This window comes from Ranitomeya imitator, chromosome 2 (genome assembly GCF_032444005.1).
Source record: "Ranitomeya imitator isolate aRanImi1 chromosome 2, aRanImi1.pri, whole genome shotgun sequence".
In the NCBI taxonomy this organism is placed as follows: domain Eukaryota; kingdom Metazoa; phylum Chordata; class Amphibia; order Anura; family Dendrobatidae; genus Ranitomeya; species Ranitomeya imitator.
In genome coordinates, this window is record NC_091283.1 from 265,842,691 (window position 1) to 265,913,372 (window position 70,682).

Consider the following 70,682-nt stretch of genomic DNA (forward strand, 5'->3'; position numbering starts at 1 on the left):
CAGATGGAACCTGTTGCGATGTTGATGCCTGCTGCGGCCCCTCCTCCTCCGCTTCAGAACTGCTGCCGCCTGCACCCTGTTCCCCCAATGGCTGCCAATCGGGGTCAAGAACTGGGTCATCTATTACCTCTTCTTGTAGCTCGTGTGCAACTTCGTCTGTGTCACCGTGTCGGTCGGTGGTATAGCGTTCGTGATGGGGCAACATAGTCTCATCAGGGTCTGATTCTTGATCAGCACCCTGCGAGGGCAATGTTGTGGTCTGAGTCAAAGGACCAGCATAGTAGTCTGGCTGTGGCTGTGCATCAGTGCACTCCATGTCAGATTCAACTTGGAATGGGCATGGACTGTTAACTGCTTCACTTTCTAAGCCAGGGACGGTATGTGTAAAGAGCTCCATGGAGTAACCCGTTGTGTCGCCTGCTGCATTCTTCTCTGTTGTTGTTTTTGCTGAAGAGGACAAGGAAGCGACTTGTCCCTGACCGTGAACATCCACTAACGACGCGCTGCTTTGACATTTACCAGTTTCACGAGAGGAGGCAAAAGAGCTAGAGGCTGAGTCAGCAAGATAAGCCAAAACTTGCTCTTGCTGCTCCGGCTTTAAAAGCGGTTTTCCTACTCCCAGAAAAGGGAGCGTTCGAGGCCTTGTGTAGCCAGACGACGAACCTGGCTCCACAGCTCCAGACTTAGGTGCAATATTTTTTTTCCCACGACCAGCTGATGCTCCACCACTACCACTACCCTCATTACCAGCTGACAATGAACGCCCCCGGCCACGACCTCTTCCACCAGACTTCCTCATTGTTTTAAAAACGTTACCAAACGAACGGTATTTGTTGCTGTCACACAACTTACACGGTGAGCTATAACTTCAGTATGATTTAGCTACCCCTTTACAGGTGGGTGAGACCACAACGAAAATCAGCCACAATGTTACACACTCTGTTGTTGTTGGCAACAAATGAGATGGCACACACGCAGGACTGTCACTGAAGCGCAAATGTAAATATTTATCTCCCACTGATTTGTGTTTGTTTTTTTTAAAAGGGAGACTTCAGAAAAAAAAAAATTAACAAAAAATTATTTTTTACAGAAGAATTTATAAAACAAATAAAATGAAATGATTGTTTCAGGGAGAATTTAGGAAAAAAAAAAAAAGGCTTTGTAGGGCCCACTGAGTGAGAGAGGACGCACACAGGAGTCAGGAGTGGCACACAAGCCCAGAGGCCAATATTAATCTCCCACCGATTGATTTAGTTATTTTTTTTGGTAGATTTTGGAACCCAAATCAAGCAAAAAAATTAATAGGCTTTCTATGGCCCACAATTGGGGAGAGAGAGAGAGATGGCACACCCAGGAGTCAAGACTGGCACACAAGCAGAAGGGGCAATATGAATCTCCCACAGATTTTTTTTTTTTTTTTTCTTTCAGGGAGACTTGAGAGAAAAAAAAATACAAAAAATATGATTTTTTTCAGGAATAATTTAGAAACCAAAGAAAATAATATGATTGTTTCAGGGAGAATTTAGAAAACAAATAAAACAAAAAATAGGCTTTCTAGGGCCCACTGAGTGACAGATGACGCACACAGGAGTCAGGAGTGGCACACAAGCCCAGAGGCCAATATTAATCTCCCACTGATTGATTTAGTGATTTTTTTTGGTAGATTTTGGAACCCAAATCAAGCAAAAAAATTAATAGGCTTTCTATGGCCCACAATTGGGGAGAGAGAGAGAGATGGCACACCCAGGAGTCAAGACTGGCACACAAGCAGAAGGGGCAATATGAATCTCCCACAGATTTTTTTTTTTTTTTTTATTTCAGGGAGACTTGAGAGAAAAAAAAATACAAAAAAAATGATTTTTTTCAGGAATAATTTAGAAACCAAAGAAAATAAAATGATTGTTTCAGGGAGAATTTAGCAAACAAATAAAACAAAAAATAGGCTTTCTAGGGCCCACTGAGTGACAGATGACGCACACAGGAGTCAGGAGTGGCACACAAGCCCAGAGGCCAATATTAATCTCCCACTGATTGATTTAGTGATTTTTTTTGGTAGATTTTGGAACCCAAATCAAGCAAAAAAATTAATAGGCTTTCTATGGCCCACAATTGGGGAGAGAGAGAGAGATGGCACACCCAGGAGTCAAGACTGGCACACAAGCAGAAGGGGCAATATGAATCTCCCACAGATTTTTTTTTTTTTTTTTTTTTCAGGGAGACTTGAGAGAAAAAAAAATACAAAAAAAATGTTTTTTTTCAGGAATAATTTGGAAACCAAAGAAAATAAAATGATTGTTTCAGGGAGAATTTAGCAAACAAATAAAACAAAAAATAGGCTTTCTAGGGCCCACTGAGTGACAGATGACGCACACAGGAGTCAGGAGTGGCACACAAGCCCAGAGGCCAATATTAATCTCCCACTGATTGATTTAGTGATTTTTTTTGGTAGATTTTGGAACCCAAATCAAGCAAAAAAATTAATAGGCTTTCTATGGCCCACAATTGGGGAGAGAGAGAGAGATGGCACACCCAGGAGTCAAGACTGGCACACAAGCAGAAGGGGCAATATGAATCTCCCACAGATTTATTTATTTTTTTTTTTTTTTCAGGGAGACTTGAGAGAGAAAAAAATACAAAAAAAATGATTTTTTTCAGGAATAATTTAGAAACCAAAGAAAATAAAATGATTGTTTCAGGGAGAATTTAGAAAACAAATAAAACAAAAAATAGGCTTTCTAGGGCCCACTGAGTGACAGATGACGCACACAGGAGTCAGGAGTGGCACACAAGCCCAGAGGCCAATATTAATCTCCCACTGATTGATTTAGTGATTTTTTTTGGTACATTTTGGAACCCAAATCAAGCAAAAAAATTAATAGGCTTTCTATGGCCCACTATTTGTGAGAGAGATGGCACGCTCAGGACTGGCACACAAGCCCAGAGGCCAATATTAATCTCCCATTTTTTTTTTTTTCCAGGGAAAATTTATAAACCCAATAAAAAAAATAATAATAAATAGGCTTTCTATGGCCCACTATCTGAGAGAGAGAGATGGCACGCTTAGGACTGGCACACAAGCCCAAAGGCCAATATTAATCTCCCACTGATTGATTGATTGATTTTTTCAGGTAGAATTATGAACCCAAATCAACCAAAAAAATAAATAGGCTTTCTATGGCCCACTATTTGTGAGAGAGATGGCACGCTCAGGACTGGCACACAAGCCCAGAGGCCAATATTAATCTCCCACTTTTTTTTTTTTTCCAGGGAAAATTTATAAACCCAATAAAATAATAAAAAAATAGGCTTTCTATGGCCCACTATCTGAGAGAGAGAGAGATGGCACGCTTAGGACTGGCACACAAGCCCAAAGGCCAATATTAATCTCCCACTGATTGATTTATTGATTTTTTCAGGTAGAATTTAGAACCCAAATCAAGCAAAAAAATTAATAGGCTTTCTATGGCCCACTGAGTGAGAGATGGCACACACAGGAGTAAGGAGTGGCACACAAGCCCTGAGGCCAATATTTTTCTCCCACTGATTGATGTTGTGATTTTTTCTGGTAGATTTTGGAACCCAAATCAAGCAAAAAAATAAATAGGCTTTCTATGGCCCACTGAGTGAGAGATGACACAGACAGAGATGGCACTCTAGCAGAAATGTCAATCTTAATCTCCCACAAAAAAAAAAAAAAGGAACTGTCCTTCAATTACTATCTCCCTGCAGTAAACTCAGCCAGGTATGGCAGGCAGCAATAAGGAGTGGACTGATGCACAAATTAAATAAAAAGTGTGGACAAACAAACAAGATAGCTGTGCAGAAAGGAAGGAACAAGAGGATTTGTGCTTTGAAAAAAGCAGTTGGTTTGCACAGCGGCGTACACACAGCAATGCAGCTATCAGGGAGCCTTCTAGGGCAGCCCAATGAGCTACAGCGCTGAGGGGGAAAAAAAAAAAAAATGTAGCTTCCACTGTCCCTGCACACCGAAGGTGGTGTTGGGCAGTGGAAATCGCTACAGCACAAGCGGTTTTGTGGTTAATGGACCCTGCCTAACGCTATCCCTGCTTCTGACGAAGCGGCAGCAACCTCTCCCTAAGCTCAGATCAGCAGCAGTAACATGGCGGTCGGCGGGAACTCCCCTTTATAGCCCCTGTGACGCCGCAGACAGCAAGCCAATCACTGCAATGCCCTTCTCTAAGATGGTGGGGACCAGGACCTATGTCATCACGCTGCCCACACTCTGCGTTTACCTTCATTGGCTGAGAAATGGCGCTTTTCGCGTCATTGAAACGCGACTTTGGCGCGAAAGTCGCGTACCGCATGGCCGACCACGCACAGGGGTCGGATCGGGTTTCATGAAACTCGACTTCGCCAAAAGTCGGCGACTTTTGAAAATGTTCGACCCGTTTCGCTCAACCCTATTCTTGAAGATAGCAGACTTTATGGGCTGCTGCCTGGCCCTGACTGCAGCCCATACATGACACTAGAATGTATGTGCTCCTTCAAGGTATAAATTATTAAAACCAGCAGAATATATGGGCTCCTGCCAGGTCCTGACTGCAGCCCATACAGTCTAGTCAGCTCACTGGTGAAGACACTAGACTGTATGGGCTCCTGTCAGGTATATATTATGGTAGATATAGACTGTACGGGCTCCTGTCAGGTGTATATTATTGTAGATACAGACTGTACGGGCTCCTGTCAGGTGTATATTAGTGATGATATCAGAATGTACGGGCTCCTGTCAGGTATATATTAGTTATGATATCAGAATGTACGGGCTCCTGTCAGGTATATATATTATTGATGGTATCAGAATGTATGGGCCCCTGTCAGGTATATATTAGTTATGATATCAGAATGTATGGGCCCCTGTCAGGTATATATTACTGATGATATCAGAATGTATGGGCCCCTATCAGGTATATATTATTGATATCAGAATGTATGGGCCCCTATCAGGTATATATTATTGATATCAGAATGTATGGGCCCCTGTCAGGTATATATTACTGATGATATCAGAATGTATGGGCCCCTGTCAGGTATATATTACTGATGATATCAGAATGTATGGGCCCCTGTCAGGTATATATTACTGATGATATCAGAATGTATGGGCCCCTGTCAGGTATATATTACTGATGATATCAGAATGTATGGGCCTCTGTCAGGTATATATGCTGCGATTGTTCTCGTATGCCGATTCGGCATGAAAAAATAATCACAGATGTGATCTGCCCCATAGATTAACACTGGTCCGAGTGCCATGCGATGTTTTCTCACATAGTGCTCGTCCGTATTCTACGCTAGTGTGACCCCGGCCTTAAACTTATGAAGAGACACAGACCACCTGCAGCTCAGCCTTCATCAATATTTAAATTACAAGTTTTTCACCATCCAAAAAAATGCTATTTTTTACCTAGTTCAATAGGTTTCTTAAAGGGAACCTGTCACCAGGTTTTCCCCATATATAGTACCACCAGAACCTATATGCCCTTATACACACCCTTCTACAGTGCTGTACCGTACATACCGTATATACTCAAGTATAAGCTAAGATTTTCAGCCCACTTTTTTGGGCTGAAAGTGACCCTCTCGGCTTATACTCAAGTCATTGTCGGCGGGGGAGGGGGAGCGGCGGCTGTCACATACTCACCTGCTCCAGGCGCGGTCCCTGCATGTCCGATGGTCTCCGGGCAGCTCTTCCTTTGTTCAACGGTCACGTGGAACCGCTCATTAATGAATATGGATGCATATTCATTACTTTAATGAGCTGTTCGTGACAGCTGAACATAGGAAGACGCTGCCGACTCCCGGAGACCATCTGACAGTGAGAAGCTGCCAGGGACCGCGTCGGGGGCAGGTGAGTATGACGGGGGAGGTGAGCATTGCGCAATATTCACCTCTCCCCTTTCCACCGCTGCGGGCCGCTCTGTCCTCTGGCTGTGACTGTTTAGGTCAGAGGGCACGATGACGTAGTTAGTGTGCGCGCTGCCCTCTGCCTGAACAGTCAGTGCAGAGGATGGAAGACAGAGCAGCGCGCAGCAGTGAAAAGTGCCGGGGGCCTGAGCGAAGAGAGGAGAGTATGTGTTTTTTTTTTATTCGCAGCAACAGCAAATGGGGCATAATGTGTGGAGCATCTCATGGGGCATAATGTGTGGAGCATCTCATGGGGCATAATCTATGGAGTGAAATCTATGGAGCATCTTATGGGGCCATCAACCTTTATGCAGCATTGTATGGGGCAAAAGTTTCTATGAAGCATCTTATGGGGCCATTATTAACATTTGTGCAGCATTATATGGGGCATATTTTAATATGGAGCATCTTATGGGGCCATCATAAACTTTATGGAGCATTATATGGGGCTCCTCATTCAATATGGATATTCAAAAACACTTAACCTACTGATGTCTCAATTAATTTTACTTTTATTGGTATCTATTTTTATTTTTGACATTTACCAGTAGCTGCTGCATTTTCCACCCTAAGGCTTATACTCGAGTCATTAAGTTTTCCCAGTTTTTTGTGGCAAAACTAGGGGGGGGGGGGGGGGGGGTGGTCAGCTTCTACTCGAGTATATACGGTATGTCCCTAAGCCAACGTGCATAATGTAAATAACTTCTTATACTCACCTACGGGGCGGTCCGGTGTTATGTTTGGCGCTGGTCTTCATCCGGCACAGTCCTTCCCGTGGATGATGTGTTCTACATCATCCACACAACCTCCCTCATCACGCTTCTGTGCAGGAACACTTCTCTGCCGAGCACAAAGCAAAGTACTGCAACGGGCAGAAAGAAGTGCGATGCACAGGAGCACGATGGAAGACACCGTGTGGATGACATAGGACGCGTCATCGACTCAAAGAAAGAAGGACGGTGATAGAAGAGGAGAAGGCCCCGGATTAAGACTAGCAAAGCCCATTGTATGGGGCTAGGCAAGTCTTAAGGGCATACAGATAGTGGTTGTGCTTTATAAAATGCTGTATATAAGGGTATACAGGCAGTGGGCCTACTATATATATACACAGCATTCTAGAATGCTGTATATAAAGGCATATAGATAGTGGTCGTGCTTTATGTGGGGGGGGGGGGGGGCGGCGCAGAAACAATGTTTGAATACCCTGTAGTAAGTGAACGGCTACAGTGCAAGAAAATAAAGGGTACTTAGTTAACACTTTTTTGGGGGCCTGAGAAAGGAGTCAGAAAAGAGCATCGGGGCGGACGCGCTGCTGTGAATGTCAGTGTCTATATCTAGCACGGCATAATTTTCATAACCAGCAGAGGGAAAGCTGACAGCTGATGTTAATATTCTGGAAAGGAGCCAATAACCATAAAGGTTCCCAGGCTATTAATATCAGCTCACAGCTGTTTGCTTAGCCTTTACTGGCTATTTTACAGTGGGACACAAAATATTGACATGGGGTCCCCCTATAAAAGCTGTAGGCTGATATTAATAGTCTGTGAAGAGGCCATGGATATTGGCAGCCCCAGAGGCTAAAAACCATCAGCTCTCAGCCATCCCAGAAATGGCGCATCTTATAGATCTGCCAATTCTGGTACTTAGCCTCGCTCTTCCCACTTGCCCTGTAGCAGTGGGGCTCAGATTTGTGGGGTTGATGTCACCATTTTATTGTCAAGTAACATCAAGCCCACAGGTAAGTAATGGAGAGGCATCTATCAGACACCTCTCCATAAGTAAGCTGGCCTACTGTCACCTTACAATACAAAAGGTGACATTAACCCCTTATTACCCCATATGCCACCGCTACAGGGCAGTGAGAACAGAGGCTGAGTGCCAGAATTGGCGCATCTTACAGATGCACCTTTTCTGGGGTGGCAATAACCATGGCCCCTCTCTAGGCTATAATATCTGTCCTCAGTCACTGACTTTCCCTCAGAAAATTGTGTGGGAGCCCACGCCAGTTTTTTCAGTGAAAACATTTTTATTAAATGCATACAGGTCCCAAATTTTACACACACACATACTACTAACCGTATTAGTCACTGACCTATATAAATCTAACCGTTCTGCAATGGTTTACTGTATGTAAACCATGTCTCCTATCCTGCAATGATTTGACAGAAGCCGACAAATTAACTATTTGTAAATATTATAAGCTGTCAGTGTGATTTTACTGTACACTGCACCTGAATTGCAAGCCTTTAAAAGGACACCATTGCGTATTTCTCGCAAGTCAAACTGATGGCCCGTGTGGTATGAGTTTTTCTTGCATAAACAGACTTTCATTGGGGATTCTCGGCTGATATACGGTGCAAATCGCAGCATAGTGCAATTTCACTCGCACATATAATACGGCCGTGAAAAAAAAAAAAAGTGATGGGAGCTGCCCAACAGATTAACATTGGTCCGAGTGCTATGCAATTTTTTTTTCTCGCATAGCACTCGTCCGTATTCCTCTCTAGTGTGACTCCGGCCTTAAAGGGAAAATCATTCAAAATTTGAAAATTTCAATTTTTTAAAATTTCTGATATTTTTACAAAATAAAGCAAAACATTAACCCAAGTTTATCATTAGCCCAATTTTACCATTATCATAAAGTCTAATATGTCAGGAAAAAAAACAACCTCAAAATCAATGGAATATGTTGAAGCATTCCAGAGTTATTACTACATAAAGTGACACTGGTCAGATTTTAAAAAATTGGCCCCGTCACTGAGGGGTTAAATGCTTGTACAAGTGAACATTGTTTCAAAAGTGGTTTACCTGTCTAAGACTGGTTTCACACCAGCGTTCGGCAGCCTTCTTCCTCCGTTAAGCCCCACCCACTGCTACACCTCTTTCAGCTCCGCCTACGTCTGCATGCATCCCCTATCATTAACATTGGGTACACAGGCACGTGTCGTTTTGACGATGCACTGAACTGCGTCGAACGCAACATGTTGCATTTTGTTGCGGTCGGCGCAGCATTAAAACAACGCATGCAGAGGCATCCGCTTGGCCTGCGTACCCAATGTTAAAGATAGGGTATGCAGGACGCATGCAGACGTAGGCGGAACTGAAGGAAGAGGTGCGTCATTGGGCGGGGCTTAACGGAGGAAGAAGGCTGCCATCCGCAGCCCTGCCGAATGCTGGTGTGAAACCAGCCCAAGGCTGCTATTATAGCACCTTACGTCTTACGCTAGGTTCACATTGCGTTAGTGCAATCCGTTAAGCGCATAGCGCTAGCGGATTGCGCTAACGCAATGTTTCTAGAGGGTCGGCGTTCACCCTCCCCGCTAGCGCAGATCCCTGATCTGCGGTAGCGAGGAACGGGCCTCAAAAGAACGGCACATCGCTAGCGCGTGCCGAAAATGGCATGCGCTAGTGATGCGCTTCAGCTAAAAGTAACATTGCTGTCCATGGGTGCGCTAACGGACCCGTTGCACGGCGTTAATTTCGACATTTTCGCCATGCAACGCAGTCCGTTAGCGTTAACCCATTAACGCAATGTGAACCTAGCTTTACACAGATACATCATGGGCTTGTCCTGCCCTACGCATGAAATGAAAGACAAATACAATGTGGAGACTTAATCAGAGCAATGTTTTATTTACATTCAGAACTGGTTTAAGAGGTAAACAATTACCATTTCTCACAGAAATCTCAGACTTTTACTTATAGAAATACTGGATAAATATCATTTTAACAATAGATATAGAAATATTTCTAATTTTATAAAACTGCCTTTTTTTGCATAGAAAAACTTTATGCCTTTCCTTGTTTCATTTTATGCATTTCTAAAGTATTGTAAAAATGTAATATGCTGTTGGTGCATGCGGGCAGGACTGTCGGTAGGGTATGCGGCTCTGAAGCCCCCCCCCCCCCCCCCCCCCTCAGGCCTGCCTCCGGTGTCTGAGATTTCGGTGTCCCGGACCTGAGATCATAATACCGGCCTTGAATTGTGAAGGACACGGCAGCCGATCCTGAGAAACATCCAAGGTGGGAATGCCCCATCATGTCGAAGAGAGTCTGCTAGATCCAGGCCTAGCAGACCAGTACTGGTGGGTTCATGGATGCCAGGAGGGAGCTGGCCTAAAGGAAGGTCTCGTCTTTTCCTGGCGGGTCAGGAAGTTGTCCCGTCGTTTTTTTTTTTTTTGGACAGAACATTTCCAAAACAACCAAATTTGAACAGATCTCTTGGGAGGCAGACTTTAGTCCTCTGTTGCAGAAGCGAAGTACTCTTAAACTGATAGGCGCAGAGTAGGACGCACTAGAAAGTTGGCGTGCATGATTGTTCAGGGCGCTGGCGGTGTGGACCGGCCACCAGAGAAGGCCTAGACCAAAGCCTGGATATTTTAAGAGCAAGGTCACTGGAGCCTCTGGAAAACGTGGAGGCTGCATGAATAGGAAGGTTTCCTCAGGAGACGTCCACATTGCTCAGGGGAAAACTAGGACATATTTGTCCTGTGTTTTTTTTTTTTAAAGTAGCCCCCTTACTGCCTCGTAGGATATACCAGTCCTTAAGATCACAAATCCTTTTTCGCAGAGCGATGATGAAGACGGGCATGGAATAACCTGGACGCAGAGAGGCGAGAGGGTAGGGCGATTCGTGGCATGAACGGTCCTCCAGGGAACCCCAAACACTCTTGATGTGTTTGGGCCTTGCCTCGTAGACCACAGATGATATGGTAGTGACAATTCTAGGTGGGAGATTAGAGTGACAATTCCACTGTCGCCCTCAAAAGCCATATCTGGGAAGAAAAAAAAAAATTAAAAAGAAAAATCGTTAATAAAAAAACCTCCCAAAACCTAAGGCCTAAACTGGGCTGGGCGGTCCAGACCCATGTCTTCCTCCTACTGACATTAAGTTAAAACAGATTAGCTTCGTGCTAGTTGGTGGTGTACCCTCCTCTACAGGAAATACCTAAATTTTTTTTTTGCATAGCATAAGCAGCATACACCCATTTTTTTTTTGTGTACCCCAATGAAGCATTAGCTCCCCCACATCAACCAGAAGGCCACACAGCATAACCTCACTCCTCCAGTCAGAAACCTCCACCTCACATTAACCAGCGGACCCCACAGGATAAACCCAAAGCCCACCAGACATTCCCTCCCACAAGCGTAAATCCCCATATGACGCCCCCTGCCCCCAACCATAAATCCCATCAGACACCCCCCCAATCGGATGCCACCCCAGCTTAACCCCCCAGCATAAACCCCCATCGGACGTCCACCCCTCCTCCAAGCATTACTCCCATCGCACACCACGCCCACCCAATAATAAACCCCCACCGGACGGCCAAACCCCCACAGGATGTGGACCCCCCCATCCAGCACACACCCCCATCAGACGCGGACACCCCACCCAGCACAAACCCCCCCCATCGGACGTCCACCCCCGACCCAGCCTAAACTCTTATCGGACGTCCACTCCACCCAGCCTAAGCCCTCATCAGCCCCCCAAACCCAACCCATAAGCAGGTCGCCCCCCAATAAAGGGGATCCCTCCGTAAGCGGCAGGTCGCCTCCCCACGTCCCACCACCGGCAGGTCGCCTCCCCACGTCCCACCACAGGCAGGTCGCCTCCCCACGTCCCACCACAGGCAGGTCGCCTCCCCACGTCCCACCACAGGCAGGTCGCCTCCCCACGTCCCACCACAGGCAGGTCGCCTCCCCACGTCCCACCACAGGCAGGTCGCCTCCCCACGTCCCACCACAGGCAGGTCGCCTCCCCACGTCCCACCACAGGCAGGTCGCCTCCCCACGTCCCACCACAGGCAGGTCGCCTCCCCACGTCCCACCACAGGCAGGTCGCCTCCCCACGTCCCACCACAGGCAGGTCGCCTCCCCACGTCCCACCACAGGCAGGTCGCCTCCCCACGTCCCACCACAGGCAGGTCGCCTCCCCACGTCCCACCACAGGCAGGTCGCCTCCCCACGTCCCACCACAGGCAGGTCGCCTCCCCACGTCCCACCACAGGCAGGTCGCCTCCCCACGTCCCACCACAGGCAGGTCGCCTCCCCACGTCCCACCACAGGCAGGTCGCCTCCCCACGTCCCACCACAGGCAGGTCGCCTCCCCACGTCCCACCACAGGCAGGTCGCCTCCCCACGTCCCACCACAGGCAGGTCGCCTCCCCACGTCCCACCACAGGCAGGTCGCCTCCCCACGTCCCACCACAGGCAGGTCGCCTCCCCACGTCCCACCACAGGGGTCCCCCAATAGCCTGCAGCAGGTCTCCCCCCACATCCCACAAGCAGATAGCCCTCAAATCCCACAACAGGGGTCCCCCACTAAAAGGGGTCCACCCCGTAAGCAGGTCACCTCCAAACCCCACCACAGGGGTCCCCCCCAACAGCCAGCAGGTGCCCCCCAAAATCCAACCACAGGGGTCCCCCACAATAGTCAGCAGCAGCAGGTGCCCCCCAAAATCCCACCACAGGGGTCCCACCACAATAGCCAGCAGCAGCAGGTGCCCCCCACAACAGCCAGCAGCAGTAGGTGCCCCCCCAAATCTCACCACAGGGGTCCCCCCACAACATTCCACCACAGGGGTCCCCCACAACATCCAGCAGCAGCGGTGCCCCCCCAAAAAGCCCACGACGGGGGTCCCCCACAACAGCCAGCAGCAGCGGTGCCCCCCCAAGAGCCCACCACGGGGATCCCCCACAACAGCAGCGGTGCCCCCCACAAAGCCCACCACGGGGGTCCCCCACAGCAGCAACGGTGCCCCCCCACAAAGCCTACCACAGAGGTCCCCCACAGCAGCAGCGGTGCCCCCCCCCACCACGGGGGTCCCCCGCAACAGCCGGCAGCAGCGGTGCCCCCCCCCACAAAGCCCACCACAGGGGTCCCCCACAGCAGCAGCAGTGCCCCCCCCACAAAGCCCACCACGGGGGTCCCCCACAGCAGCAGCGGTGCCCCCCCACAAAGCCCACCACGGGGGTTCCCCACAGCAGCAGCGGTGCCCCCCCCACCACAGGGGTCCCCGACAGCAGCAGCGGTGCCCCCCCACAAAGCCCACCACGGGGGTCCCCCACAGCAGCAGCGGTGCCCCCCCACAAAGCCCACCACGGGGGTCCCCCACAGCAGCAGCGGTGCCCCCCCCCCCACAAAGCCCACCACGGGGGTCCCCCACAGCAGCAGCGGTGCCCCCCCCCCCACAAAGCCAACCACGGGGGTCCCCCACAGCAGCAGCGGTGCCCCCCCCCCCACAAAGCCCACCACGGGGGTCCCCCACAGCAGCAGCGGTGCCCCCCCCCCCACAAAGCCCACCACGGGGGTCCCCCACAGCAGCAGCGGTGCCCCCCCCACAAAGCCCACCACGGGGGTCCCCCACAGCAGCAGCGGTGCCCCCCCCACAAAGCCCACCACGGGGGTCCCCCCACAGCAGCAGCGGTGCCCCCCCCCACAAAGCCCACCACGGGGGTCCCCCACAGCAGCAGAGGTGCCCCCCCCCACAAAGCCCACCACGGGGGTCCCCCACAGCAGCAGAGGTGGCCCCCCCACAACAGCCGGCCGGCAGCAGCGGTGCCCCCCCCCCCACAAAGCCCACCACAGGGGTCCCCCAAAGCAGCAGCGGTGCCCCCCCCACAGCAGCAGCGGTGCCCCCCCCACCACAGGGGTCCCCGACAGCAGCAGCGGTGCCCCCCCACAAAGCCCACCACGGGGGTCCCCCACAGCAGCAGCGGTGCCCCCCCCACAAAGCCCACCACGGGGGTCCCCCACAGCAGCAGCGGTGCCCCCCCCACAAAGCCCACCACGGGGGTCCCCCACAGCAGCAGCGGTGCCCCCCCCACAAAGCCCACCACGGGGGTCCCCCACAGCAGCAGCGGTGCCCCCCCCACAAAGCCCACCACGGGGGTCCCCCACAGCAGCAGCGGTGCCCCCCCCCCCAAAGCCCACCACGGGGGTCCCCCACAGCAGCAGCGGTGCCCCCCCCCCACAAAGCCCACCACGGGGGTCCCCCACAGCAGCAGCGGTGCCCCCCCCCCCCCCACAAAGCCCACCACGGGGGTCCCCCACAGCAGCAGCGGTGCCCCCCCACCACGGGGGTCCCCCACAGCAGCAGCGGTGCCCCCCCACAAAGTCCACAACGGGGGTCCCCCATGGTGGTCCCCCACAGCAGCAGCGGTGCCCCCCCACAAAGCCTACCACAGGGGTCCCCCACAGCAGCAGCGGTGCCCCCCCACCACGGGGGTCCCCCACAGCAGCAGCGGTGCCCCCCCACAAAGTCCACAACGGGGGTCCCCCATGGTGGTCCCCCACAGCAGCAGCGGTGCCCCCCCACAAAGCCTACCACAGGGGTCCCCCACAGCAGCAGCGGTGCCCCCCCCCCACCACGGGGGTCCCCCACAGCAGCAGCGGTGCCCCCCCCACAAAGCCCACCACGGGGGTCCCCCACACAGACAAGCAGGTCGCCCACCACAGAGCCTCCCCCCAATAGCGAGCAGCAAGTAGCATTTTTTCACCCTGAAACCACTAACCTCCATGTGCCATGCCGTCCACAAGCTATAATCATGCTGCTTTGCTTTGCCGCCTTCATGATGTGACTGAAAACACGCCCCTTCCCGATAGGACACGCCCCCCGGAAATGACGTCACACCTGGAAGGAGCCCATACACTCTAGCATTTACCATATATGTGGAGTGCGGCTCTGCAGGTGGAGGTATGTGGAGATTCCCCATTACTGAGCACGGGGACATTAACCCCTTCTGCACGGAGACTCTTTATAAGAATCATAACGTTGTTGTTCTGTTTCCTGTAATAGATACATACGAGCCAACTATGGAGGACAGGAAGTGAGGGAGCGGATTGTTCTCCTAGTACAGGGCCCCTTTCTTGGCCCCACACAGTGTAATGCCCCCATTATGCCCTGTAAGCAGGGTTCTGCCCCACACCCAGCTGCCTCGGGCACTTTACCATGAGCTGGTACCTCAGATTCTTCCCCTCACCCCTTTCCTTTGCTTGGCGCCAAATCTGTTCTATACCGCCATCCCACCACACAGTATAATGTTCTCATAGTACCGCCATACCCCCACACACAGTATAATGTTCTCATAGTGCCGCCATACCCCCACACACAGTATAATGTTCTCATAGTCCCGCCATACCCCCACACACAGTATAATGTTCTCATAGTACCGCCATACCCCCACACACAGTATAATGTTCTCATAGTACCGCCATACCCCCACACACAGTATAATGTTCTCATAGTACTGCCATACCCCCACACACAGTATAATGTTCTCATAGTACCGCCATACCCCCACACACAGTATAATGTTCTCATAGTACCGCCATACCCCCACACACAGTATAATGTTCTCATAGTACCGCCATACCCCCACACACAGTATAATGTTCTCATAGTACCGCCATACCCCCACACACAGTATAATGTTCTCATAGTGCCGCCATACCCCCACACACAGTATAATGTTCTCATAGTACTGCCATACCCCCACACACAGTATAATGTTCTCATAGTACCGCCATACCCCCACACACAGTATAATGTTCTCATAGTACCGCCATACCCCCACACACAGTATAATGTTCTCATAGTACTGCCATACCCCCACACACAGTATAATGTTCTCATAGTACCGCCATACCCCCACACACAGTATAATGTTCTCATAGTACCGCCATACCCCCACACACAGTATAATGTTCTCATAGTACTGCCATACCCCCACACACAGTATAATGTTCTCATAGTACCGCCATACCCCCACACACAGTATCATCTTCTCATAGTACTGCCATACCCCCACACACAGTATAATGTTCCTACAGTATCTCCATCCCACCACACCAAAAAAGACTTACATAGTGGTCATACGGGCCCATGCCACCTCGACGTGATAGTACGTCAGATGTCAGAAAGGGGTTATGCTGTTTGTGGTGGGATGGAGGTACTGTAGGAACATTATACTGTGCGTGGGGGTTATACTGTGTGGGGACGTTAGGCACATCAGGGGTTCGCCAAACGCCACATGGCGTCCAATCTCAATTCCAGCCAATTTTAGCTTGAAAATGTCAAACCGCGCTCCTTTCCTTTTCCTTTCCTGCCGTGCGCCCAAAATGTGGTTCCCCCCACATGTGGGGTATCAGCGTACTCGGGACAAATTGGGCAACAACATTTGATGTCCATTTTCTCTCTTTACCCTTGGAAAAATAAAAAAATTATTGCTGAAAGATCATTTCTGTGACTAAAAAGTAAAATGTTCATTTTTTCCTTCCATGTCCCTTCTGCTCCTGTGAAATACCTGAAGGGTTAATAAACTTCTTGAATGTGGTTTTGATCATCTTGAGGGGTGTAGTTTTCAGAATGGTGTCACTTTTGGGTATTTTCTGCCATATAAACCCCTCAAAGTGACTTCAAATGTGAGGTGGTCCCTAAGAAAAAAAAATGGTTTTGGAAATTTTGTTGTAAAAATAAGAAATCGTTGGTTAAATTTTAACCCTTATAACTTCCTAGCAAAAAAAAACTTTGTTTCAAAATTGTGCTAACGTAAAGTAGACATGTGGGAAATGTTATTTATTAACTATTTTGTGTCACATAACAGAAAAAAAATTCAAAATTTGAAAAAATTCCGAAATTTTCAACATTTTCGCCAAATTTCCGTTTTTTACACAAATAAACGCAAGTTATATGGAAGAAATTTTACCAGTAACATGAAGTACAATATGTCACGAGAAAACAGTCTCTGAATCATTGGGATCCGTTGAAGCGTTTCGGAGTTATCTCATAAAGGGACAGTGGTCAGAATTGTAAAATTTGGCCCGGTCATTAACGTGCAAACCACACTTGGGGGTAAAGGGGATAATCTCATAGTACCGCCATACCCCCAAACACACAGTATAATGTTCCTACAGTAACTCTATCCCACCACACACAGTATAATGTTCTCATAGTACCGCCATACCCCCAAACACAGTATAATGTTCTCACAATACCGCCATACCCCCACACACAGTATAATGTTCTCACAATACCGCCATACCCCCACACACAGTATAATGTTCTCACAGTACCGCCATACCCCCACACACAGTATAATGTTCCTACATTACCTCTATCTCACCACACACAGTATAATGTTCTCACAATACCGCCATACCCCCACACACAGTATAATGTTCTCATAGTACCGCCATACCCCCAAACACACAGTATAATGTTCCTACAGTACCTCTATCTCACCACACACAGTATAATGTTCTCACAATACCGCCATACCCCCACACTCAGTATAATGTTCTCATAGTACCGCCATACCCCCACACTCAGTACAATGTTCTCATAGTACCGCCATACCCCCCACACACAATATAATGTTCCTACAGTACCGCCATACCCCCACACACAGTATAATGTTCTCATAGTACCATCATCCCACCACACACAGTATAATGTTCTCATAGTACCGCCATACCCCCCACACACAATATAATGTTCCTACAGTACCATCATCCCACCACACACAGTATAATGTTCTCATAGTACCGCCATACCCCCCACACACAATATAATGTTCCTACAGTACCGCCATACCCCCACACACAGTATAATGTTCTCATAGTACCGCCATACCCCCACACACAGTATAATGTTCTCATAGTACCATCATCCCACCACACACAGTATAATGTTCTCATAGTACCGCCATACCCCACACACACAATATAATGTTCCTACAGTACTTCCATCCCACCACACACAGTATAATCTTCTCATAGTGTTAGGGCACACGGGATGCGTGTGTTCTCATCTTAGTTGTCTGCTGTCAAATTGGATGTGAGGTTTTAGGGCCGGAGAAATCGGGACACAAATGCAAGCAATTGTCTCTCGAAAGATCCCTGATCTTTATTGGTCGGACCGCTCTTTTTATAAGAGAAATCAGGCGGTCTCATCATATTACATCATAGGTCTTTTCAACTTAATAATTATCACAAGTCACTTTGATCTTACATGTTCTATGTTTTTATCTTTATTACTATAGGACCATTATTCTAATGATTATTGCTTTTAGTCTATTTCTGTACCGTTATCGCCCTAATGGCCTTTTAGGTCGGCCTGACATTTGTCTTTGCACGTATTTTACTTATCTTTGGTTTATGGGGGATCAATTCACCTACGTGCAGGTACATTTACTCTCGATAAGAACAGGGGAATTACACAGCCTTTCTAAAGTCCATCTGGACATTAGGTGTATCTTGGTACATCCTGGAACAGAGTAATAAACAGAATTAAGTCTTATAACAGTGAATCAGAAAACCTTAAAGCTACATGAATCTAATATTGAGCAAAGCGTCCGCATAAATTTGATTTCAGTATATCTTCATATGCCATACATTCTCCCCTTAACAATAGTACCGCCATACCCACCACACAGTATAATGTTCCTATAGTACTGCCATACCCGCACACACAGTATAATGTTCCTACAGTACCTCCATCCCACCACACACAGTATAATCTGCTCATAGTACCGCCATACCCCCACACACAGTATATTGTACTCACAGTACCTCCATCCCACCGCACACAGTATCATCTCATAGTACCGCCATACCCCCCACACAGTATAATGTTCTCAGTACCGCCATACCCCCCCATACACAATATAATGTTCTCACAGTACCTCCATCCCACCACACACAGTATAATCTTCTCATAGTACCGCCATACCCACCACACAGTGTAATGTTCTCATAGTACCGCCATACCCCCACACACAGTATAATGTTCTTACAGTACCTCCATCCCACCACACACATTATAATCTTCTCATAGTACCGCTACATCCCCGCACACAGTATAATGTTCCTACAGTACCTCCATCCCACCACACACAGTATAATCTTCTCATAGTACCACCACACCGCCCCACACAGTATATTGTACTCACAGTACCTCCATCCTACCACACACAGTATCATCTCATAGTACCGTCATACCCCTCACACAGTATAATGTTCTCAGTACCGCCATACCCCCACACACAGTATAATGTTCTTACAGTACCTCCATCCCACCACGCACAGTATAATCTTCTCATAGTACCGCCATACCCCCCACACACAATATAATGTTCTCACAGTACCTCCATCCCACCACACACAGTATAATCAGCTCATAGTACCGCCATACCCACCACACAATATAATCTTCTCATAGTACCGCCATACCCACCACACAGTGTAATGTTCTCATAGTACCGCCATACCCCCACCCACAGTATAATGTTCTCACAGTACCGCCATACCCACCACACAGTGTAATGTTCTCATAGTACCGCCATACCCCCACACACAGTATTATGTTTTCACAGTACCTCCATCCCACCACACACATTATAATCGTCTCATAGTACCGCCATTCCCCTACACACAGTATAATCTTCTGTCACGGGGTCCTTCTCCGGTACCACACAATCATATACGATTGTATAGTGAGCAACTCCAAGACCTTAATTTAGGCAAAAATACGAAAGGTCCATATACGATCCACCACACAAAGGATTAAATAGTCCAGAAAACGAATGCAGTTCAGTAACAGGATAAAAGTCCAACAATCCAGAAGAGGATAGCATAGTCCATATACTCTTCTTTCTCTCTGCCTCATTTTTCAAGCAGAAGATTGATAGCATCAGAGACAGTTTTGGTTAACAACCCCCAGAGCCCTTCCTTCCGACTTCCCAACCCTCCACCTCCAAAACCAACTTCTCCACCATTAAAGAAGATCAACTCTCCACTCTACTCTCAAGATCACATCTCACCACCTGTGCACTTGACCTGCTCCCATCCCACCTCATCCCAAACCTCACCACAGTCTTCATCCCAACCCTAACCCATCTCTTCAACCTATCACTAACAACTGGTGTTTTGCCCTCAAGCTTTAAACATGACTCAATAACACCTATCCTCAAAAAGCCCTCTCTTGACCCATCCTCTGTATCTAGCTATCGCCCTATATCACTTCTCCCTTATGCCTCCAAACTACTGGAACAACACGATTACCTTGAACTGTCCTCCCATCTCTCTTCTTGCTCCCTCTTTGACCGCTTACAATCTGGCTTCCGGTCACACCATTCCACTGAAACTGCCCTAACTAAGGTCACCAATGACCTTTTAACCGCCAAGAGCAAGCGACACTACTCTGTCCTCCTCCTCCTCGACCTGTCGGCTGCCTTTGACACAGTGGACCATTCCCTATTATTACAGACCCTCTCATCCCTTTGCATCACAGACTTGGCCCTATCCTGGATCTCATCATACCTAACAGACCGGACATTCAGCGTCTCCCACTCACACACCACATCCTCACCTCACCCTCTATCTGTCGGAGTCCCACAAGGTTCAGTCCTAGGGCCCCTGCTCTTCTCCATTTACACCTTCGGCCTGGGATAGCTCATAGAATCTCATGGCTTTCAGTATCATCTCTATGCTGACGACACACAGATCTACATCTCTGGACCAGATATCACCTCCCTACTAACCAGAATCCCTCTGTCTGTCCACTATTTCATCCTTCTCCGCTAGATTTCGGAAACTTAACATGGACAAAACAGAATTCATCATCTTTTCCCCATCTCACGCGACCCCCCCAACGAACCTATCCATTACAGTAAGTGGCTGCCCACTCTCCCCAGTCCCACAAGCTCGCTGCCTCGGGGTAATCCTTGACGCTGATCTCTCCTTCAAACCACATATCCAAGCCCTTTCCACTTCCTGCCGACTTCAACTCAAACATATTTCACAAATCCATTCATTCCTCAACCATGAATTTGCAAAAACCCTAGTCCATGCCCTCATCATCTCTCGCCTTGACTACTGCAACCTCCTGCTCTGTGGCCTCCCCTCGAACACTCTTGCACCCCTCCAATCTATGGTAAACTCTGCTGCCCGACTAATCCACCTGTCCCCCCGCTATTCCCCGGCCTCTCCCCTCTGTCAATCCCTTCACTGGCTCCCCATTGCCCAGAGACTCCACTACAAAACCCTAACCATGACGTACAAAGCCATCCACAACCTGTCTCCTCCATACATCTGTGACCTCGTCTCCCGGTACTTACCTACACGCAACCTCCCATCCTCACAAGATCTCCTTCTCTACTCCCCTCTTATCTCCTCTTCCCACAATCGTATACAAGATTTCTCTCGCTTATCACCCCTACTCTGGAACCCTCTACCACAACACATCAGACTCTTGCCTACCATCGAAACCTTGAAAAAGAACCTGAAGACCCACCTCTTCCGACAAGCCTACAACCTGCAGTAACCACCGATCGACCAAACCGCTGCATGACCAGCTCTACCCTCACCTACTGTATTCTCACCCATCCCTTGTAGATTGTGAGCCTTCACGGGCAGGGTCCTCTCTCCTCCTGTACCAGTTATGACTTGTATTGTGTAACCGACCTTTGACGCAGCGTATGCGTCATGAAAACCCGTGCCAATCCGACCTGTGACGCAGCATATGCGTCATGGCCTTGATTGGGCTCCTGCAGGCCGGGTGAAAGGGTTAACTCCAATTTCACCCGGCCTGCAGGGACAGGGGGAGTGGTAGTTTAGCCCAGGGGGGGCTCCACCCCCCCCCTTGCTACGATCGCTCTGATTGGCTGTTGAAAGTGAAACTGCCAATCAGAGCGATTTGTAATATTTCACCTAAAAAACTGGTGAAATATTACAATCCAGCCATGGCCGATGCTGCAATATCATCGGCCATGGCTGGAAACACTAATGTGCCCCCACCCCACTGATCGCCCCCCCAGCCCTCCGATCTGTGGTCCGCTCCCCTCCGTCCTGTGCTCCGCTCCCCCGTCCTCCTGTCCGCTCCCCCCATGCTCCAATCCCACCCCCGTGCTCCAATCCACCCCCCCGCACACCGATACCGATTTTTTTTTTTTCCACTAAGGTTGGAGTTAGAACTAGGGGTAGGGGTAGGGGCAGGGTTAGGGTACGGTATGTGCACACGTATTCTGGTCCTCTGCGGATTTTTCCGCAGCGGATTTGATAAATCCGCAGTGCTAAACCGCTGTGGATTTATCGCGGTTTTTCTGCGCATTTCACTGCGGTTTTACAACTGCGATTTTCTATTGGAGCAGTTGTAAAACCGCTGTGGAATTCGCAGGAAGTGATATGCTGCGGAATGTAAACCGCTGCGTTTCCGTGCAGTTTTTCCGCAGCATGTGTACAGTGATTTTTGTTTCCCATAGGTTTACATTGAAATGTAATCTCATGGGAAACTGCTGCGGATCCGCTGCGTTTTCCGCAGCGTGTGCACATACCTTTAGAATTAGGATATGTGCACACGGTGCGGATTTGGCTGCGGATCCGCAGCAGTGTTCCATCAGGTTTACAGTACCATGTAAACATATGGAAAACCAAATCCGCTGTGCCCATGGTGCGGAAAATACCGCGCGGAAACGCTGCGTTGTATTTTCCGCAGCAGGTCAATTCTTTGTGCGGATTCCGCAGCGTTTTACACCTGATCCTCAATAGGAATCCGCAGGTGAAATCCGCACAAAAAACACTGGAAATCCGCGGTAAATCCGCAGGTAAAACGTAGTGCCTTTTACCCGCGGATTTTTCAAAAATGGTGCGGAAAAATCTCACACCAATCCGCAACATGGGCACATAGCCTTAGGGTTGGGTTGGAATTAGGGTTGTGGTTAGGGTTAGGGGTGTGTTGGGGTTAGGGTTGTGGTTAGGGTTACGGCTACAGTTGGGATAAGGGTTAGGGGTGTGTTGGCATTAGAATTGAGGGGTTTCCACTGTTTAGGCACATCAGGGGGTCTCCAAACGCAACATGGCGCCACCATTGATTCCAGCCAATCTTTTATTCAAAAAGTCAAATGGTGCTCCCTCCCTTCCGAGCCACGACGTGTGCCCAAACAGTGGTTTACCCCCACATATGGGGTACCAGCATACTCAGGACAAACTGCGCAACAATTACTGGGGTCCAATTTCTCCTGTTACCCTTGAGAAAATAAAAAATTGCTTGCTAAAACATCATTTTTGAGGAAAGAAAAATGATTTTTTATTTTCACGGCTTTGCGTTGTAAGCGTCTGTGAAGCACTTGGGGGTTCAAAGTGCTCACCACATATCTAGATAAGTTCCTTGGGGGGTCTAGTTTCCAAAATGGGGTCACTTGTGGGGGGTTTCTACTGTTTAGGCACACCAGGGGCTCTGCAAACGCAACGTGACGCCCGCAGACCATTCCATCAAAGTCTGCATTTCAAAAGTCACTACTTCCCTTCTGAGCCTCGACGGGTGCCCAAACAGTGGTTTACCCCCACACATGGGGTATCACTGTACTCAGGAGAAACTGGACAACAACTTTTGGGGTCCAATTTCTCCTGTTACCCTTGGGAAAATTAAAAAATTCTGGGCTAAAAAATTATTTTTGAGGAAAGAAAACGTATTTATTATTTTCACTGCTCTGTGTTATAAACTTATGTGATGCACTTGAGGGTTGAAAGTGCTCACGTCACATCTAGATAAGTTCCTTTCGGGGTCTAGTTTCCAAAATGGGGTCACTTGTGGGGGGTTTCTACTGTTTAGCCACATCAGGGGCTCTGCAAACGCAACGTGACGCCCGTAGAGCATTCCATCAAAGTCTGCATTTCAAAACTTCACTACTTCACTTCCGAGCCCCGGCATGTGCCCAAACAGTAGTTTACCCCCACATATGGAGTATCACCGTACTCAGGAGAAACTGGACAACAAATATTGGGGTCAAATTTCTCCTGTTACCCTTGGGAAAATAAAAAACTGCGGGTTAAAAAATCATTTTTGAGAAAAGAAATTTTTTTTTTATTTTCATGGCTCTGCGTTATAAACTTCTGTGAAGCACTTGAGGGTTCAAAGTGCTCACCACACATCTAGATTAGTTCCTTTGGGGGTCTAGTTTCCAAAATGGGGTCATTTGTGGGGGATCTCCAATGTTTAGGCACACAGGGGCTCTCCAAACGCGACATGGTGTCCGCTAATGATTGGAGCTAATTTTCCATTTAAAAAGCCAAATGGCGTGCCTTCCCTTCCGAGCCCTGCCGTGCGCCCAAACAGTGGTTTACCCCCACATATGGGGTATCTGCGTACTCAAGACAAACTGGACAACAACATTTATGGTCCAATTTCTCCTATTACCGTTAGCAAAATAGGAAATTCCAGGCTAAAAAATCATTTTTGAGGAAAGAAAAATTATTTTTTATTTTCATGGCTCTGCGTTATAAACTTCTGTGAAGCACCTGGGGGTTTAAAGTGCTCAGCATGCATCTAGATAAGTTCCTTGGGGGGTCTAGTTTCCAAAATGGGGTCACTTGTGGGGGAGCTCCAATGCATAGGCACACAGGGGCTCTCCAAACGCGACATGGTGTCCGCTAACAATTGGAGCTAATTTTCCATTCAAAAAGTCAAAAGGCGCGCCTTCCCTTCCGAGCCCTGCCGTGTGCCCAAACAGTGGTTTACCCCCACATATGAGGTATCGGCGTACTCGGGAGAAATTGCCCAACAAATTTTAGGATCCATTTTATCCTATTGCCCATATGAAAATGAAAAAATTGAGGCGAAAAGAAATTTTTTGTGAAAAAAAAAAAAAGTACTTTTTCATTTTTACGGATCAATTTGTGAGGGACCTGAGGGTTTAAAGTGCTCACTAGGCATCTAGATAAGTTCCTCGGGGGGTCCAGTTTCCAAAATGGGGTCACTTGTGGGGGAGCTCCAATGGTTAGGCACACAGGGTCTCTCCAAACGCGACATGGTGTCCGCTAACGATGGAGATAATTTTTCATTCAAAAAGTCAAATGGCGCTCCTTCCCTTTCGAGTCTTACCATGTGCCCAAACAGTGGTTTACCCCCACATGTGAGGTATCAGTGTACTCAGGAGAAATTGCCCAACAAATTTTAGGATCCTTTTTATCCTGTTGCCCATGTGAAAATGAAAAAATTGAGGCTAAAATAATTTTTTTGTGGAAAAAAAAAGTACTTTTTCATTTTTACGGATCAATTTGTGAAGCACCTGGGGGTTTAAAGTGCTCACTATGTATCTAGATAAGTTCCTTGGGGCGTCTAGTTTCCAAAATGGGGTCACTTGTGGGGGAGCTCCAATTTTTAGGCACACGGGGGCTCTCCAAATGTGACATGGTGTCCGCAGAGGTCCCCAACTCCAGTCCTCAAGGCCCACCAACAGGTCATGTTTTCAGGATTTCCTTTGCATTGCACAGGTGATGCAATTATTACCTGGGCAAGACTAAGGAAATCCTGAAAACATGACATGTTGGTGGGCCTTGAGGACTGGAGTTGGGGACCCCTGCGCTAAAGAGTGCAGCCAATTTTTCATTCAAAAAGTCAAATGGCGTTCCTTCCCTTCCAAGCCCTGCCGTGCGCCCAAACAGTGGTTTACCCCCACATATGAGGTATCAGCGTACTCAGGACAAATTGGACAACAATTTTCGTGGTTCAGTTTCTCCTTTTACCATTGGGAAAATAAAAAAAATTGTTGCTGAAAGATCATTTTTGTGACTAAAAAGTTAAATGTTCATTTTTTCCTTCCATGTTGCTTCTGCTGCTGTGAAGCACCTGAAGGGTTAATAAACTTCTTGAATGTGGTTTTGTGCACCTTGAGGGGTGCGGTTTTTAGAATGGTGTCACTTTTGGGTATTTTCAGCCATATAGACCCCTCAATCTGACTTCAAATGTGAGGTGGTCCCTAAAAAAAAATGGTTTTGTAAATTTCGTTGTAAAAATGAGAAATCGCTGGTCAAATTTTAACCCTTATAACTTCCTAGCAAAAAAAAATTTTGTTTCCAAAATTGTGCTGATGTAAAGTATACATGTGGGAAATGTTATTTATTAACTATTTTGTGTCACATAACTCTCTGGTTTAACAGAATAAAAATTCAAAATGTGAAAATTGCGAAATTTTCGAAATTTACGCCAAATTTCCGTTTTTATCACAAATAAACACAGAATTTATTGACCTAAATTTACCACTAACATGAAGCCCAATATGTCACGAAAAAACAATCTCAGAACCGCTAGGATCCATTGAAACGTTCCTGAGTTATTACCTCATAAAGGGACACTGGTCAGAATTGCAAAAAACAGCAAGGTCTTTAAGGTCAAAATAGGCTGGGTCATGAAGGGGTTAAGATTATTGTACTTGTTTTTATTATGTACATGTAAAGCGCCATGGAATAAATGGCGCTATAACAATAAATAATAATAACAATAAATATACACAAAATGATACCCACATAGCATATCCCACCATCACACTTCTCATAATACCTCCATACCCCCACAGAGAGTATAATGTTCTCACAGTGCTTCCATCCCCCCACACACAGTATAATATTCCTACAGTGCTTCCATCCCACCACACACAATATAATCTTCTCATAGTACCGCCATACCCCCACACACAGTATAATGTTCTCATAGTACCGCCATACCCCCACACACAGTATAATCTCATAGTACCGCCATACCCCTCACACACATCTCATAGTACCACTATACTCCCACACACAGTATAAAGTTCCCCCAGTACCAGTATCCCACCACACACAGTATTTTGTTCCCACAATAGTGGCCTTCCGCAGACACAGGATAATGTTTCCACAGGACTGGCATCCCCCTCACACACAGTATGATGTCCCCACAGTACTGCCATCCCCCCACTTTTTAATGTTCCCACAGTACTGTCCCCTACATGCACAATATAGTACCATCCACCTCACTGACTACCACCAACCGTTAATTAACAAATATTCACTTAGCCTCATTCTTGGTGCAAATACAATTGAATCCAGGATCTATGAGATATTTGCCACCCGATAGTTGGATAGGCAGGAGTGTATCATCCAAAACGGTAGCTCACTCGGTTGCTATGATGCCTATGAATTGACAGGGCTCGGTGGAGTGTGGTATTGGTCACCCTCTCCTTCCCATCATCACAATTTCAGCGATATCCACTATAGGGCAATTGGGAAGAGAGATGCTAAGTGCCAGAATTGGCTGGTTATTAAATATAGGGGGACCCTACGTCACTTTTTTGGGGGGTCCCCCATTTTAATGGCATGGGAAACTCCATGGGTATTACCCCCTTTCTAGGCAATAAACAAACTTCTGTGTGTGAATCAGAGCTGAGATCTAACGTGATAGAAGATTACAGTGCGGGGAAGACGGGAAACCTTCATATAGAGGCCGGTGGTGATGGAGTCAGTGACCGACTCTGGCCAAATATGTTTCTAGAGCCGTAGTAGAAGATGAAGATGTCGTCCTCATCATGAAGTAGTTATTTCTCATGTCGCGTGTAATGAATATCTCCTGCAGTATTGCTAATGCCGATTCCAGGGTCGGTAAATGAGACGAGAATTAGCGTTATGGAAGATGAGTCTATGAGAAACATATTCAGCTGCCGACTCCGAGGAAGAAACTGCTTGTTGTCTGTGGCCTAAATATATAGGATTTATTAGTAGATGTAAAGAAGGAAACTAAATACTGTAAAATAATAAATCTCCTCATATGTTTCCCTTATTATCTCCAGTAATTGTATTATTACACAGGATTCTTATGATGTTACATCGGCTCATCTTCTCATTCAGGTCTCTACAATATCGGATCCTCTCAGTGAAGATCTTCTACAAAAGAACATTTTCCTGATTTACCCATCAAAGATGGATATGGACAGAGACAAGATGGCGGAGAGGATATTACACCTCACCCTAGAGATCCTCTTCCGGCTTACTGGAGAGGTGAGAGATTCTGATGATGTCACATTACATCATTCTTATCTATGGCAATAACAGATGGACAGAACTGGAGAGGTGAGGACTCTGGAAATGTCTGTAGTGAGATTTATTAATGTGTCTCTCCATTACCAGGATTACACAGTGGTGAAGAAGACCTCTAGTGATCGCTGTCAGGACCCTGTGTCTGAGGGATGGGGAAGACCCCTGAGCCTAATCACTGGGCCTCCACCTCACCTCCTGATCCATGAGGACATCAATGACCAGAAGATCCTAGAACTCATCTACAAGATGATTGAGCTGCTGACTGGAGAGGTGACACTGCTGGGAATGCTGGGACATTATACAGTAACACTATGAAGGGATCAGGGGATGACGGTATCATTGTATGTGTCAGGTTCCTATAAGGTGTCAGGATGTCGCTGTCTATTTCTCCATGGAGGAGTGGGAGTATTTAGAAGGACACAGAGATCTGTACAAGAACGTCATAATGGAGGTTCCCCAGCCCCTCACATCTCCAGGTAATAGACAGGACTAAATACAAACGGCCCATAATTATCTGTATGTAAAGAATGAATTCACTCCCTGTATGTGTTTCCTCCAGATCTATCCAGTAAGAGGACAACACCAGAGAGATGTCCCCGTCCTCTTCTTCCACAGGACTGCAAGCAAGAAGATCCCAATGCTCCTCAGGACCATCAGGTAGATGGAGAGAAGGTGTCAGGAGATCTCCCCTATGATGTGTAGACGCCGGTGAAGGTCTTGTGCTCAGTCTTGTTTTATCCACCAGTATTATATGTTTTATACTTGTGTAATGAGAACGGTGGAGATGTCAGGATTAGAGCTGATCATAGATGTCACTTCTCCATCCGTCGGTGACTTTTATAATATTTGTTTCAGGGTGAAGATCTGACCCATATTAATACTACAGAGACATATGTGAGGGGGGATGAGTGGTGTAAAGAGGAGATTCCTACATATGACTACCCAGGTGAGTAGTGACCACTAAATGCAGAGAAGTCACAGATTCTTCTCAGTCACCGGCTGTGGCTGCTTTATCGGTGGTGTAGTCCGGCCGTATTACCATGATCACCATTTTCCCTCTAGACCATAACATTCTCCTTCTATACACTGACCTGAGAGACTTCCTGATCATCACTGCGCATAACAGGAAGCCTCTCAGGTCTGGAGACCCGGATGTCGTCATGACTACATCGGGTCTCCATAGCAGCAATCGAGACCATGCGTCATGCCACAGGGTCTAGGATCAAAAGGCAGAGGGGCTGTCGGCCCATGTAGTGAGGGACAAGCGACCTGTCATAAGCCAATACAGATGCATATGTAATCAGAGCACCACATAAAGCCCCGCCCACAGCACCACAAAGCCCCGCCCCAGAGCAGGAGAATCTCATTAGCTGAAAGCTACAAATACAGATTAAACAACAACCACAAGACGGATTTCATCACCAGGTATCAGTGTAATCAGTATAACGGCACCGACCTGACAGTGTCTGTAGTCACTGAGCACAATCCTGCTGACAGGTTCCCTTTTAAGACATCTCCGCTCTGCACTATTATACACAGTTCTCTTTAAATGTGTGATATTTCTTCTTGAATCTCATCTGATAGAAAATATTGGATCTTCCGATAGTTTAGATTGTGAAGTCACCGAGCCCCGTGCTCTAATTACCCCAGAGAGGTTTCACCACTAGCTGCTCATTTATTTCTGATGGAGACTGTTCAGTTTGAGCATTTCAGTAGATGTTATTGTCTATAGTCAGTTTTTGATTACAGTAGTGTCCAGAATCCTCTGATTTAACCTCTTCCCGCAGCCAGTTTTGTGTTCTTAATCAGGTCCCATTTTTACAATCTGACGTGTGTCACTTTATGTGGTGATAACTTTGGATTTATTCACAAAGGATAATAGAAAACAAATGGATCTTACAAATTAGAATCAAATGGGGGCGAAACCGCGGTTAAGGAGAGAAAAAAATCGTAGTAATGGGCTGGTCCAAGGAGAAGGTACTCCAAGCAGAATAACGACACTACTCCCACAGGGGAAAAAAACAGCAGTAGTGATACACTCACTTTAACCACCTGCCCACACCATACCTTGCAATGGTGTCACCAACGAAATAACTCAGGCTAACCAGCTTACCTACGTGTATGAAGTGCTCCCACCCTTCCTAATATGCTGACCCCTAGTCTGGTAATGGATGGTCCTGTTAGAACGACCTGGTTGTTTACTAAAGGTTTCTTCAGCTGTGGGGGCAAATGTGCAGCATGTAAATAAGCAGGAAATACCAAGCAATTTATTAAGTGAGGCCTGAAACAATGGTTATTGGTGACTTTATGACTTGCAGTAGTACATGTGTCATATACAGCGCTTTGTGAAAGTATTCGGCTCCCTGGAACTTTTCAACCTTTTCCCACATACCATGCTTCAAACATAATGATATCAAATGTAAATTGTTGGTGAAGAGTCAGCAACACGTGGGACACAATTGTAAAGTTGAACGAAATTTATTGGTTGTTTAAAATTTTTGTGGAGATACAAAAACTGAAAAGTGGGGCGTGCAATATTATTTGGCCCCTTTAACTTAATACTTTGTTGTGCCACCTTTTGCTGCGATTACAGCTGCAAGTCATTTGGGGTATGTCTCTATCAGTTTTGTACATCGAGAGACTGAAATTCTTGCCCATTCTTCCTTGGCAAACAGCTCGAGCTCAGTGAGGTTTGATGGAGATCGTTTGTGAACAGCAGTTTTCTGCTCTTTCCACAGATTCTTGATTGGATTGAGGTCTGGACTCTGACTTGGCCATTCTAACACCTGGATACGTTTATTTGGGAACCATTCCATTGTAGATTTTACTTTGTTTGGGATCATTGTCTTGTTGGAAGACAAACCTCCGTCCCAGTCTCAGGTCTTTTGCAGACTCCATTATAACAGAAACCAACACTGAAGACGTAACCATGGGTAAAAAAATCCCTTCTATAGGACATGCCCATTGCACTCCAGCGGGGAACAAGGGGGGCAAAACTCCCCTATACTACAAACCTATAAATTCCAGAGAGCATACTGCCCCATATCAGATAAATGTGACATAATCGATTTTAAATATAAAATCAATAAACTTTATTGCACAAAAAATATATATACAAAAAGGTAAAACACGTATTGAGGATAAGGTGTATGAAAATAAAGGACATTCACACTGGAATACGCACATAACAAAGTCCAGGCGTAACAATAACACCGTATAGGGTAAATACTAAATAGTATACGGCTGGTAAAAAGTGCAAAAAAGTGTATGCACATATGCCGGATGGAGGCACAAGACAAAAGGGTTAATTAGAACACGTGACCCTATAGTAGGGATAAACCCTGTCAATAATGGCACCCACCCATATTGCAACCTGCCCAGATAAAGTTCCACAGTAAAGATATACCCCCTAAACCATGCCTAGTGCTTAACCATATGTGCAGACTCTCAGTGTAGGATGTCCTACCGATAGCAGACTCCCAACAGGTTTTCTTCAAGAATGGTCCTGTATTTGGCTCCATCCATGGTGAGCAGGGACCTCGCGCGTGACACGCGCTGTGGGCGGAACGCGGCCTAGCTGAGGCCGAAGCCGGGGACTAAATTAGCGGTGCCCGGCCGCAAAATGCGGCCGAGCCCGCGGTGCGCTCGGGAGCCCCCCCCTACCCTGTCAGACTCACCGCTTGTGGTCTTCTTCAGGTGAGGTACGAGGGAAGGTACAGTCAACCTCAATCCACCGCCCTCTTAATGAGGGGGTGGAGAGGGACTGAGGAGCTCCATTCAGCACCGCTGTTCCACAGTGGTGGTGCAGAGGGAGGGCGGCCGGACTGTGCTCAGGGAAAGTGCCTCTGTGTATCCTAAGGGTTCGCTCCCCTAGCATTTCACAGGGCTAGTTCACGGCCGAACATCCCACGTCACAGGAAAGGGTACGTGGAGTAGACTCGCCGTGCTCGCCTGTTGGTGTTTTGGGGGAGATCGGCCCCCTTAAAAGGGTCCGTCGCCCCCTTCGTCCTCTTGCGCAAAAATAAAAATTAAAACGTCTGGAAAAAAATCTGACGCAGTGTGCCTCCTACGGACACTAAGCAAGAGCTGGTATTATCCGGAGCCAGTGGGCGGTGTATACTGCAGAGGAGGAGCTAACCCTTTTTGTATTTACTTAGTGTCAGCCTCCTAGTGGCACCAGCATACACCCCCGGTCCTGTGTCCCCCAATGTGGCAATGGAGAAAGAGGTCATCAGAATTGGGCTTCGGAAAAAGCAAAAAAAAAAAAAAAAAAACGTGGAAAAAAATACCCAGAACTGACCTGGTAAAATTCCATGAAAAAAGAACAAAAAAACAGGAGGATCAAAAACCCACATTTGTCACCACCTCTAGCAGAGAATACACCCAAAGATGATTCTCCATAAATACTCGCCAATGCTCAGAAGTGATCCTGCTCTGGAGAATATTCTTCAGGAGGGGATTTATTCTCCACAAGGAGAGCTCCCACCCTTCGTAATCTGCTGACCCGTAGTCTGGTAATGGATGGTCCTGGTAGAACGACCTGGCTGTCTACTAAAGGTTTCTTCAACTGTGGGGGCAAATGTGCAGCATGTAAATAAGCAGGAAATACCAAGCAATGTGTTAAGTGAGGCCTGAAACAATAGTTATTGGTGACTTTATGACTTGCAGTAGTACACGTGTCACATACATGGTTACCTGCAGTATCTGTGATCTCTCCTATATCGGCTGCACAACGAGAACTCCGGCAGCCTCGGTGAGCCCTTCAGGGATCAGTGACCAGAGATTCACCTAATGTACCCAAACATTTTATCAGGTGCACGGTGGAGATTTGAGCTGGTTCCAGTTTTTCGGAATGGAAAAGGGTCAGTAAGCCCAGAATGGGCGGAGCTTGGTGACAAAAACTTCTTAGCTGAGAAACCCATTGGATCCTGATGATGGAGACCGCCCGTCACACCGGTGTAAATAAGCGCACAGATAGAATATTGTGTTATTAATATTGTTCACCGCATCATATTGTTGGGTTTAAGTTTGTATTTTTGTACTGGTAAAAGAGTTTTAATGTTGTGGGTGTGAAATAACTGAACCATGTGATGGGGCGTCTTATATTATTTATTTATTTATATAGCACCATTGATTCCATGGTGCTGTACATGAGAATGGGTTACATACAAATTACAGATATCACTTACAAGAAGAAGACCAACCACCTCAGGCAAAAAGACCCAACCCCAGAGACAGATAACAAAGCAGGGTAAAGTCTTAAAATCATAAATCTTTATTAGTAGTAGTGATACATATAAATAAAAGTGCACATGTTGGATAATATACCAGGGATAAAATCTCCAAAGGAATTATATATAACTAGATGGCAGCCCGATTCTAAAGAATCGGGAGTCTAGAATCCATATATACTTTATTTATTCAAATGTAAGAATAATACAATTAATAAATAATAGTAAGAAAGAACAAAAATAATAGGCAGTATATGGAGAAAACACCAAACAAAAGTTCAAAATTGGTGTGAAAATGTCACTGAACCACTTCACAACTAAATATATATAGTTTTGGTAAATGGTATTATCATTTTTTTGACGAAATTCGGCAGGAGCTTGAAGAGCAACGTTACTGGGCCCGCCTCCACGCAGTAGAAACTTGCTGTGAGGTAAAAATTCAAAAATCACACCAAAATGGCGGGCGGAGTGTGTCACAGTACGGCACGTTTCTGATTGGTCGCTCGCAGCAGGCGGCAACCAATCAGACACTGGACACTGTTGACGTCACTTAGCTCCGGACATTAGCTCCGGACATTATCTCCGCACATTAGCTCCGGACATTAGCTCCGGACATTAGCTCCGGACAAAGCCACGGAAGTTGGCACAAATTGCAGGAAGTAGTATTCTAGGCAATTAATCTCCGGACATTAGCTCCGGACATTAGCTCCGGACATTAGCTCCGGACAAAGCCACGGAAGTTGGCACAAATTGCAGGAAGTAGTATTCTAGGCAATTATATATTAGATAGCCAATATAGGCATACGGTGTACCCAATAAGGAAAATACCTATATATGTATATATCTCAGGCCTCCAAGGAAAGGGAGAAAAAATAAAAATAATGTGAAACCATATAATGAAAAATAGTGTATAAAAAGTGAGATGTAATAGGATAAAAAATGACCCGTAATAGGGTTAAATAAAGGGCAACCAGAGTAATGTATAACGTGCAATATGTGCAAATGTGCAAACGTGCAGCGTAAGCCGGTGTAAGAAACTCACACATATACCAAGTGCTATTACACACAGTAAAACTCGGGTAGGGGTAAAAAGAGATATACACAGGAAAGGGGTAATAATGGAGGACATATACCTTATGGTGTCACCGTATCCAACAAAGCGCACCCCGACGCGCGTTTCGGATACACGATCCCCTGACGAAGGATCGTGTATCCGAAACGCGCATCGGGGTGCGCTTTGTTGGATACGGTGACACCATAAGATATATGTCCTCCATTATTACCCCTTTCCTGTGTATATCTCTTTTTACCCCTACCCGAGTTTTACTGTGTGTAATAGCACTTGGTATATGTGTGAGTTTCTTACACCGGCTTACGCTGCACATTTGCACATATTGCACGTTATACATTACTCTGGTTGCCCTTTTTTAACCCTATTACGGGTCATTTTTTATCCTATTACGTCTCACTTTTTATACACTATTTTTCATTATATGGTTTCACATTATTTTTATTTTTTCTCCCTTTCCTTGGAGGCCTGAGATATATACATTTATAGGTATTTTCCTTATTGGGTACACCGTATGCCTATATTGGCTATTATATATAATTCCTTTGGAGATTTTATCCCTGGTATATTATCCAACATGTGCACTTTTATTTATATGTATCACTACTACTAATAAAGATTTATGATTTTAATACTTATACCCTGCTTTGTTATCTGTCTCTGGGGTTGGGTCTTTTTGCCCGAGGTGGTTGGTCTTCTTCTACTTATATGAGTGGTTCCCACTCGCTTCCTTTGTTCTCACTGGGGTTTAACTTCTATATTTTAATTATATTTTTATACAGATCGGTCTTTTTATTACCCCATTTTAGTGTTTACAATTTTTCAGATATCACTTACAGTAAACTAACAATTAGACTGATACAGAGGGGAGAGGACCCTGCCCTTGCGGGCTTACATTCTACAGCATGGTGGGGATGGAGACAATAGGTTGAGGGTTGCAGCAGCTCCGGTGTTGGTGAGCCAGTAGCTCCAATAGTGGTGAGGAAGCAGTGGGCAGTGCAGGCTGTAGGCTTTCCTGAAGAGATGGGTTTTCAGGTTCCGTCTGAAGGATCCGAATGTGGTTGATAGTCGGACGTGTTGGGGCACAGAATTCCAGAGGATGGGGGATATTTGGGAGAAGTCTTGGAGGCGGTTATATAAACCCTGACTCGATCGTATAACACTAGGTTATGACTAAAGGGCATATTTGGCCCTGTAACACGTAAACCAGTGTCTGGGACCCCTGCTATTTATGCCATTTTTCTATTCTCGGTTGTCCATGCTTTTTATGAAGATTTTTGCAATAAAGCTTATTGGACTGCAACCTCTTGGTGCTGGATTTTTTACTACTTGTTGGATTTTCCTGGGATGGCAGCCATGCACAGAGTGGACAGATGAGCTGAAAAATTACTTTTTTTATTTACTTAAGAACTTCAATGACCGTTTCCTGATAATCAAGGAAATTATGTGCATTTCTGGCTTTTTTCTATAACACAAAAGAATTATATGTGGCCACCTGAAACAAATAAATGACTAACTTTTTATACCAGGTATATGATTTTCTTGATACCTGGTATGGCTGCAGAACCTGATCTGCAAGGTCCACACCCCCCATATATTTGTTGTAGTCAATGACTGACACAGGTTTTGGAGTAGTGGATCCCTGTTGGTCTGCAGTGGCCCTTGTGGCATCTGTGTGGATCGAGCTCAGGATAAAAATATCTTTTGTTATCCTTGTGCTTGGGGGCAAGCATCTCTCCATTGCGTAAAGCCCCTGACTGTCCGTTTCGGAACTTTTCATTGACCAATGATTGTGGAAACCCCTGACTGTTTTTGCGAATGGTCCCACAAGCCCCCATGTTATATTCAACCAGACTTTTAAAATAGGGGTATGCTGATGTAGTAGTTGTCAGCTGCCCAAAATTTTTTCCAGATGTCCCGAGATAAGTAGGGCATCCTTGTGGGTTTAGTTGGCTATCTTTCCCCTCATAAATGCAAAAAGCTGATGTGTATCCGGTTGAACTCTCGCACATTTTTTATAGAGCTTTATTCCGAACCTTGCCCTCTTAGAAGGAATAAATTGCTTGAGGTGCAGTCTTCCTTTGAATTTTACAAGGGACTCATAAATAGAAATGTTTTCTGTTGGGGTGTAAAGCTTTAAGAACTTTTCTGTCAAGTCTTCGATGATGGGTCTGATTTTGAATAGTCTGTCATGTTCCGGGGCATTTCTGGACAGGCATTGACTATTGTCGCTAAAATACCAAAATCTCATGAGCATTTCATAATGGGTCCTAGGAAGAATGGCAGGAGACATTGGGGTGGCTTGAACAGGGTGATTGGACCAATAGGACCGAATGCTTGTTTTATTAACAAGCCCCATAGCGAATGTAAGTCCTAAAAATGTTTTCATTTCTAGGAAATAAGTTGGTCCATAAATTTGACCTAGCATGATACGATCATAGATTCTGGCTGATGAATTGGGACACATATAAATTTGTTTGTAGGACAATATGCTCTAGCAAGCTATCAGTCAGAAGCAAATTAAAAAAGTAACTGGTCCAAAATTTTCCACCTCCACATTTATACCAGGAATGGCATAAAAATAAGGGATGAATGGAGTAGCCGAATCCGAAGCCTCCCATCTGGGAAATGCTACATCAAGAGGCAAAGCCCCTTGGACATTGGTGTGCGCCAATTCACGAGCACTGGGTACAGCGCTAGAGCTGGGCATTGTTCCCTGAGCTGGAGACATTTCTCCAGAAGCACTATTTGTCCTTCTTGTTCTACTGGCCCTTGTGTGCGAGGATGGAGCAGAATCACTGCTCATTTCTGAGCTATCACTGTCGCTGCTACTAAAGCCCTTGGAATCCACATCCCCATCCGGCACTGCACTATCCTCGCTGTCAGAACATAAAAGTGCATAAGCCTCCTCTGCACTATAATACTGACGGGCCATTTTATTCGTTGTTTCTTTTTTTTACGGAAATAGAAAACTCTGATGTGATGGACGTGACCAAATTATTGGGGAGACAATTGAGAAAAGCATAATTCTTTAGCCTAACCCTAACTTTAGAATAAACTCTAACTTTAACCTAACAGTAACCCTAGCTTTAGCCTTACAGTAACCCTAACAGCAACCCTAACAGTAACCCTAACTTTACCCTCAACACTAACCCTAACTATAGCACTAACCCTAACCTGCCTTATCTGTTTTTTTTACTTTATAACAAGATCGCTGACTGACACAGCTGTTGCCAGCAGCTCTTGTAACACTGTTTCTCCTCTAATCTCTCACTGACAGGAGATCTGAGGAGAAACAGCGTTTTTATGAGACAGATCGCCTGAGAAAGTTCGTTGCTACAACAAACTTTCCTAGTGATTTGTTTCATTGGCTGGTGTGACTCTGACATCATCAGGACCTGAACCAATCAGGTCTCAATGAGGTCGCAGGGGTCACAGTAAGTGTTGTGCGCCGGAATCCCCTTGTTATAAGGTACGTGGGGGTCCTGATGAGGGCTGCACAAAGCCCTGCTAGCGCTGACGTTTATCTACTATTGGCGGTCACAAATCAGTTAAGTTAAGGGTATCATAATTCCTGTCCAGGCATATTTCATAAGTTTTTTTTGTTGTTGTTTTTAATTCTGTGTAAGTATGGTTGAAAAGCAATGTCTGACTTTCATTTGTTAATTTTCATAGATTTCTTATTTATTATTACTTTTGTCAGATTCAAATTATTTATATTATCAGTGGGTTTTTCTGTCATTAAACTAGGGGTACCAACAATTTAGACAACGTTTGTAGGAGGAATGAATATTTTGATTCCACAGCCACTTTCCGGAAATTAGCACGAAGTGGATGTTGGAGAGTGAAACTTACACATTTGTCATTTTATTACCCAGCACATAATGCCCAGATTGTGCTCCAGTAAACACACACCGCAAATTAAGTGGATTCTTCTCACTATAATATTGCTAATTACAGGGATCCTAAATGTTGTTTGAGCACACTGCAAGACTCAGAAGAGAGAGCGCATTTTGCTGGATTAGTTTATAGAAACTGTTACTTTTCAACAGCCTTTGAGCCACTAATAGTGTGGGAACCTCTGTTTTTCCATTGACAGATGATGGACCTAAGTGGGGACTTGTTTTTTGTGAGAAGAGAATTGGTATTATTTTCGACTACATAACATTGATTGGTTTCCTTTTATTCGATATTTGGGAGGCAGAATGAACAAACGGTTGATCACTACATACTACTGGTTCATCCAACAAGGTTTTCTATTAGACTGTGAACTGTCATTGTCTTGGTAAATAAAGTTTTTTTTACATAGCTTGCCATTTTATGGACCGTTTAAGTAGAAATGTTCAAAAATATAAAACTCAAGGATATTTTTATAAAAAAAATAATTGTTTTTTATCTTAGCAGATGACTGTACCAGGAGATCAGAAGGACAGCTGACATCTTCAATTTTTAAATCTGATGATCTTGAAATCCTTCAAGATACAACTGAAGTGATTGCTTTTACTCCAGATATACCATCATCCATTCACAGCAAAGATATGTCATCTGAACCTATGAAACAGGTCCCATCTTCTGATTCTTTACTGACTACTATGGAAAGTCAGAGTAAAAAAAGAGGCATTAAAAAACAAACTGCTCCTAAAGCAAATAAGTCATTTTCATGTTCAGAATGTGGCAAATGTTTTATCCGGAAATCAGATTTGGTTTATCACCATAGAAATCACACAGGGGAGAAGCCTTTTTCATGTTCAGAATGTGGGAAATGTTTTAACAAGAAATCAGAATTGGTTTATCACCATAGAACTCACACAGGGGAGAAGCCTTTTTCATGTTCAGAATGTGGGAAATGTTTTATCCAGAAATCACATCTTGTTAACCATCACAGAATCCATACAGGGGAGAAGCCTTTTTCCTGTTCAGAATGTGGAAAATGTTTTAACCATAAAACTAATTTTGTTACACACAAAATAACTCACACGGGGGAGAGGCCTCTTTCATGTTCAGAATGTGGGAAATGTTTTATCAAGAAATCAGAATTGGTTTATCACCATAGAACTCACACAGGGGAGAAGCCTTTTTCATGTTCAGAATGTGGGAAATGTTTTATCCGGAAATCACATCTTGTTACTCACCAGAGAACTCACACAGGGGAGAAGCCTTTTTCCTGTTCAGAATGTGGAAAATGTTTTAACCATAAAACTAATCTTGTTACACACAAAATAACTCACACGGGGGAAAAGCCTTTTTCTTGTTCAGAATGTGGAAAATGTTATGCACATAAATCACATCTTGTTACTCACCAGAGAACTCACACAGGGGAGAAGCCTTTTTCCTGTTCAGAATGTGGAAAATGTTTTAACCGTAAAACTAATCTTGTTACACACAAAATAACTCACACTGGGGAGAAGCCTTTTTCTTGTTCAGAATGTGGAAAATGTTATGCACATAAATCGCTGCTTGTTAGTCACCAGAGAACTCACACAGGGGAGAAGCCTTTTTCCTGTTCAGAATGTGGGAAATGTTTTAACCGTAAAAGTAATCTTATTACACACAAAATAACTCACACGGGGGAGAAGCCTTTTTCTTGTTCAGAATGTGGGAAATGTTTTAAATGGAAAGCGCTTCTTGTTAGACATCAGAGCAGTCACACAGAGGAGAAGCCTTTTTCCTGTTCAGAATGTGGGAAATGTTTTAACCGTAAAAGTAATCTTGTTACACACAAAATAACTCACACGGGGGAGAAGCCTTTTTCTTGTTCAGAATGTGGGAAATGTTTTAAATGGAAAGTGCTTCTTGTTAGACATCAGAGCAGTCACACAGAGGAAAAGCCTTTTTCATTTTCTTAATGTGGAAAATATTTTACTTGGAAATCAACTGTTAATAAACATCAGAGACATCACATAGGGGAATGTTGGAATAGTTTTAACTAGTGATGCGCGAGCACTAAAATGCTCGGGTGCTCGTTGCTCGGGTCGAGCAAATTGGAATACTCGGGTACTCGACCAGAGCAACGAGCCCCATGTAAGCCTATGGGAAACCCGAATATTTTTACCTCGACCCCCAAGGGGGTCCTTTTAAGGTTTAAAAACGTCTGACAATGAAAACTCTGCTCAAGTGACCCAGGAACATCATGGGGATTGCCCCTGGAAGCATTTCTGACTCCTAGGTCACAGCTGTAAGCAATGTTGTCAGAGTTTCACGCCATTTTTACAGTGCACAAAAATCATACGAAAACTAAACCAAAATGGATTTTGCTGGGAAATATGTTAAGGTACATCCTTTCCAGGGTAATTACTGGAATATAAGGCAAAATAATTAACCCCAGACCAAAATGTTCCTCCATCACTTGGGCTATGTTCACACGCAGAGTTTTTGATGCGTTTTTCAACTGTAACATTGCTTTCAACCAGTACAAATGCATTCACTGGGAAATGTCATTGTAAGATTTAACAACCTTAGCTGGCCATGTGGTGTATGACACATAAGGAGACGCATCTTGTTTCATTTATGAAGGAGGGACTCTTAAAGTCACAAAGCCTATTTTTAGAGGGGCATCAGGCGGCATTAATATTCTTAAAGGGCCATTATTAAACAGTGAGTCTCCTATGCTGTTATTGCCTATGAAGTGAGTGGCTGGGCTGTCAAGAATTACAACGCACCTCAATACCCCTTTCACGAGAGGTACAGGAGGGCTTCCTTAAAAAATGTTGAATTGAAAGCAAGGCCTGCCCTGTTTCAAGTCATATGCACCCCAAAAAGTCATGCACGCACCCCAATCCCCCTTTGGAAGAAACATGGAGGAGGGCCTCATAAAAATAAAAAAAAGTCCCATTACAAAGGAGCGGGTCTCCTAGACTCGTAATGCCAATACACTAATTGTATGGTATGACAAACCTTTCACCATGGGGGTACATTTAAAAAAAAAAAAAATTATGGGGATCATAGACACCCTTGCAAAAAAAATTGACTGGATGTAGCAGCACGCAACACGTTAACCCTGGTGATCTAGTTGCAGTGGATGATGAGATGTGGAGGAAGACCCATACACTGAGGCTATGTTCACACGTTGCAGATTTTGTTGCGGACCTGCAGCGGATTGGCCGCTGCGGATTCGCAGCAGTTTTCCATGAGTTTACAGTACCATGTAAACTATGGAAAACAAAATCTGCAGTGCACATGCTGCTGAAAAAAAACGCGTGGAAATGTTGCGTTGTTAATTCCACAGCATGTCAATTCTTGTGCAGATTCCGCAGCATAATAGGAATAAGCACAAAAACCGCCACAATTCCGCAGTAAATCCACAGTGTGGATTTCCTGCGGATTTACCAAAATCATTGCGGAAAAATCCGCACATCTTTCCGCAACGTGTGCACATACCCTAAGCGTATGGGCTGACAAACATTTCCCTATGGGGGTAATTTTTTTTTTTTTTTACAGTCAGCCCAAAATAGTGTTTACTGTTTAGAGCTAGGGTAACACACAGCAAAAACGGTGAATGGAAGTCTGAAAGACACTTTGTAGACCAAAGATACATGAGGCGTGTCACGGAGATACCACACTGTAAAATATGTGGCCTGTGTTTTTATTTTGGCCCCAAAATAGTGAATAGAAATCGGGTCAAAGGCAGCAAACACAGTGGAAGGTAGCTCTGAAATGCCACAATTTGTAGGCCACAGATTCATCTGGCGTTTGAGATATCAGATTCTTCAATATGTGGCCTATATATTTTTTACTGCTAAATAGTTTTTACTATTTTTTACTTTTTTTGTGACTGAGATAAGACTGTTTCAATATGTGGACTGTATTTTTTACAATTTTAAAAACAAGAAAATACTGTATACATCATGGGTAGCAGACTAAAAACTGGAATGTGTGCCTGAAAAGCCAAGATTTGAAGACAACAGATAGACTTGTGACTGAGATAAGACTGTTTGAATATGTGGACTGTATTTTTTACAATTTTAAAAACAAGAAAATACTGTATACATTAAGGGTAGCAGTGTAGCAGACCAAAAACTGGAATGTATGCCTGAAAAGCCAATATCTGAAGACCACAGAAAGACCAGGTATCTGACTGAGATAACAGACTTTCAATATGTGGCCTGTATTTTGTAAACAAAATTAAAAACAAAATTCTGTATACAGCAAGGGTAGCGGATCAAAAAAAGCAATGTATGCCTGCAAAGCAAGGATTTGGACACCAAAGATACACCATGCATCCAGGGCCGCCATCAGGGCATTACTGCCCTGACTGGCGTATGGGGCCCGGTGGGCAGAGGGGGCCCGCATCAGGCCCTGTCTCATCTCACCGGGCCCCTACCCACAGCCACAGGCTAAACCGGGCCCTTAGGGTACTGGCTGAGCACAGAACCCACGCCCACTTATTCATGAGTCGGGGGAAAAAAAGACTCGAGGTGAAAGGTTTCCACCCATCCTGACGTCACTGCCGCTTATTGGCTGCCTGTACTTGACTTTGGCGGCAAAAGAGAGCGGAGTCTTCCTGTTTATGTGGCTGCTGTGAGGTAAGAACGGGCCGCAGGGACAAAGGACGGGTCCATGTACAATGGGGGGATGTGGGAAATGCAGGATGGGGGGAGCCGCTAGTGTGGACTGTGGATAGAGCAGGGCCACGCATACCGCAGATTATATGAGGTCGATCACCAGGTCGGAAGTGGCCTGTGTCAGTGCGCATGTCTCATTTCCGCTGGGCATGCTGCCTCTGTGTTATTACCCCCTGGTCCCAGAGACATGGGCCGCTGTAGTTAGTGCTGATGGTCATCATGGTCTTACAAGGGGGTGTGTCCAAGTAATATTCTGGGGACGTGCCTTTTGACTGCACCGCATTATTACAATGTGAGGCTCGCCCTTTTGTATTTTTAGCTCTATACAAAAGGTCCTTGTGTCTGGGAACAGGGCAGAACGCTGGACACACTGGGGCACAATGCTGGATATTGGGGCAGAATGCTGGACATTGGGGCAGAATGCGAGATACTGGGCATGATTGGAGACACGGGGCAGGATGAAAGACATGGGGGCATGACTGGACACACTGGGGGCATGACTGGAGACAGATGGGGCAGAATGGAGACACGGGGCAGGATTGCAGACATGGGGGCATGATTGGAGATGGGGCAAAATGGAGATACGGGCATGATTGGAGACAGATGGGGCAGGATGGATACGATGGGGCAGGATGGGGAGATCATATGAGGCAGAATGGATACTCATGGGGGCAGGATGGGAGAACATATGGCTGACGCCAGGAATGAGACACACGGGGGTGCAGGATGGGGAATATTATTACCATAGGGGCTAATTAAAGGATATTACTGCAGTGACGTATTTATTTTATTTTTTGGAGTATAGTGTTTTAAATGGGGGGGGGGGGGGGTCAGGCCTGTTACTGTGTAGAGTGATACTATGTCGCCTTTTTTTCTTCATGTGCTGTAATGTAGAAGTTGGGAAAAATAAGTAATGTGTTCTGCAAGCGGAGCTCGAGAACTGTTATTTCCTGCAGAGATGAGCCCTGGCTGGAAGAGGTGATGGCGGTCTGTGCTGGATGAAAGATCAAAAACAAAGATGAAGGACTTCACCTAGAGACATTACTGGTGAGTCAGTGTGTTACCTATACACTGACACTATACACTATACTGTCATGATCCCAATGGCAGGGGATCACAAAAGGACAAGCACAAAAACAAAACAAGCTCTAGGGTGATGGAACCTGAGCTGACCGCGATCCTGAACCTAAACACACAACTAGCAGTAGCCGGGGAACGTGCCTACGATGATTCCTAGACGTCTCGCGCCAGCCGAAGGATTAACTTCCCCTATTAGAAGAAACACAGACCTCACTTGCCTCCAGAGAAACACCCCACAGAAATAGCAGCCCCCCACATGTAATAACGGTGAAATGAGAGGAAAGCACATACGTAGTTATGAAAATAGAATCAGCAAAAATGAGGCCCGCTAAAGCTAGATAGCAGAGGATACAAAAGTGAACTGCGCGGTCAGCGAAAAACCCTTCAAAAAACCATCCTGAAATTACTTGAACTCATGTGCCAACTCATGGAACATGAGGAGTAATTTCAGCCCACTAGAGCAACCAGCAGCAAGGAATCACATATCTGCAAGCTGGACTAAGACAAAAATAAAGCAAAACGTGGAACAAGAAAATCAAAACTTAGCTTGTCCTGAAGATAACAGACGCAGGGAGCAGAGGTAAAAAGACACGCTGATTACATTGATAGCCGGCGAGGAAATGACAAAAAAGCCAGGTTAAATAGGAAACTCCCATAACCTGATGGAACAGGTGGACACCAAAGACCGCAGAGAACACAAGTCACCCAGTACCATCAGTAACCACCAGAGGGAGCCCAAAAACAGAACTCACAACAGTACCCCCCCCTTGAGGAGGGGTCACCGAACCCTCACGAGAACCACCAGGGCGACCAGGATGAGCCCTATGAAAAGCACGGACCAAATCGGCAGCATGAACATCAGAGGCAATCACCCAAGAATTATCCTCCTGACCATAACCCTTCCACTTGACCAAATACTGGAGTTTCCGTCTGGAAATACGAGAATCCAAGATCTTCTCCACAACATACTCCAATTCACCCTCCACCAGCACCGGAGCAGGAGGGTCAAGCGAAGGAACAACAGGTACCTCGTACTTCCGCAACAACGACCGATGGAACACATTATGAATAGCAAACGATGCCGGGAGATCCAAACGAAACGACACAGGGTTAAGAATTTCCAAGATCCTATAGGGACCGATGAACCGAGGCTTGAACTTAGGAGAAGAGACCTTCATAGGAACAAAACAAGAAGACAACCACACCAAGTCCCCAACAAGAAGTCGAGGACCCACGCGGCGACGGCGATTAGCAAACTGCTGAGCCCTCTCCTGGGACAACTTCAAATTGTCCACCACATGACTCCAAATCCGATGCAACCTATCCACCACCATGTCCACTCCAGGACAATCAGAAGGCTCCACCTGACCAGAGGAAAAACGAGGATGAAACCCCGAATTACAAAAGAAAGGAGAAATTAAGGTAGCAGAACTAGCCCGATTATTAAGGGCAAACTCGGCAAGCGGCAAAAAGGAAACCCAGTCATCTTGATCAGCAGAAACAAAACCTTAAATAAGTTTCTAAAGTCTGATTAGCTCGTTCCGTCTGGCCATTCGTCTGGGGATGGAATGCAGACGAAAAGGACAAATCAATGCCCATCTTAGCACAGAACGTCCGCCAAAATCTAGACACAAACTGGGATTCCCTGTCAGAAACGATGTTCTCCGGAATGCCATGCAAACGGACCACGTTTTGAAAAAACAGAGGGACCAACTCAGAGGAGGAAGGTAACTTAGGCAAGGGTACCAGATGAACCATCTTAGAAAAGCGGTCACACACAACCCATATGACGGACATTTTTTGAGAGACAGGGAGATCCGAAATAAAGTCCATGGAAATGTGCGTCCAAGGCCTCTTCGGGATAGGCAAAGGTGACAACAATCCACTGGCCCGAGAACAGCAAGGCTTAGCCCGAGCACAAACTCCACAAGACTGCACGAAAGAACGCACATCCCTCGACAAGGAAGGCCACCAAAAAGACCTGGCCACCAAGTCTCTAGTACCAAATATTCCAGGATGACCTGCCAACACAGAAGAATGGACCTCGGAGATGACTCTACTGGTCCAATTATCCGGAACAAACAGTCTTTCCGGCGGACAACGATCAGGTTTATCCGCCTGAAACTCCTGCAAAGCACGTCGCAAGTCTGGGGAGACAGCCGACAAAATCACCCCATCCCTAAGGATACCAGTGGGCTCAGAATTTCCAGGGGAGTCAGGCACAAAACTCCTAGAAAGAGCATCCGCCTTCACATTCTTTGAACCTGGCAGATATGAAACCACAAAATTGAAACGGGAGAAAAACAGTGACCAACGAGCCTGTCTAGGATTCAGACGCTTGGCAGACTCAAGGTACATCAGATTTTTGTGATCAGTCAAGACCACCACACGATGTCTAGCACCCTCAAGCCAATGACGCCACTCCTCAAATGCCCACTTCATGGCCAAAAGCTCCCGATTACCAACATCATAATTCCGTTCAGCGGGTGAAAATTTTCTAGAAAAGAACGCACATGGCTTCATCACTGAGCCATCGGAGCTTCTCTGTGACAAAACCGCCCCCGCTCCGATCTCGGAAGCATCAACCTCAACCTGAAAAGGAAGCGACGTATCTGGCTGACGCAACACAGGAGCAGAAGAAAACCGGCGCTTAAGTTCCTGAAAGGCCTCCACAGCCGCAGGAGACCAATCAGTAACATCAGCACCCTTTTTAGTCAAATCCGTCAAAGGCTTAACAACACTAGAAAAATTAGTTATGAAGCGACGATAAAAATTAGCAAAGCCTAAGAACTTCTGTGGACTCTTAAGAGATGTAGGCTGCGTCCAGTCACAAATAGCCTGAACCTTGACGGGATCCATCTCAATAGTAGAAGGGGAAAAAATATACCCCAAAAAAGAAATCTTCTGGACTCCAAAGAGACATTTAGAACCTTTTACAAACAAAGAATTGGCCCGCAGGACCTGAAACACCTTCCTGACCTGCTGAACATGAGACTCCCAGTCATCAGAAAAAACCAAAACATCATCCAAATACACGATAATAAATTTATCCAGATATTCACGGAAAATATCGTGCATAAAAGACTGGAAGACAGAAGGAGCATTAGAAAGTCCAAAAGGCATCACCAAATACTCGAAATGGCCCTCAGGCGTATTAAATGCGGTTTTCCACTCATCACCCTGCCTTATCCGCACAAGATTATACGCACCCCGAAGATCAATCTTAGTGAACCATTTAGCCCCCTTAATGCGAGCGAACAAATCAGTCAACAATGGCAAAGGATACTGATATTTGACTGTAATCTTATTCAAAAGACGATAATCTATGCAAGGCCTCAAGGAACCATCTTTTTTGGCCACAAAAAAAAAACCTGCTCCCAAAGGGGACGAAGATGGACGGATATGTCCCTTTTCCAAGGACTCCTTAACATAACTCCGCATAGCAGTATGCTCTGGCACTGACAGATTGAACAAACGACCTTTAGGGAATTTACTGCTAGGAATCAAATCTATAGCACAATCGCAATCTCTGTGAGGAGGAAGCGAACTGAGCTTAGGCTCCTCAAAAACCTCCCGATAATCAGACAGAAATACCGGAACCTCAGAAGGAGTAGATGAAGCGATAGAAATCGGAGATGCATCATCATGAATCCCCTGACATCCCCAGCTTAACACAGACATTGTTTTCCAATCCAGGACTGGGTTATGAGTTTGTAACCATGGCAGACCAAGCACTAAGACATCATGTAAATTATACAGTACCAGGAAGCGAATCACCTCCTGATGAACGGGAGTCATACGCATGGTCACTTGTGTCCAGTACTGAGGTTTATTCATAGCCAAAGGTGTAGAGTCAATTCCTTTCAAAGGAATAGGAACTTCCAGAGGTTCCAAACTAAACCCACAGCGATTGGCAAATGACCAATCCATAAGACTCAGGGCAGCGCCTGAATCCACATAGGCATCGACGGAAATGGATGATAATGAACAAATCAGCGTCACAGACAGAATGAACTTAGACTGTAAAGTACCAATGGCAACAGACTTATCAACCTTTTTTGTGCGTTTAGAGCATGCTGATATAACATGAACTGAATCACCACAATAAAAACAATCCATTTTTCCGCCTAGAATTTTGCCGTTCACTTCTGGACTGAATTCTATCACATTGCATTATCTCAGGTGCCTGTTCAGAAGACACCGCCAAATGGTGCACAGGTTTGCGCTCCCGTAAACGCCGATCAATCTGAATAGCCATAGTCATGGACTCATTCAGACCTGTAGGCGCCGGGAACCCCACCATAACATCTTTAATGGCCTCAGAAAGGCCATCTCTGAATTTTGCAGCCAGAGTGCACTCATTCCACTGAGTAAGCACCGACCATTTCCGAAATTTCTGACAATATATTTCTGCTTCATCTTGCCCCTGAGAGAGAGCCAATAAAGCTTTTTCAGCCTGAATCTCTAGGTTAGGTTCCTCATAGAGCAAACCCAATGCCAGAAAAAACGCATCCACATTGAGCAACGCAGGATCCCCTGGTGCCAATGCAAATGCCCAATTCTGAGGGTCACCCCGCAGGAAAGATATAACAATCTTGACCTGCTGAGCAGGGTCTCCAGAGGAGCGAGATTTCAAGGAAAGAAACAACTTGCAATTGTTCCTAAAATTCAGAAAACTAGATCTATCTCCAGAAAAAAACTCTGGGATAGGAATTCTAGGTTCAGACATAGGCGTATGTACAACAAAATCTTGTATATTTTGAACCTTAGCAGCAAGATTATTCAGGCTGGAAGCAAAACTCTGGACGTCCATGATAAACAGCTGAGGTCAGAGCCATTCAAGGATTAAGAGGAGGAAAGAAGCAGCCAAGCTGCAATTAAGGCTAGGCAGCAAACACTGAGGGAAAAAAAAAAAAAAACTTCCTCAGACTACTTTTCCTCCTACTTCAGCCAAAACGATGACCAATTTTTTTTTTTGGGCCGGCTATACTGTCATGATCCCAATGGCAGGGGATCACAAAAGGACAAGCACAAAAACAAAACAAGCTCTAGGGTGATGGAACCTGAGCTGACCGCGATCCTGAACCTAAACACACAACTAGCAGTAGCCGGGGAACATGCCTACGATGATTCCTAGACGTCTCGCGCCAGCCGAAGGATTAACTTCCCCTATTAGAAGAAACACAGACCTCACTTGCCTCCAGAGAAACACCCCACAGAAATAGCAGCCCCCCACATGTAATAACGGTGAAATGAGAGGAAAGCACATACGTAGTTATGAAAATAGAATAAGCAAAAATGAGGCCCGCTAAAGCTAGATAGCAGAGGATACAAAAGTGAACTGCGCGGTCAGCGAAAAACCCTTCAAAAAACCATCCTGAAATTACTTGAACTCATGTGCCAACTCATGGAACATGAGGAGTAATTTCAGCCCACTAGAGCAACCAGCAGCAAGGAATCACATATCTGCAAGCTGGACTAAGACAAAAATAAAGCAAAACGTGGAACAAGAAAATCAAAACTTAGCTTGTCCTGAAGATAACAGACGCAGGGAGCAGAGGTAAAAAGACACGCTGATTACATTGATAGCCGGCGAGGAAATGACAAAAAAGCCACGTTAAATAGGAAACTCCCATAACCTGATGGAACAGGTGGACACCAGAGACCGCAGAGAACACAAGTCACCCAGTACCATCAGTAACCACCAGAGGGAGCCCAAAAACAGAACTCACAACAGTATACTATATACAGAGCTCTTGTGTATAATGTCACCAGTGATCACTGGATTACCTGTACACAGACACTGCATACTAAGTACAGATCTCCTGTGTATAATGGCACTGATGGTGATAGTATTGTGTTTTGTTTTTTTTTATTACTGATCAGTATTGTAGTATTCAGTATTTTCCTCATAGTTTGTTAACTTGTGAGCAGGGCCCTCATTCCTCTTGGTATCTATTTTGAACTGTGATTTCTGTTATGCTGTAAGGTCTATTGTTATTATTCAGTCAATATGTGGTCTGGTCATGGTGTTGTGGTATTTGTTCCATGTATTTGATATTATTTGATCACTGTGGTGGTAATATGTGGTCTGGACATGGTGTGGTGGTATTTGCCCCTTTTGGATGTGATATTATTGGTCATTTTAAAAATTGAAAAATAAATAAAAATATACCTAAATTGTATTGCATATTTTAACAAATATTTAATAGTTTAGCGTAGAGTAGGGCCCGGCCAAAAGTGTCTACCTTGTCATTTTGGCGGCTTAAAAAAATCTTTTGGCCAAAACAAAAGCTGCCGGCTATATGTGTGATCTGGTGATGGGAACTGTTAATGTGTGATAGGTGAGAAGTGGAGTTTTTCCAAGAGAGAGCGGTGGGACTGTGGACAGTTCGAGGGGTGGAGGCTGGGCTGGGGTGGATTGTGGGCTGGGGTGGAGCCTGGGCGGAGTCTCAAAATTTTGCCAGTATGCGGCCCCGAAATTTCTAGTGGCAGCCCTCCGTGCATCTGACGGAGATGATAGACTGATCAAAATGTGGCCTTGATTTTATTGGGATGACCCAAATTGTGTCAATAAGTAGGCTATGACCCTAAAATAAAAAATTTGGTGTAATAAAATTGTACAATATTTAGCACAATGATATGCGATGCGTGTGGTGTACAAATCACAGTGCTAAATATAAGAACTGTAGCTAAATATTTTTTTGCCAGCGAAAGATTTTTTGGTCACCAAAATGTTGCCAAAAATGTTGTAAGACACTCCAAAAAAAACTATAGTACCCAAAAAAAGGCCAGAATTTTATGCCCACTCACATCTGATGCCTGGGACAAAAACAACCTTTTTAAATTGTTCAATTTTAATGCTCTTGTAGTAAAATTTCCTGACTCTATCCTGCAGTGTGAACAAGCAAATAAATGTTGAAAAAAATGGGGCTCTGGATTGCTTTGTACTAAAATTTGCAGGTTTAAGGTGCGAAACAAAACCAATCATGGCCACGGATGCCTGCAGCTAGGTATATATAAAATACGCAGCAGCAGACAGTAATGGAGCCTTTTGATGTATGCAGGGAGATCTATAGACTCACATACAGTACCTGAAGGCCTTGCACTGATGTGGATATGTGCACATAGACTGTTGTGAATTCTGTGGCAGAGCTCCCTCCTGTGGTCACAAGTGGTACTTCGGCTGATTCTCTCTGTGAGCTTCTGTTGGTGGAGGGAAGTGGTACTGCGGCTTCTGAGTTTCCTCCCTCAGGTGATCTGGTGAGGTCGTTAGGTGCTTCTCTACTTAACTCCACCTAATGCTTTGAGCCTGGCTTCCTGTCAATGTTCCAGTGTTGGACTTGCTTTTCCCTGGATCATTCCTGTGGCCTGCTGCTCTGCATAGCTAAGTTCTTCTTTGCTATTTGTTTGCTATTTTTTTCTGTCCAGCTTGTGTAATTTGTTGCTGGAAGCTCTGGGACGCAAAGGGTGTACCTCCGTGCCGTTAGTTCGGTACGGAGGGTCTTTTTGCCCCCTTTGCGTGGTTTTCTTTAGGGTTTTGTGTAGACCGCAAAGTTATCTTTTCTATCCTCGCTCTGTTAAGAAAGTCGGGCCTCACTTTGCTGAATCTATTTCATCTCTACGTTTGTCTTTTCATCTTAACTCACAGTCATTATATGTGGGGGGCTGCCTTTTCCTTTGGGGTATTTCTCTGAGGCAAGGTAGGCTTATTTTCTATCTTCAGGCTAGTTAGTTTCTCAGGCTGTGCCGAGTTGCATAGGCAGAGTTAGGCGCAATCCACGGCTGCCTCTAGTGTTGTTTGGAGAGGATTAGGGATTGCGGTCTGCAGAGTTCCCACGTCTCAGAGCTCGTTCTATGATTTTGGGTTATTGTCAGATCACTGTATGTGCTCTGACCGCTATGTCCATTGTGGTACTGAATTGCCTTTCATAACAGTACAGGAAGCCAAAAGTACTAATGATTCTCAATAGAGGGAAAAAAGAAGTTCTGAGACCATTTTTTTTTCTTTGCACTGTGTTTTGCCTTTTTTTTTCCCCTAGACATTTGGGTGGTTCAGTACACAGGTGTAGCGATGGACATTAGAAGTCTGTCTTCATCTGTGGATCAGCTCTCGGCAAGAGTACAAAAGATTCAAGACACTATTGATCAGAAATCTATGTTAGAACCAAGAATTCCTATTCCTGATTTGTTTTTTGGAGATAGAACTAAGTTTCTGAGTTTCAAAACTAATTGTAAATTATTTCTGGCCTTGAAACCTTGCTCCTCTGGTGATCCAGTTCAACAGGTTTTGATTGTTATTTCTTTTTTGCGCGGCGACCCTCAGGACTGGGCATTTTCTCTTGCGCCAGGAGATCCTGCATTGAGTAATATCGATGCGTTTTTCCTGGCGCTCGGATTGCTGTACGATGAACCTAATTCAGTGGATCAGGCAGAGAAAAATTTGCTGGCTCTTTGTCAGGGTCAGGATGAGATAGAGGTATATTGTCAGAAATTTAGAAAGTGGTCCGTGCTCACTCAATGGAATGAATCTGCGCTGGCAGCTATGTTCAGAAAGGGTCTCTCTGAAGCCCTTAAGGATGTCATGGTGGGATTTCCTATGCCTGCTGGTTTGAATGAGTCTATGTCTTTGGCCATTCAGATCGGTCGACGCTTGCGTGAGCGTAAATCTGTGCACCATTTGGCGGTATTACCTGAGCTTAAACCTGAGCCTATGCAGTGCGATAGGACTTTGACCAGAGTTGAACGGCAAGAGCACAGACGTCTGAATGGGCTGTGTTTCTACTGTGGTGATTACACTCATGCTATCTCTGATTGTCCTAAGCGCACTAAGCGGTTCGCTAGGTCTGCCACCATTGGTACGGTACAGTCAAAATTTCTTCTGTCTGTTACCTTGATCTACTCTTTGTCATCGTATTCTGTCATGGCATTTGTGGATTCAGGCGCTGCCCTGAATTTGATGGACTTGGAGTATGCTAAGCGTTGTGGGTTTCTCTTAGAGCCCTTGCAGTGTCCTATTCCATTGAGAGGAATTGATGCCACGCCTTTGGCCAAGAATAAGCCTCAATACTGGACCCAGCTGACCATGTGCATGGCTCCTGCACATCAGGAGATTATTCGCTTTCTGGTGTTGCATAATCTGCATGATGTGGTCGTGTTGGGGTTGCCATGGCTACAAGCCCATAATCCAGTATTAGATTGGAAATCTATGTCGGTGTCCAGCTGGGGTTGTCAGGGGGTACATGGTGATGTTCCATTTCTGACTATTTCCTCATCCACCCCTTCTGAGGTTCCAGAGTTCTTGTCTGATTACCGGGATGTATTTGATGAGCCCAAGTCCGATACCCTACCTCCGCATAGGGATTGTGATTGTGCTATCGATTTGATTCCTGGTAGTAAATTCCCAAAAGGTCGACTGTTTAATTTATCCGTGCCTGAGCACGCCGCTATGCGCAGTTATGTGAAGGAATCCCTGGAGAAGGGGCATATTCGCTCGTCATCGTCACCATTAGGAGCGGGGTTCTTTTTTGTAGCCAAGAAGGATGGTTCGCTGAGACCTTGTATAGATTACCGCCTTCTAAATAAGATCACGGTTAAATTTCAGTACCCCTTGCCATTGTTATCTGATTTGTTTGCTCGGATTAAGGGGGCTAGTTGGTTCACCAAGATAGATCTTCGTGGTGCGTATAATCTGGTGCGTATCAGGCGAGGAGATGAATGGAAAACTGCATTTAATACGCCCGAGGGTCATTTTGAGTATCTAGTGATGCCATTCGGACTTGCCAATGCTCCATCAGTGTTTCAGTCCTGTATGCATGACATCTTCCGAGAGTATCTGGATAAATTCCTGATTGTGTACTTGGATGACATTTTGATCTTCTCGGATGATTGGGAGTCTCATGTGAAGCGGGTCAGAACAGTTTTTCGGGTCCTGCGTGCTAATTCTTTGTTTGTGAAGGGATCAAAGTGTCTCTTTGGTGTGCAGAAGGTTTCATTTTTGGGGTTCATCTTTTCCCCTTCTACTATCGAGATGGATCCTGTTAAGGTCCAAGCCATCCATGATTGGACTCAGCCGACATCTCTGAAAAGTCTGCAAAAGTTCCTGGGCTTTGCTAATTTTTATCGTCGCTTCATCTGCAATTTTTCTAGTATTGCCAAACCATTGACCGATTTGACCAAGAAGGGTGCTGATTTGGTCAATTGGTCTTCTGCTGCTGTGGAAGCTTTTCAAGAGTTGAAGCGTCGTTTTTCTTCTGCCCCTGTGTTGTGTCAACCAGATGTTTCTCTTCCGTTCCAGGTCGAGGTTGATGCTTCTGAGATTGGAGCAGGGGCTGTTTTGTCGCAGAGAGATTCTGATTGCTCAGTGATGAAACCATGCGCTTTTTTTTCCAGGAAGTTTTCGCCTGCTGAGCGAAATTATGATGTGGGCAACCGAGAGTTGCTGGCCATGAAGTGGGCATTCGAGGAGTGGCGTCATTGGCTTGAAGGAGCTAAGCATCGCGTGGTGGTATTGACTGATCATAAGAACTTGACTTATCTTGAGTCTGCTAAGCGGTTGAATCCTAGACAGGCTCGTTGGTCCCTGTTTTTTGCCCGTTTTGACTTTGTGATTTCGTACCTTCCGGGCTCTAAAAATGTGAAGGCGGATGCTCTGTCTAGGAGTTTTGTGCCCGACTCTCCGGGTTTGTCTGAGCCGGCGGGTATCCTCAAGGAAGGTAATTGTGTCTGCCATCTCCCCTGATTTGCGGCGGGTGCTGCAAAAATTTCAGGCTAATAAACCTGATCGTTGTCCAGCGGAGAGACTGTTTGTCCCTGATGAGTGGACCAATAAAGTTATCTCTGAGGTTCATTGTTCGGTGTTGGCTGGTCATCCTGGAATCTTTGGTACCAGAGAGTTAGTGGCTAGATCCTTTTGGTGGCTGTCTCTGTCGCGGGATGTGCGTACTTTTGTGCAGTCCTGTGGGATTTGTGCTCGGGCTAAGCCCTGCTGTTCTCGTGCCAGTGGGTTGCTTTTGCCCTTACTGGTCCCGAAAAGGCCTTGGACACATATCTCTATGGATTTTATTTCTGATCTTCCCGTTTCTCAAAAGATGTCAGTCATTTTGGGTGGTCTGTGATCGCTTTTCTAAGATGGTCCATTTGGTACCCTTGTCTAACTTGCCTTCCTCCTCTGATTTGGTGCCATTGTTCTTCCAGCATGTGGTTCGTTTACATGGCATTCCAGAGAATATCGTTTCTGACAGAGGTTCTCAGTTTGTTTCAAGGTTTTGGCGAGCCTTTTGTGGTAGGATGGGCATTGACTTGTCTTTTTCCTCGGCTTTCCGTCCTCAGACTAATGGCCAGACCGAACGAACCAATCAGACCTTGGAAACATATCTGAGATGCTTTGTTTCTGCCGATCAGGATGACTGGGTGTCCTTTTTGCCTTTGGCTGAGTTCGCTCTTAATAATCGGGTCAGCTCGGCTACCTTGGTTTCGCCATTTTTCTGCAATTCTGGGTTCCATCCTCGTTTCTCTTCAGGACAGGATGAGTCTTCGGACTGTCCTGGTGTGGATACTGTGGTGGACAGGTTGCAGCAGATTTGGACTCATGTAGTGGACAATTTGACCTTGTCCCAGGAGAAGGCTCAACGTTTCGCTAATCGCAGACGCCGTGTGGGTCCCCGACTTCATGTTGGGGATCTGGTTTGGTTATCTTCTCGTCATATTCCTATGAAGGTTTCCTCTCCTAAGTTTAAACCTCGTTTCATTGGTCCGTATAGGATTTCTGAGGTTCTTAATCCTGTGTCTTTTCGTCTGACCCTTCCAGATTCTTTTTCCATACATAACGTATTCCATAGGTCATTGTTGCGGAGATACGTGGCACCTATGGTTCCATCTGTTGATCCTCCTGCCCCGGTTTTGGTGGAGGGGAATTGGAGTATATTGTGGAGAAGATTTTGGATTCTCGTGTTTCTAGACGGAAACTCCAGTATCTGGTTAAATGGAAGGGTTATGCTCAGGAAGATAATTCCTGGGTTTTTGCCTCTGATGTCCATGCTCCCGATCTTGTTCGTGCCTTTCATGTGGCTCATCCTGGTCGGCCTGGGGGCTCTGGTGAGGGTTCGGTGACCCCTCCTCAAGGGGGGGGTACTGTTGTGAATTCTGTGGCAGAGCTCCCTCCTGTGGTCACAAGTGGTACTTCGGCTGATTCTCTCTGTGAGCTTCTGTTGGTGGAGGGAAGTGGTACTGCGGCTTCTGAGTTTCCTCCCTCAGGTGATCTAGTGAGGTCGTTAGGTGCTTCTCTACTTAACTCCACCTAATGCTTTGAGCCTGGCTTCCTGTCAATGTTCCAGTGTTGGACTTGCTTTTCCCTGGATCATTCCTGTGTCCTGCTGCTCTGCATAGCTAAGTTCTTCTTTGCTATTTGTTTGCTATTTTTTCTGTCCAGCTTGTCTAATTTTTTGCTGGAAGCTCTGGGACGCAAAGGGTGTACCTCCGTGCCGTTAGTTCGGTACGGAGGGTCTTTTTGCCCCCTTTGCGTGGTTTTCTTTAGGGTTTTGTGTAGACCGCAAAGTTATCTTTTCTATCCTCGCTCTGTTAAGAAAGTCGGGCCTCACTTTGCTGAATCTATTTCATCTCTACGTTTGTCTTTTCATCTTAACTCACAGTCATTATATGTGGGGGGCTGCCTTTCCTTTGGGGTATTTCTCTGAGGCAAGGTAGGCTTATTTTCTATCTTCAGGCTAGTTAGTTTCTCAGGCTGTGCCGAGTTGCATAGGCAGAGTTAGGCGCAATCCACGGCTGCCTCTAGTGTTGTTTGGAGAGGATTAGGGATTGCGGTCTGCAGAGTTCCCACGTCTCAGAGCTCGTTCTATGATTTTGGGTTATTGTCAGATCACTGTATGTGCTCTGACCGCTATGTCCATTGTGGTACTGAATTGCCTTTCATAACAATAGACTCCCCTGCCTACCTAGCACAATGATCTATATACCTCCAAAATAGCCCTAAAAAGTACTGTTGGTTTATCAGGATTTGTGGATTGAACACTAGTAGACCCACACTAACTAATAAAAGAATAGATCTGACCCTATCTCAGCAGTAGCGCTCCCTACACTAACTGAGTACGGAGCAGAGTGCGCCAAGCAGGGCGGTGCCTTGTCTCTTATAGACCTGATGACGCTGTACTGCCAGCCAATCACTGTAATACTACAACAAAGATGGCTGCGGTATTACAGTGCATGGCAGACAATCCCTGCAGGTTCATTGGCTCTGTAAAGAACTCCAAAATTGCAGAACGGAGACACAAGCTCCTGCCTAATAATTCCGAAAATACTCGGTGCTCACCGAGTACACCGAGCACAATGATACTCGGGTAAGTACAGAGTACTGGCGAGCATGTTCGCTCATCAGTGATCACTAGCGGTGGATGATGAGACGTGGAGGAAGGCCTTATTAAAAACTAGGCCCAATGTGAAGGAGTGTGTCTCCTACATTTGTAATGCCCATACACGAAGTGCATGGGCTGACAAACGTTTCCCCATGGGGGGGGTACATTTTTTAAAAATATTTCAGGGGCATCATAGACACCCTTGCACAAAAAATGAGTGACTTTTGCATCAAGGAATACGTTCACCCTGGTGTTCGTATGTTTGTGGATGATGAGGATGAGGGTAACACGAAACAGACCAAATCAGGAAGCGCATATCCATGTGTGGTTGTGAAGACGGGCATGAGAATACACCTCCACAAAAAAGACAATGTATTTGAGGTTATGTTTTGCTGTTTTCACTTGGTGGTGTACAGAAGTCTTGCCCAATCCAGCCCTTGTTCATTTTTATGAGATACTGTAGAGATTTAAGCTCAAATGCACTCTAAAAATAACCAGATTTGTGCTCTTAATGGGAACCTGTCACCCCAAAAATCAAAGATGAGCTGCGGCCACCGGCATCAGGGGCTTATCTACAGCATTCTGTAATGCTGTAGATAGCCCCCAATGTATCCTGAAAGATGAGAAAAAGAGGTTATATTATACTCACCCTGGGGAGGTCTCGCTGCGGTCCAGGTCCAGTGGGCGTCGCGGACCGGTCCAGCGCCTCCTATCTTCTTTCGATGACATCCTCTTCTTGTCTTCACACCGCAGCTCCGGCGCAGGCGTACTTTGTCTGCTCTGTTGAGGGCAGAGCAAAGTACTGCAGTGCGCAGGCGCTGGGCCTCTCTGACCTTTCCTGGCGCCTGCGCACTGCAGTACTTTGCTCTGCGGCGTGAAGACTAGAAGAGGATCTTAAGAAGATGGGAGGCGCTGGACCGGACCCGGACCGCAGCGGGACCGCCCCTGGGTGAGTATAATCTAACCTCTTTTTCTCATCTTTCAGCTTACATCGGGGGCTTATCTACAGCATTACAGAATTCTGTAGATAAGCCCCTGATGCCGGTGGCCGCAGCCCATCTTTGATTTTTGGGGTGACAGGTTCCCTTTAAGGAAAAATGTCACTATAATCAAGACTACCTTAAGCACTCAAAATATATCCAAAAAGACTCCGTCCATATGATGGAAAAGAAAATATTTTGTAGCTTATTGTGGTTCGCAGCCGAACAATGAATGAACAGAAATAATATTCCCAACGTTTCGGCCTTTAAGGCCTTTTTCAAGGAATTTTTCTAAAGAGAAAAATATTAAGAATTCACCATATAACCGGTATGATGGATCTTACAAATATATACAGTACAGACCAAAAGTTTGGACACACCTTCTCATTTAAAGATTTTTCTGTATTTTCATGACTATGAAAATTGTACAAATAGAAAGAAGTCTAGCACTCAACTTAAGTGGCGAAAGATTTGATTTATTTGTAGCACTCGAAACGTTTCAGTCCATAAGTCATTCTCTTCTCTCCACAGGCGTCTCATTTTTCACCTATGGTTCAACATGTTGTGTTTCACTTATTGTGCTACCTTTTTTCTATTTTACTGCATTTTCCACCTTCGTTCTTCCCTTCTGCATTGTTAGCATATCCTATTGATTCTTCTTCTACTGCAATTTTTGGTGCAGCCCACTTTTACATCTCCACCTTTATTACTGGCGTGTGTGTGTGTGTATGTGTGTGTGTGTGTGTGTGTGTATGTGCAAGTGCAATTGTTTATGTATGTGCAGGTTTTACCCCCCTTCCCCCTTTAGACACTATGTCCAATTCTCTCTTATATTTGTATCTCCCATATATTTCGGGTTTTTTCTTCCCCATGTTTCATCATTATTTATCTTATATAGGACTACACCTTATTCATACATTTAGTCTGGTCCTTCATCTACTGCATGCTAGTTTGTGCAAATACTACACTCCCCCTTGTGTTTTTAGTCCCCTTGTGTGCTCTGCACATTATGTGGAACACATACTGTGCTGCTAATCCACATTTACACCTTCTCCCAGCTCTCACACAGCTGTGCTGTCACATCTGATTCAGCGGTCCCGCCCCCCATTCACCTAGCTTCCTCTCCCCTGGTTATTTAAACACATGGGGCTATACACTCCTCAGACTAGCGGTGGATACCGTGTCCAGGGCCGCCATCAGGGCATTACAGCCGTGACTGGCGTAAGGGGCCCGGTGAGCAGAGGGGGCCCGCATCGGGCCCCCTCTTACCTGCTCACCGGGCCCCTACCGGCAGCCGCAGGCTGAACCGGGCCCTTAGCGGCGGCCGGCGCTGCAGCTGTACGCTATTGACATGCGGGCCCGCGCCCGCACGTCAATAGTTAACAGCCGCCAGCCGCAGCGTGCAGGTCGCCGGCGTCTGACGTCATTGTCAGTCGCCGGCGAGTGCACAGTGCAGCTGCGTGGAGAGATCAGGAGCGCGGCAGGTAAGTAGAACTTTTTTTTTTTCTATTAAGAGCGGAGAGCGGCGATCGGGGGGGGGGGAGGTTTGGGCAGAAGGCTGGACACAGAGGGGGCAGAAGGCAGCTGGACACAGAGGGGGCAGAAGGCAGCTGGACACAGGGGGGCAGAAGGCAGCTGGACACAGAGGGGGCAGAAGGCAGCTGGACACAGGGGGGCAGAAGGCAGCTGGACACAGAGGGGGCAGAAGGCAGCTGGACACAGGGGGGCAGTAAAGCTGGACACAGAGGGGGCAGAAGGCAGCTGGACACGGGGGCAGTAAAGCTGGACACAGAAGGGGCAGAAGGCAGCTGGACACGGGGGCAGAAGGCAGCTGGACACAGGGGGGCAGTAAAGCTGGACACAGAGGGGGCAGAAGGCAGCTGGACACAGGGGGGCAGAAGGCAGCTGGACACAGAGGGGGCAGAAGGCAGCTGGACACAGAGGGGGCAGAAGGCAGCTGGACACAGAGGGGGCAGAAGGCAGCTGGACACAGAGGGGGCAGAAGGCAGCTGGACACAGAGGGGGCAGAAGGCAGCTGGACACAGGGGGGCAGAAGGCAGCTGGACACAGGGGGGCAGAAGGCAGCTGGACACAGAGGGGGCAGAAGGCAGCTGGACACGGGGGCAGAAGGCAGCTGGACACAGAGGGGGCAGAAGGCAGCTGGACACAGGGGGGCAGAAGGCAGCTGGACACGGGGGGCAGAAGGCTGGACACAGGGGGGCAGTAAAGCTGGACACAGGGGGGGCAGAAGGCTGGACACAGGGGGCAGTAAATCTGGACACAGAGGGGGCAGTAAATCTGGACACAGAGGGGGCAGTAAATCTGGACACAGAGGGGGCAGTAAATCTGGACACAGAGGGGGCAGTAAATCTGGACACAGAGGGGGCAGTAAATCTGGACACAGAGGGGGCAGTAAATCTGGACACAGAGGGGGCAGTAAATCTGGACACAGAGGGGGCAGTAAATCTGGACACAGAGGGGGCAGTAAATCTGGACACAGAGGGGGCAGTAAATCTGGACACAGAGGGGGCAGTAAATCTGGACACAGAGGGGGCAGTAAATCTGGACACAGAGGGGGCAGTAAATCTGGACACAGAGGGGGCAGTAAATCTGGACACAGAGGGGGCAGTAAATCTGGACACAGAGGGGGCAGTAAATCTGGACACAGAGGGGGCAGTAAATCTGGACACAAAGGGGGCAGTAAAGCTGGACAGGGGGGGGGGCGGGGCAGAAAGCTGGACACGGGGGGGCAGAAAGCTGGACACATGGGGGGCAGAAAGCTGGACACATGGGGGGCAGAAAGCTGGACACGGGGCAGAGTGCTGGACAGAGATGGGGCAGAGTGCTGGACAGAGATGGGGCAGAGTGCTGGACAGAGATGGGGCAGAGTGCTGGACAGAGATGGGGCAGAGTGCTGGACAGAGATGGGGCAGAGTGCTGGGCAGAGATGGGGCAGAGTGCTGGACAGAGATGGGGCAGAGTGCTGGACAGAGATGGGGCAGAGTGCTGGACAGAGATGGGGCAGAGTGCTGGACAGAGATGGGGCAGAGTGCTGGACAGAGATGGGGCAGAGTGCTGGACAGAGATGGGACAGAGTGCTGGACAGAGATGGGGCAGAGTGCTGGACAGAGATGGGGCAGGATTGGAAACAGATGGGGCAGGATGGATACGATGGAGACAGATGGGGCAGGATGGGGAGATCATATGGGGTAGAATGGATACTCATGAGGGCAGGATGAGAGAACATATGGCTGGAGCCTGAAATGAGACACACGGTGGCCAGGATGGCGAATATTACCATAGGGGCTAATTAAGGGATATTATTATTGCAGTGATGTATTTATTTTATTTTTTGAGTATACTGTTTTAAATGGGGGGGCGGTCCTGTTACTGTGTAGAGTGATACTATGTTGCCTTCTTCATGTGGTGTAATGTAGAAGTTGGGAAAATTAAGTAATGTGTTCTACAAGCGGAACTCGAGATAACTGTTTTATTTCCTGCAGAGACGAGTCCTGGCTGGATAAAGTGATGGCGGTCTGTGCTGGATGAAAGATGAAGGACTTCACCTAGAGACGTCACTGGTGAGTCAGTGTTACCTATACACTTACACTATACACTGTATACTATATACAGAGGTCCTGTGTACAATGTCACCAGTGATCACTGTATTATCTATACATTATATACAGAGCTCCTGTGTGTAATGTCACCAGTGATCACTGTATTACCTGTACACAGACACTGCTTACTAATTACAGATCTCCTGTGCATAATGGCACTGATGGTGATAGTATTGTGGGTTTTTTTTGTATTACTGATCAGTATTGTAGTATTCAGTCATTGTTGGTAATATGTGGTCTGGTCATAATGTGGAGGTAATATGTGGTCTGGTCATGGTGTAGCGGTATTTGTTCCTTGTATTTTATATTATTCGATCACTGTGGTGGTAATATGTCATCTGGTCATAGTGCTGTGGTATTTGTTCCTTGTATGTAGTATTATAGGTCATTTTAAAAATTGAAAAATAAATAAAAATATACCTAAATTGTATTGCATATTTTAACAAATATTTAGTAGGTTACAGTAGAGTAGGGCCCGGCCAAAAGTGTCTACCTTGTTGTGGTGGCGGCTTAAAAAATCTTTTGGCCAAAACAAAAGCTGCCGGCTATATGTGTGATCTGGTGATGGGAACTGTCAATGTGTGATAGGTGAGAAGTGGAGATTTTCCAAGAGAGAGTGGTGGGACTGTGGACAGTTCGTGGGGTGGAGCCTGGAGGCGGGGCTGGGGTGGAGCCTGGGCGGAGTTTCAAGGGGGCCCCGAAAATTTTGCCAGTATGGGGCCCCGAAATTTCTAGTGGCAGCCCTGACCGTGTCTGGAGGCAGTGCCCCTCACCCCGAACACCAGCGCTTTCAGGTAACATCTACTCACCCACTGTTCCTACATATTGGCCTGCTGCCACTCCTTTGAACTATATGGCGCATTTATCCCTCTTTTCTATAGCTTGTGGGTGCTACATCCTGATGTGCGGCCATTGCCCCACCATTACAGCACTCTAACTAAGGTACCTACTTTTTCCCTTATTTATGTCACACATATATATGGCCTCTAGCTTTCAGATACCCTTTGCAGGTTCTGATCTATACCCTTTATTTTCTGCCTCACAGCTCTATTTTACCTCCATTCTCTATAACGCAAGCTGTGGCGGCGCTTTTTGTAAGTACCTTTTTTACATATGCCCTCTTTCTCCTCTTTCCCCCCTGCTCCATTTACCGATTGTCTTCTTTCTGCATTTTATTAGGCACATTCTGTGCATCCCTGCTCTTTCTGAACCCAGCCCTACGGGCTTCTAACGGCACGGTACGTTTTTTGTTCCCTTTTTGCTTTCTTCTTGCTATATCGGTCCTCACAACAACTCACTATCACCTCATTTGGCACTGAACGGAGCTATTTGCTATATATCCACTGCCTTCATATATTTACTTAGATATGATCGTTTATGATGTCCTCATTGTTATCGGCTTTATATGTTTATATGATATTTTGTTTTTTTGTCATTTGTATATACTTTCGTTGTTTTGTACTGGTTGTACTCTTTATTTTGTTATGACTTTGTAGTGACTGATGAAAGTCCTTATGGACTGAAACGTTTCGAGTGCTACAAATAAATCAAATCTTTCGCCGCTTAAGTTGAGTGCTAGACTTCTTTCTATTTGTATTGAAGGTCTGGGAACCTAGTCTAAGCACCACAGTATAGCTGTGCACATGGTGTTTTCTCTCATATGAAAATTGTACATTCACACTGAAGGCATCAAAACTACGAATTAACACATGTGGAATTATATATTTAACAAAAAAGTGTGAAGCAAATGAAATTATGTCTTATATTCTAGGTTCTTCTAAGTAGCCACCTTTTGCTTTGATGACTGTTTTGCACACTCTTGGCATTCTCTTGATGAGCTTCAAGAGGTAGTCACCAGGAATGGTTTTCACTTTACAGGTGTGCCCTGTCCAGTTTAATAAGTGGGGTTGGGACCATCAGTTGTGTTGTGCAGAAGTCTGGTGGATGCACAGCTGATAGTCCTACTGAATAGAGTGTTAGCTGCTTTTTTTGCCGTAATACAAATTCTAAGTAAAGAAAAAAGAGTAGCCATCATCACTTTAAGAAATGAAGGTCAGTTAGTCCGAAAAATTGGGAAAACTTTGAAAGTGTCACCAAGTGCAGTTGCAAAAACCATCAAGCGCTACAAAGAAACTGGCTCACATGAGGACCGCTCCAGGAAACGAAGACCAAGAGTCACCTCTGCTTCTGAGGATAAGTTTATCTGAGTCACCAGCCTCAGAAATCACAGGTTAGCAGCAGCTCAGATTAGATACCAGGTCAATGCCACACGAGTTCTAGCAGCAGACATCTCTACAACAACAGTTAAGAGGAGGCTTTGTGCAGCAGGCCTTCATGGCAAAATAGCTGCTAGGAAACCACTGCTAAGGACAGGCAACAAGCAGAAGAGACTTGTTTGGGCAAAAAAACACAAGGAAAGGACACTAGACCAGTGGAAATCTGTGCTTTGGTCTGATGAGCCCAAATTTGAGATCTTTGGTTCCAACCACCATGTCTTTGTGCGATGCAGAAAAGGTGAACAGATGGACTCTACATGCCTGGTTCCCACCGTGAAGTATGGAGATGGAGGTGTGATGGTGTGGGGGTGCTTTGCTGGTGACACTGTTGGGGATTTATTCAAAATTGAAGGCATACTGAACCAGCATGGCTACCACAGCATCTTGCAGCGGCATGCTATTCCATCCGGTTTGCGGTTGGACCATCATTTATTTTTCAACAGGACAATAATAATAATAATTTTTTATTTATATTGCGCCAACATATTCCGCAGCACTTTCCAATTAAGCGGGGACATTTACAGACAATATATTCAATACAAGTTAAGACCATTTAAACAGTGACATTAGGGGTGAGGTCCCTGCTCGCAAGCTTACAATCTACAAGGAAATGGGGGGACACAATAGGTGAAAAGTGCTTGTTATTTCAGGTCTGGCAATTCTAATAAATAGGGATTTTCATATAAAGCTGCATGATCCGGTCATCAGCCTGTGTGTTTAAGTGCAATGGTCAAGTATCAAGTGCAGTTATGTGCATGGAGGGTGTGGAGACAGATGAGTAGTAGGGTGCAGATGCAGAATAATATTTGAAAGGAAAAAACAGGGCAAAGCTAGTTTACTGAGTAGTTGATGTGGTAGGCTTGTTTGAAGAGATGGGTTTTCAAAGCGTGCTTGAATAAGTCGAGGCTACGTATCAGTCTGATCGTCTGGGGAAGTGCATTCCAGAGAGCTGGCGCAGCACGAGAAAAGTCTTGGAGACGGAGGTGCGAGGTTCTGATTACGGGGGATGTTAGTCTTAGGTCATTAGTAGAACAGAGGGCACGTGTAGGGCGATAGACGGAGATGAGAGAGGAGATATAAGGCGGTGCAGAACTGTGGAGAGCTTTGTGGGTGAGAGAGATGAGTTTATACTGGACCCTGTAGTGAATGGGTAGCCAGTGTAATAACTGGCACAAGAAGGAGGCATCGGTGAAGCGGCTGGACAGAAATATGACCCTGGATGGATGGATTGGAGAGGAGAAAGTTTGGTAAGAGGGAGACCGATCAGAAGAGAGTTGCAGTAGTCCGGACGAGAATGAATAAGAGCGACAGTAAGAATCTTACCAGTTTCAAAGTTGAGAAAAGGTCTGATTCTGGAGATGTTTTTAAGATGCAGGTGACAAGAGCGAGTGAGTGATCGGATATAGGGAGTAAAGGAAAGTTCGGTGTCGAATATGACCCCAAGACAGCGGGCATGCTGCTTGGGAGTTATGGTTGAACCCTCCAGGGTAATTTCGATGTTGGGTAGAGTGAGGTTAGTAGAAGGGAGAAACACAAGAAGTTCCGTTTTGGGGAGATTTAGTTTCAGATAGAGGGAGGACATGATGTTAGAGACAGCAGACAGACAATCCTTGGTATTTTGAATTACGGTTGGGGTGATGTCAGGGAAAAAGTGTATAATTGGGTGTCATCAGCGTAGAGATGATACTGGAACCCAAATCTGCTGATTGTTTTTCCAATAGGGGCCGTGTATAGAGAGAAGAGGAGGGGGCCTAGGACTGAGACCTGCAGAACCCTGATAGTAAGGGGACAAGGAGAGGAAGAGGAGCCTGCAAAAGATACAGTGAAGGAGCGGTCAGAGAGGTAGGATGAGAACCAGGAGAGGGCTGTGTACTTGAGGTCTATGGAGCGAAGCATAGTGAGAAGGAGCTGGCGATCCACAGTGTCAAATGCGGCAGAGAGGTCCAGGAGAATCAGCAGAGAGCAATGACCTTTGGATATAGCTGTTATTAAGTCATTAGAGACTTTAGTGAGGGCAGTTTCACTGGAGTGTAAAGAGCGGAAACCAGATTGTAAGGGCTCGAGAAGAGAGTTATCCAAAAGATAGCGGATTAGACGGGAGTGGACCAAGCGTTCCAGGAGTTTAGAGACAAAGGAAAGGTTAGAGACAGGTCTGTAGTTAGCAGTGCAGTTCTGGTCCAGGGATGGCTTTTTAAAGGGGTTATGATGGCATGTTTAAATGAGGAGGGAAAGATACCTGAAGAAAGACAGGTGAAATATTTTAAGTCAGGTGAGTGGTGACCACTGGTGAGAGAGTATGCAGGAGATGTGAAGGAATGGGGTCACAGTTGCAGGTTGTAGGCCGAGCAGAAGCAAGGAGCTTGGAAACTTCTTCTGAAACAGGCTCAAAGATGTCTAGTGAGCTTGGGGTGTGGCAGGGAAGGGGATCCAGGCACTGAGGAGATTGGGCTGAGATATCCTGATGGATGTGGTTGATTTTTTCTAAGAAATAAGTGGCCAGATCCTCACCACTGAGGTTGGTGATGGGGGCCTGTACTTTAGGTTTCAGGAGGGAGTTTAAGGTTACAAAAAGTCGTTTTGGGTTGTTGGATAGTGAGGTGATGAGGGTGGTGAAGTAGGATTGTTTGGCCAGATAAAGGGCAGAGTTATAGGTTTTGAGCATGAACTTATAGTGGATGAAGTCTTATGCTAAGAGAGATTTTCTCCACTGCCGCTCTGCACACCTTGAGCAACGCTGAAGAAAGCGTGTTTGCATAGTGTGCCAGGGCTGCCGTTGTCTGTGTTGGGTCTTTCTGCATGTAGAAGGTGCTGCTTCATCTAGGGCATTCTTCAGTGTATTATTGAAGTGTGACAATGCTATGTCTGGACAGGAGAGGGAGGAGATGGGGGCTAAAGATATGTGGAGGTTGTCCATAAACTGCTGGGTATTAATGGTACGTGTATTCCGATAAGTGTGGTAAGTGGGGGTGTCCTGGGTGAGGAGAGAATTCTTGACAGAGAAGGAAAAAAGGTTGTGGTCCGAGAGCGGGAGAGGGGAGTTAGTAAAGTTGGGCAGCGATCCGGGATGGGAGAAAACCAGGTCCAGAGTATTCCCGTCCTCATGCGTAGGAGAATTAGTAAACTGTGAGAGGCTGAGTGAAGAAGTTAGAGAAAGAAGATGAGAGGCAGATTGGGAGAGGGGATCATTGATGGGAATGTTAAAGTCTCCCGTGATGAGGGTGGGGATGTCACAGGATAGAAAGTGAGTAAGCCAGGTGGCAAAGTGGTCTAGAAACAGGCAGGAGGAGCCTGGAGGGCGATAAACAACCGCCTCTCGCAAGGAGGCTTATGCAGCGCCCCAGAGACCTGGTCGTTGCAGTATGGCACTCTGCCGCTAAGGGGAGTAGCGGTACGTCTGATGGCACTAAGGAGTTCTCCTGACCAGGTATCACCAGAACACATTACACTTCACACTCCGGCCCCTAGGGGGAGAAAAAGGCTTTATTTATTGGGCCACTCCTCACACTGGTAAAACTAGGGGCTGGGGAGAAAGTCAGAAGCTGACTGGGTTGGAACCAGGCAACATCCCGTGGCAGGGGGTGTTGCGGGGAGAAGACACAGGGGGGTCCCTGTCAGGCGTGGGAACCTGGCAGGTGCCTAGCGATCAGAACGTAACGGAACCGTGCCTGCACACCTTGCGGCGGTATCCTAAGAGAGAGACGAGAAGGGAAGAATATTATGGAACAGTGTAAACGAGATCAGCACAAAGGAGAGCCAGTAAGAGTCGTGCCGAGAGAGGAAGGCAACATCTTACTGAGGCGCGTAGTCGGTGGCCGAATCACCGTAGGAGTAACTGACTTCAGGCCTTACTTCAAATTCCGCTGGACAGTTGATTATAGGTTGGCTGTCTACCTTCTACACCTACGAAGACATAGGGGCAACATTGGGAGAGGGGTGTCTCTAAGGTCCCGGAAGACCTCCAAGTCTTCCCGTCAAACGGGTGGCGTCCTAGCCAAAATATACCTGGGGGACGTTAGAAACTAGCAGCATCTGGAACCAAAGAACGAGAGAGAGAGAGAAAGCTGTAGAGAACGAACAGAGGAGAACAGCAGTTGTGAGTACTATTCCGAATGCTCAGCAGGGTAGGACTACAACACACAGGCGCTATTGGTAGGCAACGATTTCCATCTGCGAGGGAAACTCTGGATGTGCCCATCGGACCGGCCGGTCTCTGATAGCCCAGTTGATCATACTCTGGACCGAGTATATTGAAGCCTTCAGTAAAAGGTAAAGAGACTGCAACCTTGTGTCCTCGTTATTGCCTGCACCTCACACCATCACCATCCACCTTACTGGTAAGCCCTGGGGATATACTTCACCTGTGGGAAGGTACACCATCCAGCTGCCATTCCATCACCCCAGCGGACCCCACAGCAGCATCGGTCACCCTGACTGAACACCACAGGTGGCGTCACGAACCCCTGATAGACTGCAATACTACTTTCATTGGACGTCCCTTAGCAGGGTCGCGGACCGGGTCTAGCCACCGTGACCGCCTCAGAACCGAACCAGAGAGGCCCGGTACCGAAACGCGTGGCCCTGTGTCTGGGGGCGCTCCACTTAAAGAGTCTGATGGCATGGACTTCAAAGGAAGGAAATGTAAGTGAGGGAACCGGGGGGGATGACCTGGAAAGCACATTGTGATGAAAGGAGCAAACCAACATCTCCACCCTGTCTGTTCTCAGGTCTGGCGATATGTGAAAATTTCAGCCCATCAAACGAGAGAGCGGCAGCGGCTGTGGTGTCTGAGTGCTGGATCCAGGTTTCTGTAATAGCCAGAAGGTTAAGGGAATTAGAGAGGAAAAGATCATGAATGTAAGTTAATTTGTTTGTTACACACAGACCGTGCATTCCAGAGAGCACAGTGGAAAGCGATAGCAGAAGGCATGCACTGAATATTAATAAGATTAGCAGGGTTTCTACAGTCATGGCCAAAAGTATTGACACCCCTGCAATTCTGTCAGATAATACTCAGTTTCTTCCTGAAAATGATTGCAATCACAAATTCTTTGGTATTATTATCTTCATTTAATTTGTCTTAAATGAAAAAACACAAAAAGAATTGTCCTAAAGCCAAATTGGATATAATTCCACACCAAACATAAAAAAGGGGGTGGACAAAAGTATTGACACTGTTCGAGAAATCATGTGATGCTTCTCTAATTTTTGTAATTAACAGCACCTGTAACTTACCTGTGGCACCTAACAGGTGTTGGCAATAGCTAAATCACATTTGCAGCCAGTTGACATGGATTAAAGTTGATCCACCTCTGTCCTGTGTCCTTGTGTGTACCACATTGAGCATGGAGAAAAGAAAGAAGACCAAAGAACTGTCTGAGGACTTGAGAAACCAAATTGTGAGGAAGCATGAGCAATCTCAAAGCTACAAGTCCATCTCCAAAGACCTGAATGTTCCTTTGTCAACCGTGCGCAGTGTCATCAAGAAGTTTAAAGCCCATGGCACTGTGGCTAACCTCCCTAGATGTGGACGGAAAAGAAAAATTGACAAGAGATTTCAACGCAAGATTGTGCGGATGTTGGATAAAGAACCTCGACTAACATCCAAACAAGTTCAAGGTGCCCTGCAGTCCGAGGGTACAACAGTGTCAACCATGTATTATCCGTCGGCGTCTGAATGAAAAGGGACTGTATGGTAGGAGACCCAGGAAGACCCCACATCTTACCCCGAGACATAAAAAAGCCAGGCTGGAGTTTGCCAAAACTTAACTGAAAAAGCCTAAAACGTTTTGGAAGAATGTTCTCTGGTCAGATGAGACAAAAGTAGAGCTTTTTGGGCAAAGGCATCAACATAGAGTTTACAGGAGAAAAAAAGAGGCATTCAAAGAAAAGAACATGGTCCCTACAGTAAAACATGGCGGAGGTTCCCTGATGTTTTGGGGTTGCTTTGCTGCCTCTGGCACTGGACTGCTTGACCGTGTGCATGGCTTAATGAAGTCAGAAGACTACCAACAAATTTTGCAGCATAATGTAGGGCCCAGTGTGAGAAAGCTGGGTCTCCCTCAGAGGTCATGGGTCTTCCAGCAGGACAATGACCCAAAACACACTTCAACAGGCACTAAAAAATGGTTTGAGAGAAAGCACTGGAGACTTCTAAGGTGGCCAGCAATGAGTCCAGACCTGAATCCCATAGAACACCGGTGGAGAGATCTAAAAATGGCAGTTTGGAGAAGGCATCCTTCAAATATCAGGCACCTGGAGCAGTTTGCCAAAGAAGAATGGTCTAAAATTCCAGCAGAGCATTGTAAGAAACTCAATGATGGTTATCGGAAGCGGTTGGTCGCAGTTATTTTGGCTAAAGGTTGTGCAACCAAGTATTAGGCTGAGGGTGCCAATACTTTTGTCTGGCCCATTTTTGGAGTTTTGTGTGAAATGATCAATGTTTTGCTTTTTGCTTCATTCTCTTTTGTGTTTTTTCATTTAAGACAAATTAAATGAAGATAATAATACCAAAGAATTTGTGATTGCAATCATTTTCAGGAAGAAACTGAGTATTATATGACAGAATTGTAGGGGTGTCAATACTTTTGGCCATGACTGTATATGCAGCTGGAGGAGAGGAATGTATGCTGGTGGAGGGAGGCCCAGGGTTGGGGGAGATGTCTCCTGCAACTAGTAGTAGGAAAAAAACAGAAAGAGCAGGTGGTGGGATGATTTGTATGAACGTTT

The 70,682-nt window shown here is 46.1% G+C and overlaps 1 protein-coding gene and 1 long non-coding RNA gene across 2 annotated transcripts; one reads left to right on the top strand and one right to left on the bottom strand.

Annotated features, from left to right (window-relative positions):
• Nucleotides 1-9,533: 9,533 nt before the first annotated feature.
• Nucleotides 9,534-14,533, bottom strand: LOC138663042 (uncharacterized). The gene is made up of 2 exons (XR_011318109.1): nt 14,440-14,533; nt 9,534-10,700 (listed from the first exon to the last, which is right to left on the bottom strand). It is a non-coding gene; the product is annotated as an uncharacterized lncRNA (long non-coding RNA).
• Nucleotides 14,534-14,542: 9 nt separating this feature from the next.
• Nucleotides 14,543-39,986, top strand: LOC138663037 (oocyte zinc finger protein XlCOF6-like). The gene is made up of 7 exons (XM_069749094.1): nt 14,543-14,621; nt 27,581-27,730; nt 27,860-28,039; nt 28,122-28,245; nt 28,329-28,426; nt 28,625-28,715; nt 38,471-39,986. The coding sequence occupies exons 1-7, from the start codon at nt 14,595-14,597 to the stop codon at nt 39,913-39,915; spliced, it is 2,115 nt and encodes a 704-aa protein (XP_069605195.1). The 5' UTR covers nt 14,543-14,594; the 3' UTR covers nt 39,916-39,986.
• Nucleotides 39,987-70,682: the final 30,696 nt, after the last annotated feature.

Excerpts from the sequence above, each read along its gene's own strand:
- LOC138663037 (XM_069749094.1), top strand. The coding sequence starts at position 14,595 with ATGTGGAGTGCGGCTCTGCAGGTGGAG. Across the intron at positions 28,246-28,328 it reads CCAGCCCCTCACATCTCCAG|ATCTATCCAGTAAGAGGACA; the intron begins GTAATAGACAGG and ends TGTTTCCTCCAG. Across the intron at positions 28,427-28,624 it reads ATGCTCCTCAGGACCATCAG|GGTGAAGATCTGACCCATAT; the intron begins GTAGATGGAGAG and ends TATTTGTTTCAG.